A 72,089-nucleotide genomic window follows, 5' to 3' on the forward strand; every position below is an offset into this window, starting at 1 on the left:
GAGCTGACGGACCCTCACCTCTGAACCCTGCTAAAGAAGAGGTCGACCCTCTCCCTCTGCCTCTGCCACTTGCCTGTGTAGCAGCTGGAGCTACTGGCTGTGCTACACTACCTGATGTTGTCTGCTGAGGCGGTGCCGCATGAACTGCCTTAGGACACTCCCATGACAGGTGTCCCTCTTGCCCACATCTGTAGTAGGCTGTTGTCCCAAACCGGCACACTCCCCAGTGTTGCCTACCACACTTTGCACATACAGCGTTATCCGCGCCAGAGCTTGAGCCACTCCCTAGTCCCAGACTAGACTTGACCTTGTTCCAGAACTTGTTCTTCTTAGGCTTCCTAGTGGTGTTACTCCACTTTTTGCTACCTGAAGCTGCTGCACTGAAAGAAGAAGAGCCTGGGGTCTTAGAACCAGAAGGTTGTGCCACTGACTGCTTAACTGTTCCCTGAACGATGGCACTGGCCTCCATTTTCCGGGCCATATCCACTATGGCGTGGAAGCTCTCCCTATCTGCTGACTGGATCAAGGAGGAATATCTAGAGTGGAGTTTCATGATATACCTCCTTGACCTTTTCTGGTCTGTGTCAAGGTTTTGCCCTGCAAATGGCAACAGCTCCAAGAATCTATCTATGAACTCCTCTACACTCATCTCGTCAGTCTGCCTCAACTGCTCAAACTCTATCATCTTCAGCTCCCTTGAACTATCTGGGAAAGCCCATCCTGCAAACTCGTTTGCAAACTCCTCCCAAGTCATGCTGTCCACCCTTGGGTTCACATAATTCTTGAACCATTCTCGTGCCTTCTTGCACTTGAGTGTGAACCCAGCCATCTGAATGGCTCTACTATCATCTGCCCCAATCTCATCTGTAATCACTTTTACCCTCTCAAGGTACACAAATGGGTCATCCCCTTTTTCATACTGAGGAGCACCCAACTTCATGTAGTCGGTCATTTTGACCTTACTCCCACTGGCTGAGCTAGATCTGGGAGGTTGAGTAACTGGGGCTGCTGGTTCTGCAGGTGGTGGAGGTGGGGCAACATTTTCTGTGGTAGGATTTTCTGGATTTGGATAGTAAGGTGGAGGTGGATACATTGGGTATTGTGAATATGGTGGGTAGTAGGGTGGGTATGGCATCTGTGTGGGATAAGGGGTAAAGCTAGGGTAATCCGATGTGCCTCCCATCGAATACCCAGGGTTTTGTGAGAAGGGTGGGTAGTATGGTGGCTGAACAAATCCCGAGGCCTGAGTGCCTCCTTGGGACTCTCCCATACCTTCTTCTGACATGCTAACTCCCAGACTGCCATCCCTCCTCTGCTCCACGTCCATATCATCCCCCATGCCTTCTGTCACTCCTCCCTGAACTGTTCCTCTGACTGATCTGCTTCTACCCAGATCCAAAGACCTTCTAGGGTCTCTTACTGTTCTGTCCCTGTTGGACCTGCTTGACATTGCCCTAGGCAATGTAGGAGGACGGGCGCTCATGCCCTCATCCTCAGGTGGCACTCCAGTCAATCGAGCAGATCGACGAGTTCCCCTCATCCTGTTTTCTGAAAGGCAGCACACATAGCACAAACATTAGCATCATATGGTTCATGTGGGCACACATGAACCCTCATCACATACATAGCATACATATCATATCATCAATCAAGACAGGACTCTACATCCTATCCTAGTGGACATGACCTTTCCTATTGTGCTTGACCTTCTATAACATCTATGAGCCCGACACTCTAGGTCCGACCATATGAACCTAGGGCTCTGATACCACTCTGTAACAGCCCGGAAATCCGGACCGCTACCGGCGCTAGGATCCAGGTCAGCGTAAGGCCGCCGGGACCCGTAGCAAGCCTGACATATAACCTGTAAACCTGTAAATCCCATACATGATCAAACAAACTCAAAAGAATCTGTAAACATACTCATATCTCAACCAAGCTCAACCTGTATATATCATAATCATAAACATAAACCACCACTGGAGCCCTCATCAAATGCTCCAATGGGGTATCTCATCATACATTGAGCTTGGACTATCATAAACATCATAAACATAACTTTGGATCATGCATCAAAAGGGATAACAACATATATTGGTCAAGCACAACTCTATCCTCAATATCCAAATTACATAACATACTGTAATCTCTTACATTACATCATAATACAATTGTCATGTCCACAATCTAACTATTTCATAAACATACTTCAAGTCTCTGGCTAACCTCCTGATCTACCCTGTACTTGCACATCTGGGGTTAGGGGAGAGGGGTGAGCTACAAAGCCCAGTGAGCAGAATAGAGAAAACATATATTAAAATTTCATGCTTTCATGAGATGCAACACATCACAAATATATCACATAAGGATGGTATTGTCACCTCTAGTCCTCTACATTCCAAAGTGCCGGGACGTAGAATGGGTACAACCGGACTTTCTCTTACTATAACATAACATAACATTCCAATATGCCAGGGACGTAGAATGGGTACAACCTGGTCTTTCTCTTACTCTGGCCGGGACGTAGAATGGGTACAACAGGCAACCACAACATAACATGCCTCATCATAACATATCAAGGACTAAAGGATCATTCAATGCCCATCCACAACATCATCAAAGTATGCAATGCAACATATTCGTGGAATCTAATGCAAACAACCTAAAATATCACATGGCATTCATGATGCATGGGTCATGCTCAAAATTCATATTTCATTAATTTAAAACTTAAGGTTTATTCCACTCACCTCTGGCTAGCTCTGACAAACTCTATAGCAGCTGGCTCACTGCTGGGGTCCTCGGTTCCTCGGGTCCGAACCTACACAGGTGGACTCCAATGAGGGACCAAACATACATAAACATAACTCTAATCTACTCCCCAAAAACCCCTTAAAACATCATGAAGTAACCATAGAAGTACATGTATGAAATGGCTGAACAGGGCACTTTCGGCGGCAGGTTCGGCGGCCGAAAGTCCCTCCAGAGCCGAAAGTCAGGCACTTTCGGCGGCACCTTCGGCGGCCGAAAGTCCCAGACAGAGACGAAAGTCTTCTTTCGGGGGCAGGCTTCGGCAGCCGAAAGCTGCCTCCACAAGAGGGTTCGGCGGCCGAAAGTCCCTTCGGCGGCCGAACCTGAGCTTCTCCCGAATGGCAGAAACTCAGCTCTCCTATGCACATTTCGCCTCCCAAGCTCAAATCATGCATACCACTCAACCAAAACATGCATACAAGCTCCTAGGGGCCTCAAACAAACATATACCCCAACTACAACACTTCAAACATACTCAAACATGCCACATTGTTCAAAAATCACATAAAACCTAACATAGCTCAACTAACTTAAACATGCATTTCTACCCCATAAAACTTCATAAAACTTGTTTAAAACATACATGGAGCTTAAGATCGGCTCTTACCTCTTGAAGATCGAGAGTGAGACGACCTAAACTCGGAGATCCAAGCAAATGAGCTCCTGAGTTTCCAAAGCTCCAAAACTTGTCTTAAATGCTCAAAACTTGCAATGTGAGGTTAAAACTCAAGAAAAATGGAGGAGATTTGAACAAAGAATACAAGATTTGGGGAGAGAGAGGTCGGAAGCTAGCTGTGGCCGAAAATGGGAGAAAGCTCGCCCATTTCGGCTAAGTGCCCCTTTTATAGGTGGCTGGCCAGGCCACGTTCGGGGGCGGAAAGTGCCTCCGCATGCATGCCATGTTCGGCGGCCGAACCTGAGTTTCGGCGGCCGAACCTGGACTTCCCTCACCCATGCTTTCGGGGGCCTAACGTGCCTCTAAAACGCATGCATGTTCGGCGGCCGAACTTTGATTTTCGGCGGCCGAACCTGGGTTTCTCTCCAAAGACTTTTCATGCAAAAACTCATTTAATTTCATACTTAAAACATTAGAATACGTGAAAATATTTCATAAAAACATACTTTTTCCCTTCTAGAGGTTTCCGACATCCGAGATTCCACCGGACGGTGGGAATTCCGATACCGGAGTCTAGCCGGGTATTACAGAGGAGGTGCAACATCCCTTGGGGTAGGGTTTGTTGTACCTGGGTAAAAGGATGGGAGTGGGTACATAGGGTACTGTGAGTATGGTGGGTAGAAAGGTGGGTATGGCATATGAGGGTGATAAGGGTTAAAACTGGGGTAATCTGATGTACCTCCCATTGAATACCCGGGATTTTGTGAAAAGGGTGGGTAGTGGGGTGGCTGAATAAATCCCGAGGCCTGAGTGCCTCCCTGGGACTCTCTCATACCCTCTTCAGAAAAACTCACTCCAAGACTGCCATCCCTCCTCTGATCCACATCCATATCATTCCCCACATCTTCCGACATTCCACCTTGCACTGTTCCCCTTCTGCTCACATCAAAAGACCTTCTAGGGTCCCTTGATGCTCTCTCCCTGCTAAACCTGCAGGACATTGCCCTAGGCAATGCTGGAGGATGGGCATCAATGCCCTCGTCCTGGGGTGGTACTCCAGTCAATCGTGCAGATCGACGAGTTCCTCTCATCTAGCTTACTGAAAAACAGCACACATCACAAAACATTAGCATCAAATGATTCATGTGCAAACACATGAACCCACATCACATACATAGCATATCATTAATGCACATGCATATAATCATGGCATTTCACATCATTATTCAAGACAGGACTCTACATCCTATCCTAGTGGATATGATTTTCCTATTGTGCTTGACTTTCTAGAACATCTATGAGCCCGAAACTCTAGGTCCGACCATATGAACCTAGGGCTCTGATACCAATCTGTAACGACCTGAAAACTAGACCACTACCGGCGCTAGGATCCAGATCGGCTTAAGGCCGCCGGGACCCGTAGCAAGCCAAACATTCATCCTGTAAACCCGTTTAATCCCATACATAATTAACATATACATAAAAATTTTGAACTTTTCTTTTCATTCATCGACCAAACTCAACCTGTGCATGCACCACTCTTAGTCATAATCATCAACCCCATATTGGAATTCTCAACAATGCTCCAATGGGGTAAAATACATACATTAAGTTTGGTTTAAATAACATCATTAAAAATCATATACACAAAGGGGATTAATAACATACTAGGGTCAAGCACAATTCTATCCTCAATGATACCATTACATTACATAACTGTTTAATACTATACTTTACATTACATCATTCTCATATCCACTTCTAACTATTACATAAGACATACTTTACTCCTCTTGACCTCCTGGCCTATCCCGTACCTGCATACCTGGGGGATTAAGGGAGTGGGGTGAGCTACTAGAGCCCAGTGAGCAGAATAATAAAACATTTAAAACATATGCTATAATGGAATGCATCACATCACAGACAAATCACATCAAGGATGGTTTTGTCACCAATAGTCCTCTACGTATCCAATAGTGCCAGGGGCATAGAATGGGCCTCGACCTGGTCTTTCTCTTAACATAACATACATAACATAACATTCCTATAATGCCAGGGGTGTAGAATGGGCCTCAACCTAGTCTTTCTCTTAACATAGTGCCAGGAGCGTAGAATGGGTTTCAACCTGGACTTTCATACCATACCATATCATATCATATTACATCATATCATACGAGGACTAGAGGATCATCCAACACTCATCCACAACATCATCATATTATGCAATGCAACATATTCGTGAATTCTAATGCAAGCAACCTAATACATCTCATGGCATTCGTGATGCATGAACATGCTCAAAAATTGATATATTTACTTTGAAACATAAAGAGTTATTCTACTCATCTTAGGCTAGCTCGGACAAGACTCGAAAGCAGCTTTCTCACTGCTGGGGTTCTCGGTTCCTCGGGTCCGAACCTACACAGGTGGACTCAAGTGAGGCACCTAACATACTAGAACATGACTCTAAAATACTCCCCAAAAACCCCCTAAAACACCTTAAAACAATCACATAAATCATGCAAATGAAGGCTGAACAGGGCACTTTCGGCGGAAGGTTCGGCGGCCGAAAGTCCCTCCAGCGCCGAAAGTCATGCACCTTCGGCGGCACTTTCGGCGGCCGAAGGTCCTCTCCAGAGACGAAACTCATGCATGTTCGGCGGCACCTTCGGCCGCCGAAAGTCCCTTCCAGAGCCGAAAGTCCACTTTTGGGGGCAGGGTTCGGCAGCCGATTCATGCTACCACAGGCAGGTTCGGCGGCCGAAAGAGCCTTCGGCTGCCGAACCTGAGTTCTTCCAAAGGGCAAAAACTCAGCCTCTAACATGCACAAAAGCCTCCTAACTCATACAACATGCATTTACCTATTCTACAACATGCAAACTCAAGCATATAAGCTTCTAGGGGCTTCAAACTATCCTAAACCCCAACTACAACACATCAAACATGCATAAACAACCCACATTGTTCAAAAGCTCAACATATATCGAAAACTCAACATAAACCTATACATGCATTTTTACCCCAAGAAACTTTATAAAACTCATTTAAAACATTCAAGGGAGGTAGGATCTAAGCTTACCTCTTAAAGATCGAGAGGAAAACGGTCTTAACTTGGAGATGGGGGAGGTTTCAACTCTTTGGTCTCCAAGCTCCAAAACTTGCTCTTTTGCTCAAATATCTTCAAATCAAGTTAAAACTTGTTAAAACTTGAAAGATTGGAGGAAAAAACATCAAAAATGACCATGGGAGAGCATGAACTCACCGTGGCAGAAAATGGGGAGAAAACTCGCCCGTTTCGGCCATGGAGCCCTTATATAGGGGCTGTCAGACCACCTTTCGGTAGCCTAAAGTGCCTCCAAAGCTCATGCAAGTTCGGCGGCCGAACCTTTGCCACTTTCGGAAGCCTAACTTGTCCCCCTAAACTATCCAATGTTCGGCGGCCGAACCTGGAAATGCCTCCATAGTCCTTTTCATTCAAAACTCAATTTCTTTCTTGCTTAAAATCACAAAACACATTAAAACATTTTATGAAAACATGATTTTACCCTTCTAGAGGTTTTCGACATTTGAGATTCCACCGGACGGTAGGAATTCCGATACCAGAGTCTAGCCGGGTATTACAGTGGCATTTTAATATGGATCTCCTCCATACTTAATTAACTTATCAAGAATTTCTTGTGGCGTTCTCGAACCTGGAATCGCTTGATTATCTATATTTCTAATCACATTGGTTGGTTAGGGGTGTGGTAGAGCAACATTCGCTTGATTATCTATATTTCTAATCACATTGGTTGGTTAGGGGTATAGTAGAGTAACCTTCTGGAAGATATCTTTGTCTTGTTCTTTATCAAGTTATGTGATAGGGTTTTTATCACATGTTGATCCTGAGTTCCACATCAGTTGGTATCAGAGCACGATGATAGATAAATTCGCTTGATTATCTATGTTTCTAATCACATTGGTTGGTTAGGGGTGTAGTAGAGTAACCTTCTAGAAGATATCTTTGTCTTGTTCTTTATCAAGTTATGTGATAGGGTTTTTATCACATGTTGATCCTGAGTTCCACATCAGTTGGTATCAGAGCACGATGATAGATAAATTCCTATTTATCTATATTTATTTGTTTCGTAAGTTTTTTTTTACTTTTTTAGTCTATCTTATTATTTTTCATTTCATTTTATCTTATAGTTTCTCTTATAAAAAGAAAAGAAAAAAAAAGAAAAATTTTTTTATTTCAGTAGTATGAGATTTGTTTTTTTAAAAAAAAGTGAGATAAAAAAAGGAAGAGTAAAGAAAAAAATCGTTTCAATTGTTTGCTTTAAAAAAAAGAAAAAAAAAAAGAGAGATGTCAAAGTTTAGTACTTCATTCGTGAAATGTCATACTGAATTCAAAGAGGATCCCATGTATATCAATTCTTTTCTTATTACTATTTTTGAAGATTCGAGGACAAATCTTTTTGAAGAATGAGAGAATGATACGAGTAAGAAAATGACACGATATTTCAAAAGTTTAAAATAGGAAACTCCAAATCATGACAAATCAAGTTACCATCGCTTAATTCAAGACTTACGAGATGAGAACTATATTTGGAAATCATGGAAAAATAAGAAAATAAGCAACACACTCTTCAATACATGTAAACACATAATACAATTTCAGATCGCGTAATGCATGTATGGTCAAATTGCATTTAGGCCAATTTTGTTATTTTGGTATTTTAATATTTTGTGAAATTTGTTTTAAATTAATTTAACCTATATTAGAAGCCAAATTTGTGCAGCCCATTTAGGAAGGAGATTTCTCCAAAACAATTTAGAAAAATGAACTTTAATGTAATTTAGGTTTGATTATTTGACTACATACACTTTCTATATTGTAATTATACCTTCCTACAATAGAATTAGGATTTGAAGGCTATAAAAACACCCTTAAGGTGGCAGCCACAACAAGCTAATGAATAAAGATGATTTCATGAATAATATTTGGTCCTTCTCTATTATTTAGTAACTTATCAAGGTTTAACCTTATGGCATTCTAATATGGATCTCCTCCATACTTAGTTAACTTATCAAGAATTTCTTATGGTGTTCTCGAAACTGGAATCGCTTGATTATCTATGTTTCTAATCACATTGGTTGGTTAGGAGTGTGGTAGAGCAACATTCACTTGATTATCTATGTTTCTAATCACATTGATTAGTTAGGAGTGTGGTAGAGCAACCTTCGCTTGATTATCTATGTTTCTAATCACATTGGTTGGTTAGGGGTGTAGTAGAGCAACTTTCTGGAAGATATCTTTGTCTTGTTCTTTGTCAAGTTATGTGACGGGATTTTTTATCACATGTTGGTCCTGGATTCCACATTAGAAAACGAAGGTTCATTTAATAGAGTTACTAAAGAGCCGAGTAACCACTTTCACTTAGTCTCCAAAAGATGTAACAGGTGTGGACCTGACTCTCATCACCCATAAGTTATCCATTGATAAGATATTCAAACCAGTCCAAAAAAAGAAAAGGAAGTTCACATCAGAGAGGCGGCATGTGATCAAAGAATAGGTTGATAAACTTCTCAGTGTAGGGTTGATAAAGGAAATTCATTATCCCACATGGCTGGCCAATGCAGTCCTACTAAAGAAAGCTAACGAAAATAGGAGGATGTACATGAATTTCACTTACCTAAATAAAGCATGTTCGAAAGATTATTACCTATTACCATCCATTGATAGATTAGTGGACTCGACCTCAGGACATGCAGTAGTCTCCTTCCTTAATGCCATTTTAGGATATCACCAAATTTTGATGGATACCGAGGATGCAGAAAAGACCGCATGCATAACAGATGAGGGAGTTTACTACTATAAAGTAATGCCTTTTGGATTGAAAGACGCAGGGATGACATACCAAAGGCTAGTGTCAGGAATCTTCAAGGAAATAGCGGGATCAACAATTGAGGTGTATGTGGATGACATGTTAGTGAAGAGTCGATCCTTGGAAGACCATCCAAAAGATATTTAAAAAGTTTTTGACATCCTAGACAAGGCAGGTATGAAGTTGAACCTTGAAAAGTGTACCTTCAAAGTAAAAGCTGAGAAGATCCTAGGATATATAATCTCGGAAAGAGGAATAGAGGCAAACCTTGAGAAGATCAGCGCCATCCAAAACATGGAAGCACCCAAAACATTAATGAGGTACAAAGGCTGAATGGGTGCACCACTGCCTCGGTCGTTTCATATCATGCTAAGCCAGAAGGTGCCTCCCGTTCTTTAAGGCTTTGAAAGGAAAAGGCAAGTTTGAACAGGAAGAAGAATGTGTAGAGGTATTTAAAAGTCTAATAATTTTCTTATCATCCCCTCTGCTGCTAAGCCCGCCCGTTGAATGCTAAGTCTTATTTCTATACTTGTTTATGACAAAGGAAACACTTTGCTCGGTACTTGTTCGTGAAAACAATGGGGAGAAAAGCTCAGTATACTATGCCAGCTAGGTGTTGAAGGGGGCAGAGTTGAACTAGCCTCATCCAAAAAATTTGGCGCTCGTAGTTCTAATGTCAACCACAAAGCTACGACCATACTTCGAGCTACATACCATAGAAGTTAGAAGAGATTACCCTCTGTGGAAGGTTTTATACTGTGGGCCTACGATATTAGGTATGTTCCAAGTGACACGGGCAGAATATTTTCCCCAACTAAAGCACCCATGCAGCACTAGTAAACTCACCCCAATTTGAGAATACTAGTAAGCCTTCCCCTCAAAAATGCCAACTTAGGCAAAGAGAGATATGCGTTGTGGAATCTAAATAAGAACAAGCCAAAAAGTTAGCAAACATTAGCCAAAACACTCTATTACAATGTGTTTGGGAATACAAAACCAAGCTATGTACAAGTGCCACTCAAACTCTCACAAAGAATGCCTCACAAATGTACAAGAGTTCGCTCAAGTATGGCTCTCACTTGTTGCTCACATGCTGCTCACTTGTTGCTCTCATATTGCTGGACAAATGCCCCCAGCACCCCTATTTATAGGCATTTCACCTCCTTAACTTGTGGTGGAAATGCCCTCTCCAATTTGTGGCTAGAATTTCCCTTCCAAAAGTTTTAGGGACTAAACCATAAGTTCACATCTTGGGGAGAATTCTGGATCTGCTGGCTAGCCAGCCCGTGGGACCCCCTTAGCTAGAGAGAACCTGCTACCCAACAGGTTTCTGAAAACTTCTGGATTGCCCTATGCCTGCCCTGGGTGCCATTGGCCAATTCTAGAACTTTTGTTGGCCAACCAGATTCTTCTGACGACTCCCAGCGTGCCTCAGGTCCTTCTGGATGCTTCCCACACCTTTTAGCACGTCCCAGCGCCTTGCACTGCCTTACTATAGTTCACAGACTCAAACCTCGCTCTGCACAGCTCCGTAGGCCAACCAGCGCATGCCCCTCAACGATCCTCGCGTGCACCATTCTCTTTCACTTGGGGTTGCCCATGCCCCAACCACCACCAGCTTGAGTTCTATATGTTTTACTCCTCCTTCAGGGAAGTTCTCTTTGAATTACTTTCTTTTATTTTATTTTATGAACTTCCCCCGTTTGATTGAATTTTTTCCACGTTGAGGACAATGTGAGATGTGTGGGGGGAGTTATGGCTAGAATAGAAATAGAAGTTTTTTTGTGATTGATGAGGTTGATTGATTCTGGATATATTTTTTTTGTGTGTTCTAAAATTTTTTTTTAGAAATTTTTAATTCTTCTCTGCATTTTTGTTGTTTGAGCTAGAGGCTTTCCCAAACCTATGAACATTTGATCTATTTTCATGATTCTCAGCAATTTCTCAGCATTTGCACTTGCTAAATTATTTCTCAAATTTAATTTTTATGATTTCCAGTATTAGCATCATTTTATTCAAAAAAAATATAAAAAATAAAAATTTTTTCCAACTCCTTACTTGCTATGAGAAATTGATATATCTTTTAGGAAAAATTACTTTTTAGTCCCTGAGGTTTAACGTAATTAACACTTCTGTCCCTTTATTTTGGCGACCTAACACTTAAGTCCCTCACTTTCTTTTCCGTCCAAATTCGTAGTCCTTCCGTCCATTTAAACCGTTTGGTCAAAGAGTCAAAGGTGAGAGGTGATAATTTTTTCCAAAAATACCCTTCTCTCAATGTGAAATCCCTATTTTTTTTTCTCTTTCATGTTTTCTCCAGTTGCAGAAAGGGTAAGAAGAAGAAGAAGAAGAAGTTGCAGAAAGGGTAGGAAGAAGAAGAAGAAAGAAGAAGAAGAAGAAGAAGAAGAAGTTGCAGAAAGGGTAGGAAGAAGAAGAAGAAAGAAGAAGAAGAAGAAGAAGAAGAAGTTGCAGAAAGGGTAGGAAGAAGAAGAAGAAAGAAGAAGAAGAAGAAGAAGAAGTTGCAGAAAGGGTAGGAAGAAGAAGAAGAAGAAGAAGAAGAAGAAGAAGAAGTTGCAGAAAGGATAGGAAGAAGAAGAAAAAGAAGAAGAAGAAGAGGCATTTGGGTTTGGGTTTTGTGATTTTGAAATAGCGGAATTTTTAGTGAGGGTTAATTTTGTCAATTCATGTGTCCCAAATGGTTATTTTGGACGGAAGGACTACGAATTTGGACAGAAAAGAAAGTGAGAGACTTAAGTGTTGGGTCTCCAAAATAGAGGGACAGAAATGTTAATTACGTTAAATCTCAGGGACTAAAAAGTAATTTTTCCTATCTTTATCATAGAATTCAAGTTCTTATGTCATTTGTATGCGAGCTTAAATAGAATAAATTCATCATTGTTCATTTTGTTAGTTTTATTTTTAAAGTTTATTTTGAAAGCTCATAAAGTATAGTCTTTATTTAAATAATTGATAATGAATGCATGTTCTTTTAAATGAGTTGCTACTCTTTATTGAGAATAATTTAAAGGATATTATTTAGACCATATAATTATGTGAAAATTAAGGGTATCAAAAAAAGAAAGAAAGAAAAAAGCAAAAGCAAAAAAAATCAGAAATAAATATACTACTATGACCCATTCCTCTAATTACTTGATTATTTGGTTACTAACTCGATGGGCCAAGTAGTGCGATACTTGGTGACTTAAGGTGATTCCGTATGGAAAAATCGGTGTTTGGGAGAGTATCACCCCTTTATGGGCCTTTTAAACACTCACTCAATACCTTTTAATTAGATAACCATGAGTGGAGCTAGTAGCCACCTGAGCTGAATAACCTGGGGCAAGTGGCTCAATAACCATTTGTTTCACATTCACTCCATCGGTTTCAGGCAAAATATAGTAGGAAGTGAAAAAATAATCCCCCAAGTCTTTAAATTTTATTAGTTTAATCAAGAGTTCCTAAGATTCTATTCTTTCAAAAGGGCAGTTTAATATTATATGACATTCTAATATTTTATTTACTTGAAATTGAATTGAGGTCCAACTTTATGTTTTGAGAAACATGTTTTAAATATGAAACTTATTGAAGTAAACTTTGGTGAAATTAAGTTATTTATGCTATCATCCTGTTGTATGATAATTTGGTTTTTTGTTTTGGACAAATTAAATTTCAGAATTGTTGAGGACAAGACTGTGTTTTATTGTTCATTTTAATTTTTATGCTTGAGGACACGCAAAGGTGCAAGTGTGGGGAAATCTGATGAGTTGCAAAACTCACAATTTTTTCTTTATTTAATTCCATAATTTTGCTATAATTTTAGTATAAATATTCAAATTTTACTTGGAATTTAATTTTGGACAGGTTTTTTGAGCGTAAGTTGAGAAAATGAACAAAAAGAGCCTGGCCAAACCTGTAGCCCAAGGCAATGGGAAGCTTCAGAAAGTGCCACCTCAATAGAATTTGCCACCTAAGCAAGGATAAGATAAGTTTTAAGTTGGATCAAACACAATCATATTAGGATAGGGATAAGATAGGAATAGTAAAGTTTATTTAAAATTATTAAATTTTATCTTTTTGTGCCTATACAAAGACTCCTAGAATTAAATTTAGGTATCATATTTTCTTCTCTCCCCTTCCTCCTCTCTTGGTACCGCTACCTCCCTCTCTCTTCTTCTCCATCTTTTTTTTTCTCCATCTTCTTTTCTTCTTCTTTTCTTTAGCTTTTGCAATTTTATTATGCCCCTTATAGGCTAAACAATTATTTTCAGTTAAAAATTAAATTCAATTGAGATTTTATTCAAGTTGTGAGGTTATACACTTCAATTTTCTTCGTCTTATTTCTATTTTCTGTTAATTTCTAAATTCGAGGAACACCACCTCCATTATTATTTTCTTGAGAATTCAAAGGGCCATTGAATCTTTGGGAAGACAATATATTGCTAATTAATTTAATTAAATCTGTAATTGTTTAATTTGATTAATAATAAGTAGCAATTAACATATTAGCTTATGTTAAGAAATTAATATATTTGATTTAAATAAATCGTGTGTTTTTATTGATAAGTTTGGGTTTTCTCTCTTAATGCAGTTGACTAATTAAATCTAATTATTAGTTAACTAGGAATTAATTTAAGCGCGAAGCGAAAGAATTGGTGTGATTCGTGTGTTTGACCACTATAACCAAACAATAGATAATAACATGAATTATTTTTCTAATCAATGATCAACTGCAAAACACCTCAATTTGATTACCTTCAGCTGAAATTTTCAATTAATTATTTGTTTCTCAATTTTCAATTGTATTATTTATTATCTTTCTTTTAAGTTTATTTTTCTTGGCTTACCCAAGATAAAACCATTTTTATCAAAAATTCTCTTCCTCTCTTTTTGTATTAAACTACTCTTCTATTTCAATTGGTTATCTAAATTAAATAGAATTAAGATTTATGTGGAATTGATACTCACCTACCCTATCTACAAGTTCTTATCAATAAAGAAAAGGAAAATAAATTTTAAATTGACGAATTCGACACCCGTCATTGCTGCTTGTTATTAAGCCAATTAAATAACATGAATTATTTTTCTAATTAATGATCAACTGCAAAACACCTCAATTTGATTACCTTCAGCTGAAATTTTCAATTAATTATTTGTTTCTCAATTTTCAATTGTATTATTTATTATCTTTCTTTTAAGTTTATTTTTCTTGGCTTACCCAAGATAAAACCATTTTTATCAAAAATTCTCTTCCTCTCTTTTTGTATTAAACTACTCTTCTATTTCAATTGGTTATCTAAATTAAATAGAATTAAGGTTTATGTGGAATTGATACTCACCTACCCTATCTACAAGTTTTTATCAATAAAGAAAAGGAAAATAAATTTTAAATTGACGAATTCGACACCCGTCATTGCTGCTTGTTATTAAGCCAATTAAATAATTACGGATTTAATTGAATTAATTAGTTGTATGTTAATTTTTCAAGAGATTCAATAGGCCTCTTGAATTCTCAAGAAAATAACAATAGAGGTGGTGTTCCTCAAAGTCAGAAATTAACAGAAAATGAAAATAAAATGAAAAGAATTGAAGTGCAAAACCTCACAACTTGAATAAAATTTCAATTTAATTTAACATTAACTACAAATAATTGTTTAGCTTCTAAAGGTCATAACAAAAGTGTAACAACTAAGGAAAAGAAGAACTGAAATTAATTATTTAGTATGTAAAAGTCATAATAAAATTGCAACAACTAAGGAAAAGAAAAAGAAAAGAAGAAGAAAAAGAAAAGAAAAAGATGGAGAAAAAGATGGAGGGGGCGGCAGCAAGAGAGGAAAGGAGGGACAAAGGGAAGGAGGGAGAGAGGGAAAAATATGATGATCTAGGTTTAATTCTAGGGGTCTCTATATAGATACAAAAAAATAAAATTTAATAGTTTAAAATAATCTATTACTCATATCTTATCTCTATCTCTGATTGAGTTTGATTCAGCTGACCTTATTCTTGCTGAGGTGTCAAGATTTGCTAAGGTGATGCTTTCTAAAGCTCTCCATCCCCTTGGCCTACAGGTTTGGTCAAGATTGTAATCTCCTAGTTCAAAAATCCTTTAATTCAGTCTCTTTTCGTTCTTTTTCTAAACTTTTGCTTAAAAACCTGTTCAAAATTAAATTTCAAGTAAAATTAAATATTTATAGCAAAATTATAGCAAAATCATAGAATTAAAAGAGAGAAAAAATTATGAGTTTTACAACTCATCAGATTCCCCCACACTTGCAACTTTACTTATCCTTAAGCATAAAAATTTAAATCTAATAATAAAACACAGCCTCAATAGACATGGTTTAATTTGAATATCAACTAAACCTTATTGGATTTGAAGTATTAGAGTGTGTTAATGGACGTATTTTAATTCAAGCAGTATTTAGTTGTAAGATTTGGAGTGAATTGAACCTTACTGAAGTCGATTCATAAATAGAAATTTTTGAATATTTATTTTAAGAAATAAATATAAAAAAACTTAGAAAGAGCGTGCTTTTACTTAGAAAACAAATAGGATTTTTTTTAATCTTTATTTTAAGAAATAAATATTAAAAAAAATCACACTTTGTGTTTAGAAAAATTATTTTTTTTTCTAATTTTTTTATATTAAATAAAATATTAAATAAGAGTAAATTAATTTAAAATCTAAATAATATAAAAAAGTAAGAGCATTATTAGGAAATTTCCTTATCCCTTTCCACATATGTATATTATAAATATTGTTGGACTAACGTGAACTTAATCTTTAAAAATTTTATTATTATAATTAAAATAACAAAAATAAATAAAAAACTTAATGTTCAGTATTAAATAAATGAACATGAAATAATTGTTTAACTTAAAAAATGCAATTATTATTTTATTATGAAGAATTTAAATTATATGTATATTGCTTTAAATTTTTATTTTTTTTTTTGGCAGAAAGGGGCAAATATGGTCATCAATCAAAAGATTTGGAACAATGAACGAAAAACTAAATTTTAAATCCAATTAGATATTATTTTAAAATTCAAAGGGAAAAAAAAAAAAGATTTACTCCGATTAATTTTGATTTCAAATCACTGTGGTTCATAGCTTTCCTTAAATATTATTTTAATAATTAAACCTAATGCTTATTTCTCACAATCACATGGTTTGAAGAAACTTCACGATGAACTTGTGGTTTAGATTCGCATTGCGTCTAGCAGTCACACCCCGACCGTCAACAAACTCATTCGTCCCATCAGCCACAGATCTCTGCTGAAGTTTCTGAGACTACTAACCAAAAACTGTCATTCAAAAACCACCTTTCAAGGTGGGAATTTCCCATCTTCATTATTGCTACGTAGGCAACCAAAAGGTTAGGTTAGGCTTTATATTATCCTTAAACAACTTCAACTGTAGATTTGTTTTGATGTTACAAGATGTGGCTAACAGAATATAGGATAAATAATGATCCAGATGTTGCATTTTGACAAAATTAATCACTTAAATCATTTTTTTGAGAAACATAATTAATTATTCTGTATTTTATAAAATCATACTCTATAAATTATTATCACGACTAGGCCTTGTCAAAAAAGTAAAAGTTTCTTTATAAATTAGCCCTTGAAGAGCCTAAAACCTCCATTTTGAGTAAATACTAAGGGGAAAAAGATAATCTTTATAGCTTTGTTCAAACATATTAAGGAACAGAATGGCAAAAATGTTTTATGCAAGTAATACAAATGCCATCCATACAGCTCTTTATTCTTACTCTTGCACTAGAACTGTCCTTAGCTTACGGCAAGGCATACCACATTCCATCAACTTAAAAAAACCCAAGTACAACCTACAAACCTTATTTGCACTCTGCTTGAAGGCGTACCAGAAGCCCTCTTTAAGCCCCAACAGGCATAACTACTCGATCTGGCTAGCCAATGCTGCATCCTCAACTTCAGCATCTAATTCTTGCTCCACTCCTTTCACCTGCAGATATAGATGTTATTCATGAACTGACAAATCTAAACATAGAGAGACAGAGAGAGAGAGAGAGAGAGAGTTAAATTTGAATTACAAGTCTTCGCAGCAAGTCCAGTGGGGGGCAGAACAATTTATCAAGCTAAAATATAAGCATGTAATACGACAGCACAATAGCAGTGTGGACATGAATTCACCAACATAGCTAGAAGTTTGAATCCTAAACCAGGATGCACATACAAGTTGATTCCCCAAAAAACATAACTTCCCTTTTCTAAAAGAATCTAATCACTTTTCGGCAGCCTTTTCTATTCTGGCCATAACATATCACAAATATTAGCACCAAATATTTCTGCAATTAACGTCATTCACTTAGAGCAAAGGTACAAACATACAAACAAAAGAATAAACAAAAGCAACATATTTTGATAAAGGAATGATTACAGACGCTAGAATTACTTACATCTATACATCCTAGCCCCTTTCCACCTTCCCTTGGGAGTTCAAGTGCAAATTAATTGTTCAGAGCTGAGGTCTGGAAATTAGAATTATTCCTCCTACTCTTTCTTTCAAGTATGACTCAATTTCATAAGGTAGTGGAGTAAGGCCTAGAGATTCCTAGAGAATTCTAGAGGAAATTATAACAGAAAGAATGAGATGCTATGGGCATGTGATGATAGCTGGAAGGGTGGATAAGAGATCTACAAATTGAGAGCGAGAGGAAGGAGTGGGGGGACTTGAATTTTGTATTTTCTTCCAGCTTGTTTGGCTTGGGGGCAGTGAGTATACTGCTGGAGTGTGAAGATGATAGTTTGTATCTTATTCCACTTGGACCCTTTGGGTTTTCTTCAATGTAATTCTCTTCTCCTGCTGCATATTTATCTTTTTGTTATTTGTCAAATTTTAACCCATTTATTTCAATTGGTTCCTTACTCTATCAATTGGTCCAACCTGCCATTTGAATGCCTACCACAAGCATGGAAAATCGAATTGAATCCATAGACTCCTGGAACCTTGCCTTGCTGGATGATGTTTTTTCCAAACTACATACTGATAAGAAGCAAATCCACTCTAAACTTTCATCGATTGAAAACCTTTTATCAACCATTGCCTACAAATTAGCTATTGTAAATGAAAGAGAAATCACAGAAATCACCAACCCATTTTCCCCTGGCCGTGAACCCACACGTCAAGGTTTTGTTTTCTGTCCTCAAATCCACCATGCACTTCCACTGTTTTTGTTTCAAATAAACTAGAAATTCCTCCTTTTACTGGTGAAGATCCCATTGGATGGCTTTCTCATATAGAGAAATACTTTGTAATACAAAGCACCTATAAGCCTATGAAGATGTATTATGTTTTGAATTGCATGGAGGGAGCTCTCCACTGGTTCATGAAACTTCATCAAAAGAGTTCTTGCCTCTCTTGGGAACAATTTAGAGCAGAGCTCCTACAGCATTTCGGTGAAGACAATTGCAAATCCTTTAAAAATATAGTTGATGATTATAAAAATGGCTCAATGATGGAGTTTGATGATGGTTTTGTCTCCAAAGCAGCATAACTACTGAAGCCCTTTGATGCTCACTGTTTGGGTTCTTTGATTATTGGGTTGCGAGATGGCATAAGGGAGCGGCAGCAATCATCTGATAATTTTAAAGAATATGGCACATCGGATTTGGCAATAAAGAGAGCCAGAGATTTTCAAAAGGGTCTGCTTGGAACATTACTGAGGAAGATGATGATGGGTGAAATTCGGTATGGGCTGAGATTTAATTTCTTTGGGTTAAGGCCTGTGATTGTATGGGACACCAAAACAACATGCTGGCCCACTAAACACCTGTCCACAATTTTACACTAAACCACCTCCAAAGCCTCCGCATATATCTCAAGTACTATGTAGAAACCCGTGTCTCCATCACATTCTTCTTTTTCATCTCCTTCCTTTTCGTCTCCTTCAATGTGAACTTTGTCGCATCCAGATCCATCAAAATGGAGCTGCATGTCCTTTTTGTGCCAACTCAACCAGCAAATTCCAACTTGAAGCATGTTTGGATTCTAGCAAGGCCATTAAAATCACACATCCTGCAGAACCAGGAATGTTTCTTGGCTCGGATTACCCAAGAAAATTAGGATTTATGGGTGTTATGCTTCTTGGCTCCTATAAAATGGCATAACTAATAGGAATGGGTTTTATCCTCTGGATTTTAAAATCAATATATCCATTAAAGTATGGAGACATTGGTGTAGGAACTAGGAATCGCTGCTGTTTTGAATTGGACTTCGAATCTTATAGTTGAAGGGTCATATTTCTTGTGTTTGCAATACAGCCTTGAGGTCAAGGCTAATTTTTAGGGGATGGTATTGATAGGGTAGTGGAGTAAGGCCTAGAGATTCTGTTATGGGCGCTATTGATCCAAAGGAGCCTAAACCATTTAGAGTGTTTTCTAAAAGTTCAAAGTGGGTGACACAAAATGATGACTCAGCAGGAATCTTTAAGGAGAGCACAGCTAATCTTAGGAAGAGAGAGATGATTATAGATAAAGAATTTGAGAATGAGAAAGACATGTTGAGAGTCTTTTCTTGTAAACTCTAGTAGGTGGCTGGTTATTTCTAATCAGTGTTTTCTTGTTTGGCTATAGCCCTTAATATCAGAAATATCATTCTCTTTCCTTCCTTTACATTCCTATATCCTTAATTCACTGTTCCTTAGTCTACCAGATTCCTAGAGAATTCTAGAAGAAATTGTAACAGAAAGAATGAGATGCTATGGGCATGTGATGATAGCTGGAAAGGTGGATAAGGGATCTATAAATTGAGAGAGAGGAAGGAGTGGAGGGACTTGAATTTTGTATTTTCATCCAGCTTGTTTGGCTTGGCAGGCAGTGGGTATACTGCTGGAGTGTGAAGACGATAGTTTGTATCTTATTCCACTAGGACCCTTTGAGTTTTCTTCAATATAATTCTCTTCTCCTGCTGCATATTTTTTCTTTTATTATTTGTCAAATTTTAACCCATTTCTTTCAATTGGTTCCTTACTCTATCACAATTGCACACCATCCAAAAGCAATCAGGTTAAAAATCTAGTGAGGACATGTACAGTAGCTATTCAGTCTTGAAACAAAATTATACACTCCCATACATACAAATTATGATGCATTACTATTAGGCTCACCAAGTTCATGCATGATTTAACTCGGTATTTATCAATAAATACATGATGACCTCACTCAATTCCAATTAATGCAAACATGCTAGCACCGTGCACACACAAGAAAGTCAGGTACACAAAATTCACGCTGGTAAAACCACATAATTTCTTCAGTAAATAGGAATTGGCTAGTATGTCCTTCGATTATTAGCCGCCTCTATTTTCCACAGATATAAATAAGAGCAATAATTCCCATCCCAGCTGCAATCTGAGAAACAACCCATAGAACATAATTCCAGCACCACAACAAAAGGATCCTACTCGAAATCATAAAATGCGTAGATGCACATTAATGACATGTGCTGTCCCACCCCTTAAAGATGAATTTGGTTATATAACTCACAAGTGGATTGCCCACATGCCAAGGTTTTTAAACTGTGCAAGATTATAAGTGTCAAGATACTAACATAAACCTACACATTTTGGAAATGAAAAATCATGTGTGACTTGTTACCTCTGATACATAATGCATCAGCATATTTTCAATTCCAGATTTCAGAGTGACTGATGAGCTTGGACAACCGCTACATGCTCCTTGCATTCTCAATTTGACTATTCCAGTTTCTCTAAAGAAAGACCAACCAATTTTCCAATAAATGGTAAAGAAAAATGTGGATTATAACTCAATCAAATGAAGGAAACCTACAGATCAAATCCCCGATACTCAATATCCCCACCATCATCTTGCACTGCTGGTCGAATACGAGTTTCTAGCAGCTCTTTAATCATTGCAACTGTTTCTGAATCATCCTGCATTAGACCACATGAATATTTTTATACTGGAAGTATATAGAGAAGTAAATAGTGAAATATAATAATTCAAAAATGAGCAATTAAATCCACCAAAGTTCACTCATAAATAACTGTTGTTTTATTTAGATACTTGTGCAGTGATAAACTAATTTATATTTCAGGTAGTGGAAAGTGAGCAAAGAAAATTAAAAAATAAGTTTAAAAAGAGAACTCAAAAATAAAAACTCTGTTGAACTTTCTCTATGGGCACAAGATGGATGAAAACAGCAAAGATCCCACAGACAAAATTAAAGCAGCCTGAGAGGAGGATATTAGTAGCCACTAATGAGATGGCTCAATAAATAACTACTGTTACTTTTACCTATCATCCCTCAACTTTAGGGATTGTTTCTCTTTCGTCACTCCAATTAACTTTGTTTCAGAGAAAATACAAATGACCTGCAATGTTTCCAGACAACAAGTAAATAAACATTTTGCCTCCTCTTCCCAAAAAGAAATCACCATTTTATTCCTCATCCTTTTCTTTCTCCCTCAAATTCTTAATTTATTTTGGTCAAATTAATTAATAATTATTTACTAACAAAACTACTTTATTTTTAATAAAATTTGTATTTATTAAATTATTGAGAAAATGATTTATTAATTTATATTTTCTATTTTTATTAATTTATTGTGATCAGTTTAATTTTTATTTAAGTTTAATTTATTTTATTTTATAAAATTTAGAAATTAATTTAAATATTTTATCAAAATGTTAATTTTCATTAGAAAATTAGTTTTAAAATCTGTATTCTATTTGAAAAATGAATAAATAAAATTTATTTTAAAACTTATTTTTAATGAAAATTAACATTTTATCTAAAATTTAAATTTATTTTAAAATGTTATAAAATTAATATTAAAGTTTCATAAAAAAAATTCAATTAATAATAATATAGAAAAAAATAACAAATAATAAATAAATTTCTATTTCAATTAATTTGCTTATAAGAAATTAAGAATGTGAGAGAGGGAAAAGAAATTAAGAATGTGGGAAAAAGAGAAAAGAAAGACAGGGGAAAGAAGGTAAATGGTTTCCTTTTTGAAGGAGATTAGTAAAATTGTAATTCTATCTTTTTTACTTGACAACCTGCTCTTGCAGGTTTATGAAATTTTCTGAAATAAAATTAAAGTTCAGTTGACTTTTTTGGTGGCCAATTGAAGCCGAGCAGAAACAAAACAACGGGAAACTGAGGGACCATGTATAAAAGTAACCCTCAATAACAGCAACTACATTAGCAAGTGTGACAATTTGATCTAAATTAGTATGGTTCTTCACTTTATGCCAATGCATCCATGTGTAATTGGGGACAATCCTCCAAACACACGGAAAAATTATAGGAATGTCATGTTTAAGGACATGGTTATGTACTTGAAACTTTTAGGATGGAGGCAATATTTAGATTTAGGAAGCAATAGCGCTTTGAAGAATTCATGTGAAAAGGCCACATGAATTAAGTTTTTGGGTGGGTGCAACAATTAGACTAGGGAGACAAATATGCAAATTTTGCAAAACTGAAGTCCAGTTATGAACGGTCAGGTGGACAATTAGCGACCAAATATATTATCTGCTAAAAATGTTTGCCCGTACATTTTTGCATCACAATATGTTCATCAAATTCAGGATTAAAAATGAAAAATCCAAATTTTTGGTTTAATTCCTATCAATTTTTACATACACATACACAACCTTCAACGTTGGCGTCAATTACAGCCAGATGTTGTTCTTCCCTCTCGGCTGCCCTTACCCAATTACTAATGGATAGGACGAGAATCGCAACGCTCGCTCTCCTTCACTCCATTGCTATTCCTAAATTTTAAGTTGAAAATAACTTCTTATCAATTCAAATATAATGGTACACTAAAAAGGAAGGAAGAATGGAAAAACAAAGAAGGGTCAAACTACACCTATTTAAATGTAAATTTAAATTTTGGCTCACTTTCATTTCTCATGTCATTTGCTCTCTGTATTTCTTGTAAATTTTTATTAGTATTTTTTATTTCCCATTTTCTTCATCGTTCTTCTCCCGCACACCCACCCTCCCCTTTTCTTCCCTCTTCTCTCTCAATTTCCTCATTCGTTTAAAGGAAGCCTAAAAGGAAACTCAAAATAGAAAGAAGTGAGCAAAAAAAGGTTACGATAGATTATTATGCAGCAAATAACCTTCAATTTATTAGGTCAATAACCCAAAGCCACGCAACATAGCTTGAGATACTTTGGGGTTAGGGTTTATGGGAGAATGACACAGGGTGAAAGAGCAACAAATAATGCCACAACCTGTCTAAAACTAAATACCCTTGATTCCACAAGGAAAATAAATTTGAGAGTAAATTAGAGTGTAAAAGCGTGTGTCTAGTTAGACTGTCTCTTTGCTTGCTACATAAAATACGTTAATATTAGAAATACCTTAATTTGATTGGCTCATCAGTCATCACTCATGCAAGTCTAAATGCAGTTCTGGGGGCTCCTTTCCTTAGGGCATGCATTTTTACAGATAATCAATCAAGATTTCAAGATTCCAAGCGGATCTGCACCCGCGGGGATGTCACTACTTCCATGAGAACATCATATAGTCTTATCCATGGTAATTTTTCCCTCTCTCTCTCTCCCTCTCAAATGTCGCTAGTAATGCTATATAATCTTATCCAATGGTTTTTTCATTCTCTCTCTCTCTCTATTATTTTTTGAGTTGGATGGAGCGAGGCAAGGAGTGCACTTTTTTGGAATTTGAGCATAGGACTATGACACACTAGCATTAACACCATGAAACAATTTAAACTAGCAAAGTAAATGTGATTGGTTAAATACTATCTCTTTGTCAAATTATGTCTTTGTTCAAAGCAGAATAAGTCAACTCTTATCTTATCTGATTATTTTGCCCACAAGTAAGCTCCAATCAAGTGAAAAATCAACTTAACTAAGATGTAAAAGCTTCAAATCCAATCAAGAGATGAAATAATACACCAAAATAACTTGATTAATATACCTCATGAATAGCTGTGTCCTTTGCTGCTGCAGTTTCTGAGTCTAGAAACAATGGTTGCCCAGAAGAATAAAAGTCCATGATTGCTGCAAATATTTCAGGCTTTAGGAAATCCCAGGAAGCATCATCTGACTTTGTTACAGTTACAAAATCAGATCCAAAGAAAACTCGAGAAATTCCTATAGAAGAGAAAAGAAGGTTAAGCACAGAATTTTAACTAACAGAATCAGTCACAACGCAGCAGGATCAGACCAAATTGGCTGCCTGTGAAAATTTAAAAGATTAACAAAGTAGCTTAAATCAACATTAAACCAAAAATTAACTCAAGGATGAAAAATATTAGCATAAGAGTTGTGGACGGATTTGTGGGGAAGAGGTACCAGCAGCAACATTCAATTCAGAATAAGGAAGGATGTGTTAAAGCAGGATCCAACAATATAGCAGAAAGAGAAATTACGGGGATTAGGATAGAATTAGAGAAGAAGAAGAAGAATGTTAGGGAAGAGAATAGAGAAGAGAAATAAGAGAAAAGCGGGCTGTAATTGGTTGGTAATTCTCAATGCCTTTACATGCGAGTATAGCTGCTATTTATACTATTCTACCAGCTGTCAAAACAGAAACAGCTGTATTAGTAGTTAGTTATAACAACAATACACTCTAGACACTTCTATTCTTTCTCTTATTCAGCCTACATTTCTTTCTATAATATGTGACAATACCCCCTGCTTTTGAGCTTTCTTGACCCCAAGAAAGGGTGTTATGAGGAAACTGAGCAGTAATGAATGCCCTATCTTCCCAAGTAGTATCTTCTATAGGTAAACTGTACCGTGAGGCCCTGTTCCACCTATTCTCTTCCCCTGAGGATGATTCTGGTTCACAAGACTAATTCAGGGGCTACAATTACTAGATTGTCCTGCAGCTTTGACAATTCTGCAGTGACACTCACCTTATCTCTCACCTTCTCTTTGAGCATAGACACATAAAAAACAAGGAGAATAGAAGAACCAGTAGGTAGTTCCAATTTATATGCTACCTTCCCAATCCTTGTAGTGATCTTATAGGGCCCATAGCATTTAGCAGACTGTTCAAGAGAGTGTGTCAGAGCCAAGGATGACTGCAGCTTCAAATACACCAAGTCACCCACAGAAAATTCCCTTTCTGTCCTCTTTTTGTCAGCTTGTTGCTTCACACTGTTTTGAGCCTTTTATAAGTTCTCCCTAAGAAGTTAAGATTGCTGCTGCCTGTCTTGCAAAAATTGATTTTCTGCCTCAACAGCTATGTTATTAAGCAACTGAATAGGAAAACTTGGAGGAGGGCACCCATAGAGTGCTTGAAAGGGAGACATTTTGAAGGCACTGTTGGCGAAGAGTTGTACCCCCACTCTGCCATAGGAAGCCGATGAACCCAAGTATGTACAATGCATCTGAGATAATTCTCTAAACATAGATTGACTCTCCCAATTTGGCCGTCAGATTGAGAATGATAGGCTGAACTGAAGGCTAATTTAACTCCCAAGCATTTAAATAATTCCTGCCAAAACAAGCTGGTAAAAATTTTATCTCAGATGGCAGCACCTTTCTCCGGAAGAAGCTACCTGAGAGGACCGATCCTTCATGATCGCACAATTTCCAGACTTTGCACATTCCTTGGGACAAGAATGTACTCAAGGAGGGGGTATTATTACATATAAGAGGACTAGATATAGGAATAAGCAATAGGCTAAGTTGGTGGAAACAATTATTCTAATTCTCTTGTCTATAAACAGATGAATAAGGCCTATACAGGGCATACATAATCAATAAAGCCAATATTTCTCTTTCTATCTCTCTCTCTCTAATTCTTCTATTTCTCTCTCTCTTCTTCTCTCAAATTCCCTCTCAATTCTACTAAATTTTTGTAACTGTCAGATCTGTTAGGTTAACATCTAACAGAAAATTACGGGGATTAGGATAGAATTAGAAGAATGTTTGGGAAGAGAATAGAGGAGAAATGAGAGAGAAGCAGGCTGTAATGGTATTGGTAATTCTCAATGCCTTTACATGTAAGTATAGCTGCTATTTATACTATTGTAACAGCTGTCAAAATAGAAATAGTTGTATAGTAGTTAGTTATAACAACAATACGCTCTAGACACTTCTATTCTCTCTCTTATTTAGCCTATACTTATTTCTATAATACGTGACAAGATGATGTGGCAGCACTTTCTTTTATTATTACTAAGCATTTTATTAGTATTATCTTTATGCTTGTAAGTATAGCAACTTCCACAAGTTTAGAATTCTTTCACTTTACAAATTTAATCTCTCTATTAATAAAGTGTAATAAGATAAGGAATAACTGGGCAATTTCGGTATATTTCTCCATTGAAGTAAGTGGGTATATATACAAATTACAAGACCTTGTTAAGGCAACTCCTAATAATCCTCTATCAATCAATTAGCCTATGATTATGTAATCACCTATAATTATATACCGATTATGTTCACACTCTAACACTCCCCCTCAAATTGAATCATAGATATTTATCATACCCAACTTATTAGAAAGCCCATTTAAAGCTTTGGTGAGTAGATCACCCAGTTGCTCTCCTGTCTTCATATAACTGGTAGAGATTAAATTTTTTTGAATCTTACTTCAATATGCTTAGTCCGTTCATGGTATACTGAATTGAAAGCAATGTGAAGAGCAGCCTGATTATCACACCAAAGTTTCGCGGGTGATGCAACATCATACCAACTTCCTTCAGCAGATAATTTATCCACAGAATCTCACAAGTGGATTGAGCTATGGCCCTGTATTTTGACTCGGCACTAGATCTGGATACCACATTTTGCTTCTTACTTTTCCAAGACACTAGATTTCCTCCAATAAATACACAGTAGCCTGTAATCGACCTTCTATCACTTTTGAATTCCACCCAGTCAACATCAGAAAAACACTCAAGTGCAGCATGTCCATAATCTTTGTAGAGTATACCAAGTCTAGGAGTCCCTTTTCGATAACATAGAATTTGTTCTAGAGCGGCCCAATGTTTCACCGTAAGTGCAGGTATGAACTGTCTTACAACACTTACTGCAAAAGCAATATCTAACCGAGTCATCACCATAAGGTAGTTCAGCTTTCCAACTAAACTCCTGTACCTCTCTAGATTATCATAAGGGTCTCCGTCATCTTTTGTAAGACATATATTAGGAATCATTGATGTGCTACATGGTTTAGCTCCTATCTTCCCAGTTTCTGCAAGTAAATCAAGGACATAATTCCTATGAGATAGGAGAATTCCCCTTTTACTCCTCAAGATTTCGACTCCTAAGAAATACTTAAGCTGACCCAAGTCTTTGGTATGAAAACTCGCATGCAAGTAGTTTTTGAGAGAAGAGATCCCTGTACTATCATTCCCTGTAATGACAATATCATCAACATATACAACAAGGAGAATAATACTAATATCTGAATTTCTATAAAAGACTAAATGGTCACACTGACCTTTTCTCAACCCAAATTTTTGAACTTCACTGAACTTGTCAAACCATGCACAAGGACTCTGCCTCAAACTATACAAAAATTTCTTCAAATGGCAGACTTTCCCATACTCCCCCTGAGCAACAAACCCTGGTGGTTGCTCCATATACACCTCCTCTTGGAGGTCACCATGTAAAAGTGCACTCTTGATATCTAATTGGTGTAAAGGCCAATGCTGAGAAGCAGGTAGGGAGATGAATAGGCGAACTGAGGTCATTTTTGCTACAGGAGAAAAAGTGTCAGAATAGTCAACGCCGTAGGTTTGGGCATAACCTTTGGCGACAAGACAGGCCTTAAGCCTTGCTATGAAGCCATCTGGATTGACTTTGATGGCAAAAACTCATTTACAGCCCATAGCCTTCTTGCCAGAGGGTAAATCAACTAATTCCCAAGTATGATTTTCATCTAGAGCCTTGATCTCCTCAAACATTGCATCACGCCATCCAGAATGAATCAGAGCCTCTTTAACTGTCTAAAGCAAAGAAATGAAATCTAGAGAGACAATTAAGGAGGTAGAAGAATAAGATAGGTGATCATAAGACAGAAAGTTAGCAATAAAATAGATAGATTTACACTGTCATTACCTTTACGAAGACTACTGGGGAGGTCAAGGTCACTCGATGGTGGATTTGATGGCGAAGAAGATTCTGGTGCAGGACATGTATCATCAGGTACTGGTCTCCGAGAGTAAACTTGAATAACTGACGGTTTAATAGGAGGCTGAGTATTAAAAGGAATGTTACCATCAGATTGTACAGCAAAAGGCATACTCGAAGAGGTCCCACCATCAGATATGATTCAATAGATAAACCACTCACCATCCTCCTATTGATCTGGAGAAGTTTCTGCAACAGGATAAAAAGGAACTTGCTCGGAAAAGACTACATCTGTTGAGACCAGATATTTGTTGAGGTCTGAAAAGTAACATCGATACCCCCTTCTGAAGGCGAGAATATCCCAAAAAAACACACTTCAAAGTTTTAGGATCAAGTTTAGTCACATGAGGTTTGACATCCCGAACATAGCAAGTACTGCCAAACAGTCGTGATTCGAAAGAAAATAATAGCTTCTTAGGAAAGAGGACATTATAAGGAGTATTACTGTTTAGTAATGCAGAGGGCATGCGATTAATGAGAAAACATGCAGTAGAGACAGCAACGGTCCAAAATTGCTTAGGAACTTGCACTTGAAACAACAAAGCTCTAGCAGTCTCAAGAAGATGTCAATTCTTCCTTTCAGCTACCCTATTTTGAGCGGGTGTATCAACACATGATGATTGGTGAAGAATATTAGCATTGTCGCTCCGCAAAATTTGCACAGAAACATTAAATTGAGTCTTGATTTCAGCACAGAAGACAGAAAAATAAGAAAACACTTCTGAACGCTGCTTCATAAAATAAATCCAAGTCATTCTAGAGTAATAATCCACAAAAGTGATAAAATATCTGAATCCAGTCTTAGATCCAACCGGGCATGAGCCCCAAACATCTTAATGAACTAATTCAAAGCAGACTCAGCTCGTTTATTGACTCTAGGACTTAAAGAGCTTCAATGATATTTTGCAAAATCACATGACTCACATTCCAATAAAGATACCTTACGAAATTGAGGGCATAACTTCTTCAAAACCGGTAAAGAAGGGTGTCCTATCCGACAATGTGCTTCAAACGGAGACACGACACTAGAGCAAGCAACAGACTGAGGCACCCATGCATCCAAAATGTAAAGACCCCAAATACATGTCCTTTACCAATAATCTGCTTCGTCACAAGATCCTGAACGAGACAATGATCAGGAAAAAAGGAAACACAACAATTTAAGTCTGATAAGTTTACTCACAGAGATTAAATTAAAGGTAAGATTAGGTAAACTTAGCACAGATGATAGGATAATAGAAAGAGTAGGTTTAACAGTCCCAGAACCCTCAACATTATAGGTTGACCCATCAGCTATAATAACAGGAGAAGGTGCTTTATGAGATCGAAAGCTAGTAAAAATATGAGGATTACCTATCATGTGATCAGTCGCACCACAATCAATGACCCATTTATATGAAGAGGAAATAAGAAATGTTTTACATGTCTCAGCCGCTACCGAAGGGGTTTAGATAATTTTAATAACATGGGTCTTACTGTCAGAAACCATTTCAACCAAAACCCTATACTCCTATACCTTCAAACGAATTAAAGGAGGATAACAAAACATAACCCAGTGAACAGTATCAAAAAACAACTCCACCCAACACCCAAACGGCAAACGAACCACAGATCTGACAAGAGAGCTACAAGGCGACTTCGGCGTCCTCCCTAGGTGGACGATGAGAGACAAATATTATCCTAGATGGGTAACACAAAAGCACAGGAGCCCTAAGTCTCCAAAAATTTAAAACTTGACGGGAGAGAAAAAATTAAATTTCTACGAGAATGGCTCTAATACCATGTAATAAGATAAGGAATAATTGGGCAATTTCGGTATATTTCTCCATTGAAGTGGGGCATATATACAGATTACAAGGCATTATTCAGACAACTCCTAATAATCCTCTATCAATCAATTAGCCTATAATTATGTACGGATTATGTTCACACACTAACATAAAGCAAGCAGAATACTCTACAATTCTTGAGTTTTGACTCTCCCCAAACTGAGTCATGTGGTGTTACGAGCTCCCTCCTTCAAGCTCCTTTCATTTATTCACTAGAGATAGTGACATGATCCTTAACACATGAGCTTCACAAATTGGTATCAGAGCCAAACATTATGAGAGATTCGACAAACTCAAACAAAGAATTGGAGATTCTTCTCCAAAGAGGAACAAGAACAGAATGAGGCAAGAGTGGTGCAAGCAGAGTTGCATATGGAGGCCAAAACAATGTAGTCGAAATTGCGGGTCGAATTCAATTATAAAATTTATCTAACCAGGTATAAGAATTCTTAATAAGTGCCAATAGAACTTTAAAAAAAGTCTAGATGGGGGAACAAGAACCAGCAGCAACAATCAAAATCTTGGTGTTGGGATGCAAGAGAGGAATGGAACACATCCAGTAGCTCCTCGGATGATACCTTATCAAACTAAATTGTATTTTCCAAGGATCCATTAAGCTGGCTTCAGTGATGTGAACAACTTTTCTGCAATCAAAGAACATGAGAGGAGAATAAGTTAAGGATGGCAACATTTTCATTTGTTGAGAGAGGCACAATTATGTTTTACCAGTTGGACTAAGAGGAACTAAGAATGAATATTAATACATTTAAGGAATACTGCAATCTATGATTCAGGCCACCACTATAGACAAATTCTCTTGGTGAATTAGTCAATCTTAAACAAACTAAAATAGCAAAGGACTACCGACAAAAGTTTAAGAATTTGTTAGAACTTTAAGGCGTGTGATATGACAATCCGAATTGATCAACAAGTGGACCTCTTCATAGTTGCTTGGCCGAAACTATCAAGTTGGATCTCGAAATGAACATCCCCTAGCTTGGTGACCGCAATGAGCGGGATCATCTCTTGTCGCTACCTCACTTGCAAAAAAGACAATTGAAAATCAATGTCAAGAGATGTTATCTCAAGGATTGACCATTGCTCTAATTTATACATTTTTTTAACTTCACCCTATAATAGATAATAGAGTCCAAAGCAATGAAATTTATAGCAAATCTTGTGATGCCGAGTTGAATGATATATCCATATCTATGAATATCTTCATATGATTGACTGTAATTACAAATAAATTGGGAATTTACTTTGGAATTGGAATTGTGAACGTGAATTGTGATTGTGAATTATGTTTAGCTTTAGAATTTGATATTTGGTACTTAACTTTATTATATTTCGCTTTATTTTACTTGAATTTTAATGGATTTTTAGATCTTTATTGTTTTCTTTTTTACACCTTGCACCTAGGCTCAAGACCCCCTTTGCGCCTTGATGCATCTTGAGCATTTCAACAAATATGCAAACTGATTTTTTCTATTCAATTCGATTTGGTTGATTCTCTTAATTGGTTACGCAGTTTCCATAAAATGTCACAAATTTGGTTTTCAATTTTTTATTTTAGTTTGGATTTTGAAATGAACTAATTGATTGAATGCTCACCCCTAAAACACCCCATATTATTCATCAATTAGCGACATAAATTCCTAAGCCAATTGTTGAGATTATTTTTGTAAATAGCCTAGAGTTATAGTGATAATTAAGGATATGATTGTAATGCCCGGCTAGACCCCGGCATCGGAAGTCCTACCTTCCGGCGGAATCTCCGTTGGAATCCAGAATTTCTCGGATGTCGGAGCCTTCTAGAAGGGTAAAATAAAGATTTTCTAAAATGTTTTCATATGTTTTTATGGTTTTTACGAAGAAAGAAATTGAGTTTTGAAAGAAAAGACTAAGGGGGAAAATGCCAGGTTCGGCCGCCGAACATTGGCCTCTTGCGGAGGCACCTTTGGCCCCCGAAGGTGGTCTGGCCAGCCACCTATAAAGGGCCCCTTATCCGAAAATGAGCGAGTTTTCTCTCTCTATTTTCGGGCATAGGTGAGATTTCGCCTTCCTTTGGTCGATTTGTTGTTTTCCTTCAATCTCTTCAAGTTTTTGATGAGTTTTACTTGGTTTTTGAAGATTTTGAGCTAAAGATCAAAGTTTTGGAAGCTTGGAGACCCCGGAGCCCGTTCCTCCACATCTTCCAGTTTGGGATCGCATCTCCTCTCGATCTTTAAGAGGTCAGTGTAGATCCTCGCCTTCTTTCATGTTTTAAGTAAGTTTTAAGAAGGGTTAAGGGGTTTTTATGCATGTTTAGGCTTGTTGTTTAATGTTAGGATTTATGTACCCTTTATGTTAAATGCATGCTTAATGTGATTTTTTTGGGGTATAGGCTAGTTTTATGCCCCTATATGCTTGGAAATGTGTTTATGCATGTTTTAGAATAGTTTTGATGCTTGTTGGGTTGTTGTGGGTGGCTGGATTGGCAAGGCAGAACCGGGTTCTACCCTTTGGAAGAGCCCAGGTTCGGCCGCCGAAGCCACTTTCGGCCGCCGAACCTGCCTGGAAGCAGCTTTAGGCCGCCTAAACTCGCCCCTGAAAGTTTGGACTTTCTGCTCTAGAGGGGAGTTTCGGCCGCCAAACCTGCCCCTGAAAGTGGGTGACTTTCGGCTCTGGGGGGACTTTCGGCCGCCGAACCTGCCGCCGAAAGTGCCCTGTCCAGCCTTCCTTTGCATGTTTTCTATGCATGTTTTGGTGATGTTTTAGGGGGTTTTTGGGGAGATATTTAGAGTTATGTTAGAATTTGTTTGGTCCCTCATTTGAGTCCACCTGTGTAGGATCGGACCCGAGGAACCGAAGAGGCCAACAGTGCTAGTTGTTTCAGAGTCAGCCTGAGGTGAGTAGAACTAAACTATGTTTTAAAGTAAATGAAATTTTTAGCATGTTCATGCATCACGAATGCCATGATATGTACTAAGTTGTTTTGCATTAGAATTCACGAATATGATGCATTGCATAATATGTTGTTGATGTGGATGGATATTGGATGACCCACTAGCCCTCGATATGATATGTTATGATACGGTATGGAAGTCCAGTAAGGCCCATTCTATGCCCCTAGCACATTGGATATGTTATGTTATGTAATGCTAAGAGAAAGACCAGTGAAGCCCATTCTACGCCCCTGGCACAATTGGACTATGTGAGGGTTATTGGTGACAAATCCATCTGTGATGTGAATTGTTTGTGATATGATGCATTTCATGACGGCATATGTTTATAAACTGTTTTTATTGTTCTGCTCACTGGGCTCTTGTAGCTCACCCCTTTTCCCTAACCCCCAGGTTTGCAGGTTCAGGATAGACCAGGAAGTCGTCAAGAGTAAAGGCTTATGTATATGTTGTAATAGATTAGTAGTGGACATGAAATGATATGTAAATTAATGTAAGGTTTTGTCCAGTGATGTATTAAGGATTAGTATTGTGCTTGGCCCTAATGTATGTTAATCCCTTTTGTACATGATCTTATGAAATGTTTTAATGCTGAAGATGTTGAACCAGGCTTGACATACGTTATGTTGACCCAGCTAGAGCATTTGATGAGGGCTCTAGTATGGGGTTTGTATGTTTAATGTTATGGTGCATGCACAGGTCAAGCTTGGTGTGTGAAAAGTTTAAAATTTTTATGCAAAAGTATGATCATGTATGGGATTTATCAGGTATGATAAGTTGTATATTAGGCTTGCTACAGGTCCCGACGACCTTAAGTCGATCTGGATCCTAGCGCCGGTAGCGGTCCAGTTCCTGGATCGTTACAATGATTGTGTGATATGATTGAGATATGATTAGACTATAATTAAGAAATTAATTTATAATATGTACTCTTGTAAATAATATATATATCCCAATTGACTTGAAGGGAATAATCAAGCAATTTATCTCAAAGCTTTTGCTCCTTTTTCTTCTTTTCATCAAAGGTTTCATGGTATCAGAGCCAAGAAACTTGGCTCACCTGTGAGTGGCAGACCTGCCACCTTGCTTTGGTGACTTTCTGAAAATCAGTTAGTCTCACCACCTAACCCATTCTCCGCACTGCCTTCCGATCGGTTTTCCGGTGAAGCACCCCTCCAGATCCGGCCCCACGCGCCAACCCAAGCAGTCTGTCTTCGGCCACGCATCGGCGCGTGAACCATCCTCCAACGACCGTTTCACGCCGGTGGCTCTTCCTCCAGCATCGCCCGATGCCGGCAACTCCAGCCCAGTAGGTCCGGTCGTTTGCGCAACCCGTCTTCACACGCCCCTTGTGAACAGTAACATCGGATTTATTGTTCACACAGACGCAGGTCCCATTTTTTTTCTTAGCAGATTCAGATTCGGTCTCTATGGCCCAATCAAATATTGCCATTCTGGTAATTCTTTTACTTATCTAACCAAGTATTTACCCATTGGTTCATGAATCCTCGACTTTGGTGCTTCCGATCATATCTCTGGTAATCCCTCTTTTTTCTACTCTTGTTTCACCTTCTACATCATCTAAAGTCACATTAGCTAATGGTTCACAAACTCAAGTTAAAGGGATCAGTAACGTATATTTCTTTCCTTCTATCCCCTTAACTAATGTTTTATTTACCCATGAATATCCATACAACCTAATCTCTATTAGCAAATTGACTAAAGATCTTCACTATTTAGTCATCTTTACTACTGAATCTGTGGTTGTGCAAGACTGGAGTACTGGGAAGATGATTGAAGTAGGATATGAATCACAAGGATTGTACTATTTTTCCACTTCTAACTCTCCAATTGCTTTTGTCTTCCACCTCCACTGAACTCATTCATAGTCATTGGGACATCCAAGTCTGAACTTGACTAAAGTTTTATTCACCCATGAATGTTCATACAACCTAAGCTCTGTTAGAAAATTGACTAAAGATCTTTACTGTTCAGTCATCTTTATTGTTGAATCTATGGTTGTGCAAGACCGAAGTACTGGAAAGATGATTGGAGCAGGATATGAATCACAAGGATTGTACTATTTTTCCACTTTTAACTCTTCAATTGCTTTTGTGTCTTCCACCTCCACTGAACTCATTCATAGTCGTTGGGGACATCCAAGTCTGAGCAAGTTACAAAAACTGGTTCCTAACCTCTCTTCCTTGCCTTCTTTAGAATGTGAGTCTTGTCAACTCGGGAAGCAAACTCGAGCTTCTTTTCCCAAGCGAATCAATAATAAGGCCACTTTCATATTTGAAATTGTTCATTCAGATATTTGGGGTCCAAGTCGGGTTAGTACAACTCTGGGATTTTAATATTTTGTTACCTTTATTGATGACTATTCTCGTTGCACTTGGCTTTTTCTAATAAAGAATCGTTCTGAGTTGTTCCCTATTTTTCAAAAGTTTTATGCTGAAATCCATAATCAATTTAGTGTTTGCACTAGGATACTGCAAAGTGATAACGCAAAAGAATATTTGCCTTCCTCATTCACTCATTTCTTGTCTACTTAGGGTATTACTCACTAAACTTCTTACTCTTATACCCCACAACAAAATGGGGTTGCTGAGCGAAAAAATCGGCATTTAATTGAAACAGCCCGCACTTTACTCCTACATCACAATCTTCCGTTGCGATTTTGGAGGGAAGCTGTCCTCACCCCCCCCATGTTACTTGGTTAACCGAATGCCTTCTTTTGTTTTGCAGCATCAAAGTCCTCATTCTGTTCTATTTCCTAACCAGAATTCCACGCAGTTGTCTCTGCATGTTTTCGAATGTATATGCTTTATTCATGATCATCCTCCTAGCAAAGGCAAACTCCAGCCCAAATCAGTTAAATGTGTCTTTCTCGGCTATTCACGGCTTCAAAAAGGTTACAAATGCTATGATCCTACTACTAACAGATATTTGTGTCTGCAGATATCACCTTTTTTTAAACCTCTCCTTACTTTTCTTCTAATCCACCACACAAAACTTTTGCCCTAGAGCTTTGCCTGTACCTCCGACTCTTATTTCTTCTTTGCCGCAAGTGTATCCATCTCCCACTCCTATGCCACCTCTTCAGATCTACACATGTCGGCCTCACCCATCTGCTAATAACAATGACATTTCTCTCCCTAATATAGGTGTTTTTAATGACTCACCTCTCGTTCCGTCATCACCTACTTCGATCATGCCTTCAACAACAGCAGCTACTCCTCCTTACTCTTCAAAAAGGTATTCGCTATTCCTGAAATCCTCATCCCATTTATAATTTTGTGAGTTACCGTCGTTTGTCTCCTTCCTATTATACTTTTATCTTTGCTGGGTCTGCTATCTCCATACCCAAGACAATTAGAGAAGCCTTGGATCATCCTGGTTGGTGTAATGCCATGGTTGAGGAAATGACTGTTTTGCATAACAATGGAACTTGGGAACTGGTATCCTTACCACTCAGTAAGTGTACTATTGGTTGTCGATTGGTTTACACAGTTAAGGAGGGACCTAATGACAAAATTGATCGCCTTAAAGCTTGTCTTGTAGCTAAAGGTTACACACAGATTTTTGGGCTTGATTACAGTGATACATTCTCTCTAGTAGCCAAAATAGCTTCTGTTCGCCTCCTTATCTCATTGGCTGCAATTAATCACTGAACCCTGCATCAAGTGGACATTAAAAATACCTTTCTTCATGGAGAGCTCGCTGAAAAAGTTTATATGGAGCAACCTCCAGGGTTTGTTGCTCCAGAGGAGTCAGGCTTAGTATGTCGTCTTTGGCGCTCTTTGTATGGGCTAAAACAGTCTCCAAGAGTATGGTTTGGACGATTTAGCACTGTTCAACAATTTGGAATGTCTCGAAGTAATTCTAATCATTCTGTATTTTTTCATTATAATGGTGATAGATGCATCTACTTGGTGGTCTATGTTTATGATATTGTCATTACAGGAAATGATCATAATGGAATCTCTCAGCTTAAGCAACATTTGTTCAGTCATTTCCAAACTAAAGATCTGAGGGAAACTAAAGTATTTCTTGGGAATTGAAGTGGCACAGTCTAGAACAGGTATTGCAATTTCTCAACGGAAATATGTTTTGGATATATTGAAAGAAATAGGCATGTTAGACTGTAGACATGTGGACACTCCCATGGATCCAAATGTTAAACTTGTTCCTGAACAAGGGGAGCCACATAAAGATCCTGCTAGATATAGAAGATTCGTCGGAAAGCTCAATTATCTCACTATCACACGACCAGATATTTCCTTTGCTGTAAGTGTGGTTAGTCAATTTCTTCAAACTCCATACAGTAGTCACTATGATGCAGTCATTCGCATTCTTAGATATATCAAAGGAGCTCCAGGACAAAGTCTACTCTATGAAGACAGGGTCTACTCTATGAGGACAGGGTCTACCCTATGAGGACAAGGGTCACTCATAAATTGTTGGCTATTCTGACGCAGATTGGGCAAGTTCCCCTTCAGATAGACAATCTACTTCAGGATATTGTATTATAATTAGAGGGAATCTTATATCCTGGAAAAGTAAAAAACAGAGTGTGGTTGCAAAATCAAGTGCAGAAGCAGAATATCGAGCTATGGCTTTATCTGGTTGAAACAACTCCTTCAGGAATTGAAATATAGCGATACTGGCCAAATAAAGTTGATATGTGATAATCAAGCTGCCCTCCATATTGCATCAAATCCAGTTTTCATGAGAGGACGAAGCATATACAGGTGGATTACCATTTTATTAGGCAAAAGATTGAATCCGGATGCATTTCTACTAGCTTTGTCAACTCAAATGATCAGCTCGTTGATGTTTTCACAAAATCACTTCGAGGATCACGAATCGAGTATATTTGTAACAAGCTTGGAGCATATGATATGAACGCTCCAGCTTAAGGGGGAGTGTTGAGATTATTTCTGTAAATAGCCTAGATTTGTAGTGATAATTAGGTATATAATTGTGTGATATGATTGGGATATGATTAGACTATAATTAGGGAATTAATTTATTATATATACTTTTGTAAGTAGTATATATACCCCAATTGGCTTGAGGGGAATAATCAAGTAATTTCTCTCAAAGCTTCTGCTCTTTTTTCTTCTTTTCATCAAAGGTTTCACTAGTCAACTACAATTACCTAAATTACTTCCCCTTATATGTGCCAACTACAAGCTACCTTAACCTTTTTCCCCATCGACCAACCCAAAACCTTAAGAAAAATCACTAAATTCACTACTTCCAAAAGATGTACACTCATGCAATGTAATTTCTTGTTCATATTGAACAAAATTTTAGTTGCCAAACATTACTCCACATACTGAAAAACCTATTCGTAAAAGCAAAACATTATTTGCCACTTTGAAGCCTTTTCTTTGGATTACTAACCTCTCTAGCATCTCAGCAACCAAATTTGACAACATAATGCTACCATCATACACTATAAAAGAGCCAAATTCTCTAATAACTAACTAGAATAAGGAATCTTGAGTAAGGAACACCAAATGAGAGGCAGGTGGAAGATGGAAAACAAACAAATTTTTTACTTTATTACCTTATCGTTCACATGTTAGGAAAACATGAACCTTGAGAAAGGGAAAAAACCCGAATCCTAATTTTGAGTTTACGTCTTATACTCCCTTTCCTTTAAAAAGCATCCTTCCTAATTTGACATATTTTGAAAGTGAAAATTTAGATTGTCCCAAGAAGAAGACTGTACAGAACTATCCATTTATTCCATCTTCCCTTCTTTAGTTATAAACAATAGAAAGAAAGTATGGAAAACTTCTCTCAATTTTCTACCCCGCATTTCAACCATGCCTAAAACTTAATTGCAGCGATAATTTCATTCCCGGACATTATTTGAACTTCCCTTTAACTAATTGCTTGCTTCTTAGATGATGATAAGTAAACCCTGAAGTTGAAACCATAACTAAAGCCAACAGCACTGAGCTTCTAATGATTTACTGTTTTGCAAAATGGATGAGCAAAGATGAACTTATTTCCAGTGCCTAATATCATTACAAATATTTCTGGGGACACCCAAAAGAAAAAGGAAAGAAAAGAAGCACAAGTTCCTACTTAGAAGATCTCAAAGGAAAAAAAAAAAGCACAAACAGCTATAAATTATTAACACAAAAGGATATAGATAATGCCAGCTTACCATCAATGCCATAGAGGGCTTTTGCCAATGGAGAATTCATAGCTGTACGAGCATTGGGGAAATCAGCACTTCCAACTTCCATAACCGGCTTCCCAGGATAGAACATCAGCGATGATGGATTGGGTGTCGATTGAGTCTGTATAAACATAGTCCTCCTCTGCCCTACGCAAACCACCATCTTTATAAGTAAGCAATAATACTAAGAAATACAAAACCATCCATCAAGTTAAAAATCTGTTTAACAAAAAAAGAGGAGCACCTAACCTCTATATTGTAGAATTTAAAACATCCAAAGAATGATAACATCAAAAAAATTACTAATGATCAAACTCTATTCAATAAACCCAGCATCATAACAATAAGCAGATGAAAGTAATACAAATCTTCTAAATAAATTCAAAAAACACAAAGCCAACCCTTCACAGAGCCTAAGAACTATGAAAAGAGAACACAAGAAATTCAATCATCAATTTCTTTTATTTTCTCAACGACCAAACAAAGAGAGGGAAAAATATAGCGAAATCAAAAACAAATCGACCTGCAAAATGGGTCCATAGCACCGGGCGCAAAGAAGACCATAACGAATTGAAACCGGAGGTAGGGCTATTGCTTCGGTTATCCAAAAAAGGAGTTGTCGACTTTGTAGAAGAAACGTGTAAAGCCCGGCGAAACACTAAACGACAAGTAGTATTGATTTCTCCATAAGGGTCGATTCCTCCCCGGCGAAACAAAGCTCGTGAAATTGAACTCCCAAAACCCCTCATTTCTGCTACCAACGAACGCGAAACTCCTCAGCAGGAATTGAAGTAAATTTGGACTTCATGTATCAGTTTTATTTCTTAAAAAATTTTTACACGGAAATCTGTATGGGTACTTGTCTAACATAAATTTACTTTTGTCGAACCGTTCTTGGATAATAAAGTTATTTCTTTAACATTTATTTTAACTTTTTAGTCATTAATTTTAATTAAAAAATTTTTATTTATTTATTATATTATGTGAACTATTTTAAATAATAAAATTTAAATATTTGTATTAATTTATATTTATATTTTAAATTTTAAATAATAAAATTAAACATATTAAATTTGTCATAAGTATGATAAAAAATTAAATTAAATCTAAAAAAATCAACGGTAAATTATAATAGAATTTTAAAATTTTATATTATAAAATATATAATTTTATTTAAATTTTATATTAAAAATAAATTTATTTTATATGTAATTTATACTAAATATTTATTTAATAAAATATATTTAATATTTAATTCAAAAAAAATAAAATATATTTAATATTACATATAATATATTATATTTTAAAGTACTTCATTGTATATAATGTGCATATTTTTAATACATGAAAAATTGTATTTCATACATGATATGACACAATAATCATTCAAAATAGGTCATATGCTAACATTTGAAGACAGGTAGCAAGAATTTGATTAGATGATACTCGGTTCCATCGAGAGAAAAAAAGACCCAGACGCCTTAGATCTCAGTCTTTTGTCAAGACTCGCCCTCTCAATTATAAAGCGCCTCTCAATTATAAAGCGAGACTCAACAGGAAGTTACTATTAGAGATCCTCATTACATCTATAATCACGAGATCTCGTATCCACTAGCCGGTGCTAGTCGAGTTTTCAGGAGATGCATAACTATCTCCATATTCTGACAATATAAAAGCATATGAATATAGAGATCAATATATGTAATTCTTACATAACTACTATTAATTTCAAAGCATTACATACACTCGCCCTTACCTTCAGTTTACTAACTTGAGCATTGGAATAGCTGATGTAGGCGCCAACCACCTCACTTTCTCTTTCTTGCAGATTTGGACAATCGCGACACAGCTCCATTTCAGCCACATCATTTGGTTCTATTGCCGAGATCTTCTATTGAATTATCTCTATTTAATTAGATTAGAAATCAATATGTCATTTTCTCTTAAAAGGCAATATTTTCCCTTTTCTATACTCTAAAATGGCTAACAGTTCATGAGCTGCTGCTAAGGCTATTGCCAACAAGGGCATAATCATTTACTCCACTTCTGATAGTGGACAAAACACCCCATCAATGGTCAATGAAGTTGATTTGATCAATCTAAACAGTGAGCAGATGATTTAATACATAAAAAGGCTACAAGCCACTCTCAAGCAGTATAAAGCTCGAGAGGAGGCCTCCTTCATAGCTCCCAGGATAAGGGAGGAAGCTGCAATCGACACTCCAAGGACTCGAATGGAGGCAATTCAAATATGGTCTAAGGGGAAGGCAAAGCTGGAGAAAGAGGAGTCGTCGGATGAAGCTCCAAAGAATATTGACTAGAAGCTGATATGGGTTGTACAGAGATACCAAAAGGAGTAGGAGGAGGATTATAGGCTAGATAATACCTCGCCCCTATCAAAAGAGATCTTAGTAGAGACTTTTTCTGCTAAGTTCAAACTCCCAAATTTGGACAAATATGATGGAACAGCGGATATCAGGAGTCACCTAGCAATCTTTAGAACAACATTGCAACTCCAAGATGTCAATGACTTTGTATTGTACTGAGTGTTTCCATCAACACTTATAGGTTTGGCTTAAAAATGGTACCAACATCTAAGTTTAGGTTCAATTCAGAAACTTTACACAATTTGCTATGTTATTTAAATCCATGTTTATTACTTGTATACCTCTTAAAAAGCTCTCTTCTAACTTGCAAAAGATTCGCCAAGGAGACGGCGAGTCTTTAAGGAGCATTTATCTCACGTTTCAACACAGAAGTAATACAAGTGGAAGAATTAAACCATGAGATAGCATATGAAGCAATGGAAAAAGGAACGTGAAACATCAAGTTCAGGGATTCTCTAATCAAGAATACAGCCGCTACGTACCAACAGCTAATGGGCAAAGCCCAGAAGTATATAAGGTTAGATTGTAATATCCGGCTAGACTCCGGCATCGGAATTTCAGTGTTCTGGCGGAATCTCAGATGTCGAAACTCTCTAGAAGGGTAGAAATGTGTTTTTCTAAAATGTTTTCATGTGTTTTAAGGTTTTAAGTATAAAAGAAATTGAGTTTTGAAAGAAAAGCACCAAGGAAGAAAACCCAGGTTCGGCCGCCGAACCTCATGTTCAGCCGCCGAACATGGTAGAGTTTTCTTCCCCATTTTCGGACAGAGGTGAGTCCATGACCTTCTATGGTTAGTTTTGAGTTTTTCCTTCAATCTCTTCAAGTTTTAATGAGTTTTAACTTGGTTTTGAAGATTTTTGAGCTCAAGATCAAGTTTTGAAGCTTGGAGACCCGGAGCTTAATTTCTCCCTATCTCCGAGTTGGGAATCGCTTCTCCTCTCAATCTACAAGAGGTAAGCGTAGATCCTACCTTTCTTTTATGATTTTAGCAAGTTTTGAGGGGTTTGAAGGGTAATGAATGCATGATTAGAGTAGTTGTAAATGTTAGGGTCATGTGAGTTATATAAGGTAATGTGTGTTGTTATGCATGTTTAATGTGATGTTTGTTGGGGTTTAGGATAGTTTAAGACCCCTATATGCTTGTGTACATGTTTATGCATGTTTGGGAGAGTTGTGTATGAGTTTGGAGAGTTTGGGAGGCAAAGTATGCATGAGAGGTTGAGTTCTGCCATTCTGGAAGAACTCAGGTTCGGCAGCCGAAGCAATATTCAGTCGCCTAACCTGCCTGTGGTGGCATGTTTTGGCTGCCGAACCCTATCCCCGAAAGTTAGACTTTCGGCTCTGGAGGGGAGTTTCAGCCGCCGAAGGTGCATGAGTTTCGGCTCTGGAGGGACTTTCAGCCGCCGAACCTGCCGCCGAAAGTGCCCTGCTTAGCCTTCCTTTGCATGTTTTCTATGATTGTTTTAAGGTGTTTTAGGGGTTTTTGGGGGGATGTTTAGAGTCATGTTAATGTATGTTTGGTCCTTCATTTAAGTCTACCTGTGTAGGTTCGGACCCGAGGAACCGAAGACCCCAACAGTGAGATAGCTGCTTCAGAGTCTATTCAGAGTCAGCCTGAGGTGAGTAGAATAGATCTTTATGTTTCAAAGCAAATAAATTTCGAGCATGTTTATGCATCACGAATGCCATGATATATATATATACTAGGTTGTTTGCATTAGAATTCATGAATATGTTGCATTGTGTCAGGCTCATAGAGTTTCAGGGACCAAAACTGTAATTTTCCAATATTAGAATTTTTGGGAAATAATGATAGGAGAAATTAGTAGAAAATAGTAGTAAGAAAAGAGGCATGTAAGTTTCTTGTAATTCCTTTTTATTTATTTATTAAGGGGGGGTGTCACCTCAGACATATTGATGTCTCCTCCCACCATAGTTCTACTTGTTCTTAAGGCTCTTTAGGGGGGAGTGACTAGTTGGCCACCAGCAAGGGCTGGGCCCGACTGGCCACCAGCAAGGGCTGGGCCCGACTGGCCACCAGCAAGGGCTGGGCCCGACTGGCCACCGTAGGCTTGTTGAGTCCCTGGATTGTGCCTTCTCCTCTTGCAGGCGTTCCCCCCTGTCTGCAAGTTGAGAATGGGTCGTTGACATGATTGTGTAATGACTATTTTGCCCCTGGAATAAAATAAGTAGCCCATTCAGTAAATCTCTATGCTTGGTTGCTTGTTGATGTGCTTGTATTGCTATAATTGCCCGATCATGATATTTTTCATATGATAACTGTGGTTTTTCCCCCTTTTTATGAGAATGGGGCAGGAGGTCCTAACATTTACGTTCCTTTGTCCAGGTGAACGCGTAAGGAGCTTGGCTGACTTGGCTTGAAAAGAGTTCAAACCAAGTGCCACACGGTTCCAGGCTAGTGTCAAAATCTGAAACCGTGACAATTGGTATCAGAGCCAAAAATGATCGAGAATAGTGTGGAGGTATGACAAAATCTACCACACGCATTGATGCTATTGAGAGAAGGGTTGAGAACATTGTTGCTCTATTGAGTGACTATGCCACCCAAGAGGGGATGGTATTGGAATTTGATTCTGCTTATAAGCGCATTGAGGCGCTAGAGAAAGAAAATGAACGGCGATTGGCTAAGAGGGCTAAATCGCCTAGAGGTGAGGGTGAGCCAATAGCGCTTGAGGCCACCCAAAATCCTTTTCAAGAGAAGGACATCCGGTGGGGTGATCTGGAGTCCAAAATGATAGAATGGGAGGCAGTAGCCTCTCAAGTGAGAGACATAATGGAAAGTCTCAAATCTGTTTCTGATGCTCATACCTCTTTGGTAGGGGTTGTCGAAGAGATTAGAGATGGTGCTAAAGAGACCATTGATACGGTCAATGGTAATGTCAAAGAAAGGATGGACACGTTCCAAGGTAAGCTAGAAGAGCTTGATGCGAGGGTGAACACCATTATGAAGATTACAGGGAGCAATGGCATGAAATCTTATGGGGCAGAGAGGACAAAGGTCCCGGAGCCGAAAGCTTTCGGCAGAGCAAGGGATGCAAAAGAAGTAGACAATTTTCTTTTTGACATGGAGTTGTTCTTTAGAGTTACCAAGCGAGAGTCCGAGGAGGACAAGCTGTTGATCTTACCCTTGTATTTGGTTGACGATGCTAAATTGTGGTGGCGTAATAAAATAGTGAGAGCGGGGTCGGGGGCAAACCAAGTTACAACGTGGGACATGTTCGCCAAGGAGTTAAGAGCTCAATTTTGTCCAGAGAATGTGGCATATGATGCACGGTGCAAGTTGGGAGAGTTACAACAAACAGGTTCGGTTTGAGATTACGTGAGGGACTTCTCACGCCTCATGCTAAACATAGAGAACATGCAGGAGGAGGATCGGTTTTACAACTTTATGAAAGGGTTGAAACCTTGGGCTAAGAATGAATTAAGGAGACAGAAGGTGACAGATGTTGATGCAGCTATAGCGACAGCTGAGGGCCTAGAGGATTATTCCAACTCATCTAGTAAGCGGAAGCTCAGTTCTACTATGGGGCAAGACCCTCACCCTAACAAGTGGGTGAAGGCCCAAAGTGGGGGAACAAATTGATTGAATCACACTATTGGAGGGGTAGAAAGAAGGAACTGAAGTGGGAACGTGAAATCAAAACCTTATTTTCAAGGAAGGGAATTGAGCTCTACAGGATCACAGGGCAATCGACCCCAAGGATCAAGTTCGTTCTCATTGCCAAGACTTAATGTAAAGTGCTTCTTATGTCTTGGACCCCATCGAATGGTAGATTGCCCTCATAAAGGGGCGTTGAATTCCCTACGAACTCTACAAGAGGAAGAGAAGAGAAATGAAGAGGAGGAACAGAAAGAAGGGGACAATGACCAATCTATGGTAAGGGCTCTCCGTTTTCTAGGAGCTATGGAAAAGCAAAGAGCCAGCAAATCCTCTGAGAGAGGATTAATCTATGTGGATTTGACTATTAACGGGAAGTTAGCCAGAGCCTTAGTTGATACGGGAGCTACTGACAACTTTATAGCTGATTCGTTGGTTTCTCGTTTTGAATTGAAGATCAAAGAGGATAAGGGGAAGATAAAAGCAGTTAATTCCAAAGCACAAAATATGGTAGGCGTGGCTCAATCAGTAGCTTGTGAAATGGGACCGTGGAAAGGGGAGGTGAATTTCACAGTAACGCCATTAGATGACTTTGATGTAGTGATTGGAATGGAATTTCTTAAGACAGCACGGGCAATGCCGATTCCCTCAGCCGACTGTCTTATCCTCATGGGAGACAGACCGTGTGTGGTACCCACCACTTTCATTCCGTTTTGTGAGAAGAAGTTGATTTCAACGTTACAATTTAAGAAGGGGGTGAGGCGCAAGGAGCCGACGTACGTGGTGGTTCCAGTTATGAAGGAAGAGGGGGAGATGTCTACATACCCCCTTGAGATCAGGGACGTGATGCTGAGATACAAGGATGTTATGCCAGAGAAGTTGCCATCTGTTTTGCCACCTCGTCGAAGTATCGATCATGAAATAGAGTTGTTACCAGGTACAAAGGCTCCAGCAAAAGCGCCTTACCGGATGGCACCCCCAGAACTGGCGGAATTGAGGAAACAGTTGGATGAGTTACTAGAAGCTGGGTTTATACGACCAGCAAAAGCGCCCTTTGGGGCTCCTATGCTTTTTCAAAAGAAACAAGACGGAAGCTTAAGGTTGTGTGTGGATTATCGAGCTCTGAATAAGGTGACAGTGCGGAATAAGTATCCTATTCCCTTGATAGCAGATTTGTTTGACCAATTGGGTCCGGCAAAGTTTTTTACCAAGTTGGATCTTCGATCAGGGTATCATTAGGTTCGGATTAAAGAGGGGGACGAGCCCAAAACAACATGTGTAACACGGTATGGTGCTTTTGAGTTTCTTGTTATGCCTTTTGGACTAACAAACGCCCCTGCTACTTTTTGCACTTTGATGAACCAGGTTTTTCATGAATATCTTGAAAATTTTGTGGTGGTCTATCTTGACGATATTGTGGTATATAGCTATTCACTGAAAGAACACAGGGAACATCTTAGTTTAGTATTCGAGAAATTGAGGGAGAATAATCTCTTCATCAAGAAAGAGAAATGTGTGTTTGCTCAAACCAGAATCAAGTTCTTGGGTCATGTGGTCGAGCAGGGAAAAATAAGCATGGATCAGGGTAAAGTGAAAGCCATTCAAGATTGGAAGGTGCCCAAAGGTGTAGCAGAGTTGAGATCCTTCCTGGGATTGGCAAACTACTACAGGCAATTTGTGAGGGCATATTCCCAAAAGGTGTGTCCCCTCACAGAGCTCCTAAAGAAGGGAAATAAGTGGCAGTGGATAGACGAGTGCCAAGCAGCTTTTGATGATATGAAGAACACTATGATGGCTGAACCAGTATTAGCTCTCCCCGACATGAGTAAACCATTTGAGGTGCAGACAGATGCTTCCAACCTGGCACTAGGAGGAGTACTCATGCAAGAAGGACATCCGGTAGCATTTGAGAGCCGAAAGTTGAAGGAAGCGGAAGTTCGATATACAGCCCAGGAGAAGGAGTTATTAGCAGTGATTCATTGTCTAAGAACCTGGAGACTTTACTTACTGGGGTCAAAGTTTGTAGTCAAGACAGACAACATGGGTGTCAGCCATTTCTTTTCTCTGCCGAGACTAACACCTAAGCAAGCAAGGTGGCATGAATGTTTGTCTGAGTTTGATTTCCAGTTCGTGTACAACCCAAAAAGTTCTAATAGGGTGGCCGATGCTTTAAGCAGAAAACTTGAGATAGCAACCCTGAAGCGGATAGCTCAATTGTCCCAGAGCGTAGCAAAGTCAACGTTGAAAGAAAGGATTCGAAAAGAGTTACTAAAGGATCCCCAAGCCATGGCCTTGAGGAAATTAGTGGACAACGGCAAAACTAGGCAATTTTGGTTAGAAGCGGACTTGATCATGACAAGGGGGAAGAGAATCTATGTCCCTAAAGCAGGGGGACTTAGAAGTTTGTTATTAAAGGAATGTCATGACACTAGGTAGGCTGGCCATTCAGGGTGGCAGCGTACTTTAGCCCTTCTGAAGCAAGGGTACTTTTGGCCCAAAATGGAGAATGACGTCCAAGAGTATACAAAGACTTGTTTGGTTTGTCAACAGGATAAGACGGACAAACAAAAACCAGCAGGGTTGTTACAGCCATTACCAGTGCCGAGTAGGCCATGGGAAAGTGTTTCCATTGACTTTATCGCTGGACTCCCATGGGTAGGGGAATTTGATCACATCCTGGTGATTGTCGACAGGTTTTCCAAATATGTCACGTTCGTGCCGGTGTCAAAATATTATTCGGCAGAGGAGACTGCTAAAGTATTTTTCAAGCATGTTGTAAAATACTAGGGAATCCCAAAGAGCATAGTTAGTGACCGTGATGCAAGATTTACAGGGTCATTTTGGTCGGAGCTGTTCAAGTTGTTGGGCACCAACTTGGCGATGTCCTCAAGTTATCATCCTCAGACAGACGGACAAACGGAGAGAGTTAATGGAATGTTGGAGGAGTACCTACGACACTTTGTTAGTGCCAGCCAGAAGAATTGGGTTTTCCTCCTTGACGTTGCTCAATTTTGTTTTAATTCTTTACAGAGCTCTACTACTAACAAAAGTCCTTTTGAGATTGTGACAGGTCAACAACCGTTGGCACCTTATAATGTAGATGGGCCTTATTCCGGCCGCAATCCGAAAGCATTACAGTTCAGTAAGGAGTGGAGGCAAAATATGGAGCTTGCCCGCGCTCAGTTAGAGAAAGCTAAGAGTCATATGAAGAAATGGGCAGATGAGAACCGACGCCCGCAGGAGTTCACAGTTGGTGACTTGGTTATGGTGAAGCTATTACCAGAGCAGCTGAGATTCCTTCGCAACCGTGACAAGAGATTAGTCCGCAAGTATGAAGGACCAGTGCCAGTAGTTGCCAAGATTGGACCAGCCGCTTACAGGATCGAACCTCCGAAGTGGATGACAGTCCACCCAGTATTTCACGTCAGCAAATTGAAGCCATATTATGCCGATGAGTCAAATGCCAGCCATAACACGGCATCGCGACCAGCAGTAACCCGCACACCACCTGTCAATCAAGGAGTTGAAGAAATCTTAGCGGAACGAGTGTACCTTGTCAAGTGGAACGGCCTTGGTGTTAAAGAAACCAGTTGGGAGAAGGAGTCAAGTCTACAGGCATATGCACACAAGATAGTGGACTTCATTAATGCTCAGTCGACGAGGACGTCGACCATTTAAGTGGGGGAGTGTCAGGGTCATAGAGTTTTAGGGACCAAAACTGTAATTTTCTAATATTAGAATTTTCGAGAAATAATGATGGGATAAATTAGTAGAAAATAGTAGTAAGAAAAGAGGCGTGTCAGTTTCTTGTAATTCCTTTTCATTTATTTATTAAGGGGGGTGTCACCTCAGACATATTGATGTCTCCTCCCACCATAGTTCTACTTGTTCTTAAGGCTCTTTAGGGGGGAGTGACTAGTTGGCCACCAGCAAGGGCTGGGCCCGACTGGTCACTAGCAAGGGCTGGGCCCGACTGGCCACCGTAGGCTTGTTGAGTCCCTGGATTGTGCCTTCTCCTCTTGCAGGCGTTCCCCCCTGTCTGCAAGTTGGGAATGGGTCGTTGACATGATTGTGTAATGACTATTTTGCCCCCGGAATAAAATAAGTAGCCCATTCAGTAAATCTCTGTGCTTGGTTGCTTGTTGATATGCTTGTATTGCTATAATTGCCCGATCATGATATTTTTCATATGATAACTGTGGTTTTTCCCCCTTTTTATGAGAATGGGGCAGGAGGTCCTAACATTTACGTTCCTTTGTCCAGGTGAACGCGTAAGGAGCTTGGCTGACTTGGCTTGAAAAGAGTTCAAACCAAGTGCCACACGGTTCCAGGCTAGTGTCAAAATCTGAAACCGTGACAATTGGTATCAGAGCCAAAAACGATCGAGAATAGTGTGGAGGTATGACAACGATCGGACTTAAAGAGTGTCGGGCTCATAGATGTTCTAGAGGTTCTAGAAGGGCAAGCACAATAGGAAAATCATGTCCACTAGGATAGGATGTAGTGTCATGTCTTGAATGTTGATGTGAAATGCCATGATTTTATGCATGTGCATTAATATTATGTGATGAATGTGATGCGGTTTCATGTGTTTTCACATGAACCATTTGATGCTAATGTTTTGTATATGTGCTATTTTTCAGTAAGCAAGATGAGAGGCACTCGTCGATCTGCACGATTGACTAGAGTCCCACCAGAAAGTGAGGACATGGATGCCCGTCCCCATGCATTGCCTAGGGCAATGTCCTGCAGATCTAGAAGGGAGAGAGTGTCAAGGGGCCCTAGAAGGTCTTTTGATGCAAGCAGAAAGGGAGCAGTTCAGGGAGGAGTATCAGCTGAGGGGGATGAAATGGATGTTGACCAGAGAAGGGATGGAAGTCTGGGTGTAAGCATGTCTGAAGAGGGCATGGGAGAATCTCAAGGAGGTACTCAGGCCTCGGGGTTTGCTCAACCACCCCAATATCAACCCTTTCCACAGGGCCCCGGGTATTCGATAGGAGGTACATCGAATTACCCCAGCTTTAACCCTTATCCCTCTTTCATGCCCTACCCACCTTTCTATCCACCATACCCCCAATACCCAAGGTATCCACCCTCACCATTCTATCCAAATGTAACAAACCCTAATCAAGGGAATGTTGCATCTCCTCCACCACCCCCTGAACCTGTAGCTCCTGAAGTCCAAGTGCCTAAACCTAGCTCATCTAGAGGGAGCAGAGTTAAGATGACTGATTACTTGAAGTTGGATGCTCCCAAGTTCAAGACGGGAGATGATCCATTTGAGTATCTGAAAACAGTGAAAATGATTATAGATGAGTTAGGGGCAGATGATAGTAGAGCCATTCAGATGGCGGGGTTCACTCTGAAATGCAAAAAAGCAAGAGAATGGTTCAAGAATTATGTGGACCCAAGATTGGACAGTTTAACCTGGGAAGAGTTTGCAAATGAATTTGCAGGATGGACTTTCTCCGATAGTTCAAGGGAGTTGAAGATAATTGAATTTGAACAGTTGAGATAGACTGAAGAAATGAGTGTGAATGAGTTCACAGATAGGTTTCTGGAGCTGTTGCCTTTTGTGGAGCAAACTTATGATATAGAGCAGAAGAAGGATGGATCCTTGAGACTTTGTATCGACTACAGACAGTTGAACAAAGTCACTACCAAGAATAAGTATCTGTTACCTAGGATCGACGATCTATTCGACCAGCTAGCAGGAGCAGGTTGTTTCTCCAAGATAAATCTAAGATCTGAGTACCACCAGCTGAGAATAAGAGAAGAAGATGTGCCGAAGACGGCATTCAGGACCAAATATAGGCATTATGAGTTCCTAGTAATACCGTTCGGGCTGACCAATGCCCCTGCAGCATTCATGGATCTCATGAACAGAGTTTTTAGCAAGTATCTGGATCACTTTGTTATTGTCTTCATAGATGATATCTTGGTGTATTCCAGAAATGCAGAGGAGCATGCCTATCATCTGAGGATAGTTCTGCAGACCCTGAGGGAGCATGACTTATATGCCAAGTTCTCCAAGTGTGAGTTCTGATTGAGGAGCATCTCATTCTTGGGGCATGTTGTGTCAGAACAGGGAATTGAAGTGGACCCCAAGAAGGTGGAAGCTATAGCAAACTGGCCTAGACCCACTACAGTTACAGAGATTAAGAGCTTTCTGGGTTTGGCAGGATACTACAGGAGGTTCGTTCAGGAATTCTCTAAAATTGCCGCTCCTATGACCAGATTAACCAAGAAGAATAAGAAGTTTGTGTGGTCTGATCAGTGCGAGGAAAGCTTTGAAGAACTGAAGAAAAGGTTGACGTCAGTACCGGTGTTAGCCCTGCCTACCAGTAATGAAGACTTCACAGTGTTTTGTGATGCGTCCCGTGTGGGACTGGATTGTGTGTTGATGCAAACTGAGAGGGTAATTGCTTATGCTTCTAGGCAGCTGAAGAAGCATGAGCTGAATTACCCAACACATGACCTAGAGATGGCAGCAGTGATCTTTGCACTCAAGATATGAAGGCATTACCTTTATGGGGTGAAATATGAGATCTTCACAGATCATAAGAGCTTGCAGTACATCTTGAGTCAGAGAGAGTTGAATCTAAGGCAGAGAAGATGGGTAGAACTGCTTAGTGACTATGATTGCAAAAATTCAGTACCATCCGAGTAAGGCAAATGTCGTGGCAGATGCCCTAAGTCGGAAATCACTTGGTAGTCTATCCCATATTACCGCAGAGAGAAGACCGGTGGTGAGAGAGTTCTATAAGCTCATTGATGAAGGAATGCAGTTGGAGTTGTCTGGTACAGGTGCTTTGATAGCCCAAATGAGAATGACACCTGTGTTTCTGGAGCAGGTGGCTCAGAACAGCATGAGGACCCAGAGTTAGTAAAAATTGCCAGGACTGTGCAGTCAGGCAAGAATGAAGAGTTCAGGTTTGACAATAAGGAGATCTTCCGTTATGGGAGTAGATTGTGTGTACCAGATGACGTGAGTCTAAAAGGAGACATTATGAGGGAAGCTCATAATGCCAAATATAGTGTTCACCCTGGAGCCACCAAGATGTATCAAGATCTGAAGAGAGTTTATTGGTGGCCAGCTATGAAAAGAGAAGTGGCACAGTTCGTGTCCGCCTGCGAAGTATGTCAGAGGGTGAAGCTGGAATATCAGAAGTCGGCTGGAATGCTTAACCCACTGTCGATTCCAGAGTGGAAATGGGAGAATATAGCAATGGACTTCGTGGTGGGGTTACCGGCAACGTCCAACAGATTGGACTCCATATGGGTGATTGTGGATAGACTGACCAAATCTGCTCACTTCATCGCTATCAGGTGTGGCTATTCTGTGGACAAATTGGCGCAGGTGTTTGTAGATGAAGTGCTCAGGTTGCATGGGGCTCTTGTTTCCATAGTGTCTGATAGGGGACCCCAGTTCACCTCCAGGTTTTGGTGGAGTCTGCAGAGTACTATGGGTACCAGGCTGGACTTTAGCACTGCTTTCCATCCACAGACTGACGGGCAGTCAAAGAGGACCATCCAAACCATTGAAGATATGCTCAGAATATGTGTGCTAGATTTTGGCGATTCTTGGAGGCAGCATCTACCTTTGGTAGAGTTTGCCTACAATAACAGCTATCATGCTAGCATCAGGATGGCCCCATATGAAGCTTTGTATGGAAGGAAGTGCAGGTCACCTGTCTGCTGGGAGGAAGTTGGAGAAAGGGCCTTGGCAGAGTCTGAGCTAGTAGAGATCACCAGCAGGGTGGTGCTCATAATCAGAGAAAGGATTAGAACTACTGTCAGTAGGCAAAAGAGTTATGCAGATGTCCGTAGGAAGCAAGTAGAGTTTCAGGAGGGAGATTTGGTATTGCTCAAGGTATCTCCTATGAAAGGGGTGATTCGTTTTGGGAAGAAAGGTAAGCTAGCTCCACGGTACATCGGACCCTTTGAAATCTTGCAAAAGATCGGGAATGTATCGTACAAGTTGGACTTACCTGCATCAATGGAAAGAATCCATCTGGTTTTCCATGTTTTCATGTTACGGAAGTTCGTGTCAGATCCGGGCAAGGTTTTAAGTGAACCTGATATGGAGATCCTAGTAGATCTCACCTATGTTGAGCAGCTAGTGTGGATCCTAGACACGCAGATCAGAAAGTTGAGGAACAAGGAAATCCCAATGGTGAAAGTCCTTTGGAATCACCACAATGTAGAAGAATGTACCTAAGAGACACGGGAGTCTATACTCCAGCAATACCCTCATCTCTTTTAAGGTTAGTATCTATGTGTTTTTGTATGTTATGTCCTTTCTATGTTTGTTTGGTGAACATTCGGGGACGAATGTTCTTAAGGGGGGGAGAATATAATACCCGGCTAGACTCCGGTATCGGAATTCATGTGTTCCGGCGGAATCTCGGATGTCGAAACTCTTTAGAAGGGTAGAAATGTATTTTTCTAAAATGTTTTCATGTGTTTTAAGGTTTTAAGTATAAAAGAAATTGAGTTTTGAAAGAAAAGTACCAAGGAAGAAAACCCAGGTTCGGCCGCCGAACCTCATGTTCGACGTCCAAACATGGTAGAGTTTTGGAGTCACCTTTGGCCCCCGAAGGTGGTCTGGCCAGCCACCTATAAAAGGCCCCATGTCCGAAAATGGTCGAGTTTTCTTCCCCATTTTCGGACAGAGATGAGTCCATGACCTTCCATGGTTAGTTTTGAGTTTTTCCTTCAATCTCTTCAAGTTTTAATGAGTTTTAACTTGGTTTTGAAGATTTTTGGGCTTAAGATCAAGTTTTGAAGCTTGGAGACCCGGAGCTTGATTTCTCCCTATCTTCGAGTTGGGGATCGCTTCTCCTCTCGATCTACAAGAGGTAAGCGTAGATCCTACCTTTCTTTTATGCTTTTAGCAAGTTTTGAGGGTTTGAAGGGTAATGAATGCATGATTAGAGTAGTTGTAAATGTTAGGGTCATGTGAGTTATATGAGGTCATGTGTGTTGTTATGCATGTTTAATGTGATGTTTGTTGGGGTTTAGGCTAGTTTGAGACCCCTATATGCTTGTGTACATGTTTATGCATGTTTGGGAGAGTTGTGTATGAGTTTTGAGAGTTTGGGAGGCAAAGTGTGCATGAGAGGCTGAGTTCTGCCATTCTGGAAGAACTCAGGTTCGGCAGCCGAAGCAATGTTCAGCCGCCGAACCTGCCTGTGGTGGCATGTTTTGGCTGCCGAACCCTATCCCCGAAAGTTGGACTTTCGACTCTGGAGGGGAGTTTCGGCCGCCGAAGGTGCCATCGAAAGTGCATGAATTTCGGCTCTAGAGGGACTTTCGGCCGCCGAACCTGCCGCCGAAAGTGCCCTATTCAGCCTTCCTTTGCATGTTTTCTATGATTGTTTTAAGGCGTTTTAGGGGGTTTTTGGGGGGATATTTAGAGTCATGTTAATGTATGTTTGGTCCCTCATTTGAGTCCACCTGTGTAGGTTCGGACTCGAGGAACCGAGGACCCCAGCAGTGAGATAGCTGCTTCAGAGTCTGTTCAGAATCAGCCTGAGGTGAGTAGAATGGATCTTTATGTTTCAAAGCAAATGAATTTCGAGCATGTTCATGCATCACGAATGCCATGATATATATATACTAGGTTGTTTGCATTAGAATTCACGAATATGTTGCATTGCATACTATGTTGTTGATGTGGATGGATGTTGGACGACCCATTAGCCCTTGATATGATATGATGACTATGATATGATATGGAAGTCCAGGTGTGGCCTGCACTATGCCCCTGGCACAATGTAAGAGAAAGTCCGGGTGTGGCCTGCACTACGCCCCCGGCACGATTGGATATGTTATGGTATGTTATGTGTAAGAGAAAGACTAGGTGTGGCCTGCACTACGCCCCTGGCATGATTGGAATGTGTAGAAGGCTATTGGTGACAAGTCCATCCTTGATGTGATTTGTTTGTGATGTGATGCATTCCATAAAAGCATGAATTTTAATATACTGTTTTACTATTCTGCTCACTGGGCTCTAATAGCTCACCCCTTTCCCTTAACCCCCAGATTTGCAGGTTCGGGATAGACCAGGAAGTCAGCAAGAGTAAAAGTATGCATGTAATAGTTAGTTGTGGACATGAGAATTAATATAATGTAAATGTAAGATGTTGTAAGATATTGTATTGAGGATTAGTATTGTGCTTGACCCTAGAGTTTATGGTTAATCCCTTTTGATACATGATCTAAATGTAATATTTTATTTAATATGATGTAAACCAAGCTTGATGTATGTGATGTTGACCCAACTAGAGCATTTGATGAGGGCTCTAGTATGGGGTTGTATGTTTAAAGTTATGGTACATGCACAGGTCAAGTTTGGTGAATGGAAAAGTTTAAGTTTTTTTATGTAAATGTATGATCATGTATGAGATTTATCAGGTATAACAGGTTGTATATTAGGCTTGCTACGAGTCCCGGTGACCTTAAGTCGATCTGGATTCTAGCACCGGTAGCGGTCCGATTTCGGGTCGTTACATAGATGATGAAGTCCAAGCGTTGAGAGAGGATAAGAGGATGATTCAAAAGCAAAAACAAAAGCCAGAGAGGCAAGGATCACGGTTGCGAAGGAATCTCAGCTGCTCTGGCAATAGCTTCACCATAACCAAGTCACCAACTGTGAACTCCTGCGGGCGCCGGTTCTCATCTGCCCATTTCTTCATATGACTCTTAGCTTTCTCTAACTGAACGCGGGCAAGCTCCATATTTTGCCTCCACTCCTTACTGAATCGAAATGCTTTCGGATTGCGGCCGGAATAAGGCCCATCTACATTATAAGGTGCCAACGGTTGTTGACCTGTCACAATCTCAAAATAACTTTTGTTAGTAGTAGAGCTCTATAAAGAATTAAAACAAAATTGAGCAACGTCAAGGAGGGAAACCCAATTCTTTTGGCTGGCACTAACAAAGTGCCGCAGGTACTCCTCCAACATTCCATTAACTCTCTCTATTTGTCCGTCTATCTGAGGATGATAACTTGAGGACATTGCCAGGTTGGTGCCCAACAACTTGAACAGCTCCGACCAAAATGACCCTGTAAATCTTGCATCACGGTCACTAACTATGCTCTTTGGGATTTTCCAGTATTTTACAACATGCTTGAAAAATACTTTAGCAGTCTCCTCTGCCGAACAATATCTTGACACAGGCACGAACGTGGCATATTTGGAAAACCTGTCGACAATCACCAAGATGTGATCAAATTCCCTTACTCGTGGAAGTCCAGTGATAAAGTCAATGGAAACACTTTCCCATGGCCTACTCGGCACTGGTAATGGCTATAACAACCCTGTTGGTTTCTGTCTGTCCGTCTTATCCTGTTGACAAACCAAACAAGTCTTAGTATACTCTTGGACGTCATTCGCCATTTTTGGCCAAAAGTACCCTTGCTTCAGAAGTGCTAAAGTACACTGCCACCCTGAATGGCCAGCCCACCTAGTGTCATGACATTCTTTTAATAACAAACTTCTAAGTCCCCCTGCTTTGGGAACATAAATTATGTTCCCTCTTATCATGATCAAGTCCGCTTCTAACCTGAATTGCCTAGTTTTGCCGTTGTCCACTAGTTTCCTCAAGGCCATGGCTTGGGGATCCTTTTGTAACTCTTCTCGAATCCTTTCTTTCAATGTTGACTTTGCTACATTCTGGGACAATTGAGCTATCTGCTTCAGGGTTGCTATCTCAAGTTTTCTGCTTAAAGCATCGGCCACCCTATTAGAACTTCCCAGGTTGTACACAAACTGGAAATTAAACTCAGATAAACATTCGTGCCACCTTGCTTGCTTAGGTGTTAATCTCGGCTGAGAAAAGAAATGGCTAACACCCGTGTTGTCTGTCTTGACTACAAACTTCGACCCTAGTAAGTAATGTCTCCACGTTCTTAGACAATAAATCACTGCTAACAACTCCTTCTCTTGAGCTGGGTATCGAACTTCCACCTCCTTCAACTTTCGGCTCTCAAATGCTACCGGATGTCCTTCTTGCATGAGTACTCCCCCTAGTGCCATGTTGGAAGCATCTGTCTGCACCTCAAAAGGTTTGCTCATGTCGGGAAGAGCTAATACTGGTTCGGCCATCATCGCGTTTTTCACCTCATCAAAAGCTGCTTGGCACTCGTTCGTCCACTGCCACTTGTTTCCCTTCTTTAGGAGCTCTGTGAGGGGGTACACCTTTTGGGAATATGCTTTCACAAATCGCCTGTAATAGTTTGCCAAGGGAGCTCCTCGCACTGTAACTGGATCTCCTGAAGAAGGTGCCGAGCCAGCAGAGAATGATGAGCTCGAGGGGAGCGATCTCAGGCCTCGAGGGGAGGATGCAGAGCCTCCAGGAGGGAAAATTGTACCACTTGTAGATAGTAGTATAGGTAGTGAAGCTCCTAGGCATGTAAGTCCTTTAAGGATGATTTTTCCTCCAATAGTTGTAGATTACTAGAATAGGTTGTAATTTTTATTTTTCTTTAATGAAATTTAACTTCTTCTTGCATTTATATTTGAGCTATTTCCACTGTTATTTATTTTTCTGTCCTTATTAAATTACCCAATCTGCTAAAAGTCTAATTGACTTAATCCATTCAAGGCCTACTTGGCTTAATCTGTCAATATACTAAGGATAAAACTATTAATTCATGTGCTCAATAATTTTTCTAAGGAACCAACTATACTACTTGTTTTATTTCTCGCCCTTGTTAACTTATCAATAATGCAAGCCCGGACGTATAATTTTTGTATAATCACAGTAAGTAAGGTAATGTACCTTCTTGTAACGACTCGAAAATCGGACCGTTACCGGCGCTAGGATCCGGGTCGACTTAAGGCTGCCGGGACCCGTAGCAAGCCTAACATAAAACCTGTGAACCTGTATAATCCCATACATGATCAACAATATGCATAAAAATTAAAACTTTTCTTTTCATAAAGATCAACCAAACTCAACCTGTGCATAAACACAAACATAACTTTGATCCCTCTGTGGGATCTCATCTGTGCCCTCAAAGGGTAACCTAACCTGTGTTGAGCTGGTTTACATAAACATCATCAAAATCTCTAAGATCATGTATAAAAGGGATACAACATTCTATGGTCAAGCACACACTAACATCCATAAAACTCATTACATAACTATACTGTACTTTTACATTACAATTTGATCATGTCCATTGCTAGCTATTACATAAACATGACTTCTTTACTCTATCCGGACTCCCGCACTATACTGTACCTGCAAGCCTGGGGGTAAAGGGAGAGGGGTGAGCTAAAAGCCCAGTGAGTAGAGCTATTAAAACACATTAACACTATGCTCTATGAAATGCATCATAACACAAACAATTCACATAAGGGTTGGGTGAACTCGTCGCCAATTAGTCCAAGTTAACTCTGTGCCAGGCCTGTAGAATGGGGTCCTGGTCTTTCCTTACTCTGTGCCAGGCCTGTAGACTGGGGCCTGGTCTTTCCTGTCAGAACATACATTACTTACCATTTTCCCAGGGCCTCCTCTGGGCTCCTGGTCTTCAAGTCCCATAACCGTGCTAGACCATAGGATGGGATCCTGGTCTTTACTTACTCTGTGCCAGGCCTGTAGACTGGGGCCTGGTCTTTCTTACTCTGTGCCAGGCCTGTAGCATGGGGCCTGGTCTTCCTGTCATGGACTAACTGGGTCATCCGACATTCACCCACAACAACAACAATTTATGCAATGCGGCATATTCGTGAAAACTAATGCAATCACCCTATTGCATAATCATGATGCATGAAACATGATAAAGCAGTTAATTTAAAAGATTAAGTTTTAGTTCCACTCACCTCTGGCTGACTCTGATAACACCGAAGCAGCTGAACTCACTGCTGGGGTCCTCGGTTCCTCGGGTCCGGACCTACACAGGTGGACTCAAATGAGGGACCAAACATACCTGAACATAACTCTAAACTACTCCCCAAAAACCCCCTAAAACATCCTGAAAACATCATATAAAAACATGTAAGAAATGGCTGAACAGGGCACTTTCGACGGCACCTTCGGCGGCCGAAAGTCCTGGACAGATCCGAAAGTCAGGCACTTTCGGCGGCACTTTCGGCGGCCGAAAGTCCCAGACAGAGACGAAAGTCTCTTTTCGGGGGCAACTTCGGCAGCCGAATGCTGCCTCCACAAAGGGGGTTCGGCAGCCGAAACTCCCTTCGGCTGCCGAACCTGGTTTCTGCCAAAGGGCAGAAACTTGGTTCAAACGAACCTCTTGCCTCCCAAAACCTCCAATCATGCATACATCTCAACCATCACATGCATACAAGTTCCTAGGGGCCTCAAAACATCAAATACCCCAACTACAACACTTCAAATACACATAATCAACACACATTGCTCAAATCATCAATGTAACCCATAAACTCAACATATACCCTAACATGCATTTCTACCCATAGATCTTGCATAAAACTTATTTAGAACACATAAGGAGCTTAAGATCGGCTCTTACCTCTTGAAGATCGAGAGGGAGACGACCTAAACTTGGAGATCCACGAAAATGAGCTCCTGAGTTCCCAAAGCTCCAAAACTTGGTTTAAATGCTCAAAACTTGCAATGTGAGTTTAAAACTTAAGAAAAATGGAAGAGATTTGGAAGAAGAACACAAGAGTTGCAAAGGGAAGGTCGGAAGCTTGCTGTGGCCGAAAATGGGATAAAACTCACCCATTTTGGCTAAGTGCCCCTTTTATAGGTGGCTGGCCAGGCCACGTTCGGGGGCCGAATGCGCTCCCGCATCCATGCAATGTTCGGCGGCCGAACTTGACTTTCGGCGGCCGAACCTGGACTTCCCTAACTCATGCTTTCGGGGGCCTAACGTGCCTCCAAAACGCATGCATGTTCGGCGGCCGAACTTGGCTTTCGGCGGCCGAACCTGGGTTTTCCTCCAAGGATTCTTCATGCAAAAACTCATTTAATTTCATACTTAAAACCATTAAAAACATGAAAACATTTTACAAAAACATGATTCTACCCTTCTAGAGATCTCCGACATTCGAGATTCCACCGGACGGTAGGAATTCCGATACCGGAGTCTAGCCGGGTATTACATTCTCCCCCCCTTAAGAACATTCGTCCCCGAATGTTCCTCAACTAGTACATGCATAGCAATCAACATAACATACATACATAAACACATAAAGATCTAACCTTAAAAGAGATGGGGATATTGCTGGAGCATGGACTCCCGTGTCTCCCAAGTACATTCTTCCATATTGTGGTGGTTCCAAAGGACTTTCACCATCGAGATTTCCTTGTTCCTTAGCTTTCTGATCTGGGTGTCTAGGATCCGTACTGGCTGCTCAACATAGGTGAGATCCTCTTGGATCTCCACATCTGGTTCACTAAGAACCTTGCCCGGATCTGACACGAACTTCCTCAACATAGAAACATGGAAAACCGGATGGATTCTCTCCATTGAAGCAGGTAAATCCAGCTTGTACGATACATTCCCAATCTTTTGCAAGACTTCAAAGGGTCCGATGTACCGCGGAGCCAGCTTACCCTTCTTCCCGAACCGAACCACTCCTTTCATTGGAGACACCTTAAGCAATACCAGATCCCCCTCCTGAAACTCTACTAGTCTTCTGCGGATGTCTGCATAACTCTTCTGTCTGCTCGCAGCCGTCTTGATTCTTTCTCTGATTAAGGGTACCACCCTGCTGGTGATCTCTACTAGTTCAGGCCCTGCCAAGGCCTTTTCTCCAACTTCCTCCCAGCAAACAGGTGACCTGCACTTCCTTCCATATAAAGCTTCGTATGGAGCCATCCCAATGCTAGCATGATGGCTGTTATTGTAGGCAAACTCCACCAAAGGTAGATGTTGCCTCCAAGAACCGCCAAAGTCCAGCACACACATTCTCAGCATATCTTCTATGGTCTGGATGGTCCTCTCTGACTGTCCGTCTGTCTGTGGATGGAAGGCAGTGCTGAAATCCAACCTAGTACCCATGGCATCCTGCAGACTCCGCCAAAACCTGGAGGTGAACTGGGGTCCTCTATCTGACACAATAGAAACAGGAACCCCATGCAGTTTGACTATCTCATCAACGTACACCTGCGCCAACTTGTCCACAGAATAGCCACTCCTGACAGGGATGAAGTGAGCAGATTTGGTGAGTCTGTCCACAATCACCCATATGGAGTCCAATCTGTTGGACGTCGCCGGTAACCCCACTACGAAGTCCATAGCTATATTCTCCCATTTCCACTCTGGAATAGGTAGCGGGTTAAGCATTCAAGCCGGCTTCTGATGTTCCAGCTTCACCCTCTGACACACTTCGCAGGCTGACACAAACTGTGCCACTTCTTTCTTCATAGCTGGCCACCAATAAACCTTTTTCAGATCTTGATACATCTTGGTGGCTCCGGGGTGAACGCTGTATCTCGCATTATGAGCCTCTCTCATAATGTCTCCTTTTAGCCCTATGTCATCTGGTACACACAATCGACTCCCATAGCGGAGGATCCCCTTACTGTCAAATCTGAACTCACTATCTTTGCCTGACTGAACAGTCCTGGCAATCTTCACTAACTCTGGGTCCTCATGCTGTTTCTGAGCCACTTGCTCCAGAAACACAGGTGTCACTTTCATCTGAGCAACTAAGGCGCCTGTACCAGACAACTCCAACTGTAGACCTTCCTCAATGAGCTTGTAAAACTCCTTCACCACTGGTCTTCTCTCTGCCGTGATGTGGGATAGACTGCCTAGTGACTTCCGGCTTAGGGCGTCTGCCACAACATTCGCCTTACCCGGATGATACTGAATCTTGCAATCATAGTCACTTAGCAGCTCCACCCATCTCCTCTGTCTCAAGTTCAAATCTCTTTGACTCAGGATGTACTGTAGGCTCTTATGGTCTGTGAAGATCTCACATTTTACCCCATAGAGGTAGTGCCTCCACATCTTGAGTGCAAAGATTACTGCTGCCATCTCAAGGTCATGTGTGGGGTAATTCAACTCATGCTTCTTTAGCTGCCTCGAAGCATAAGCGATCACCCTCTCATTCTGCATAAGCACACAACCCAATCCCACTCGGGACGCATCACAAAAGACTGTAAAGTCCTCATCACTAGATGGCAAAGCTAAAACTGGTGCTGAAGTCAACCTCTTCTTAAGCTCTTCAAAACTCTCCTCGCACTGGTCGGTCCACAGAAACTTTTGATTCTTCCTGGTTAGTCTGGTCAGAGGAGCTGCTATCTTTGAGAAGTCCTGAACGAACCTCCTGTAGTAACCTGCCAAACCCAAGAAACTCCTGATCTCTGTCACTGAAGTGGGTCTAGGCCAGTTAGCCACAGTTTCTGTCTTCTTGGGGTCTACCTCTATACCATTCTCTGACACTACATGCCCCAAGAACGAAATGCTCCTTAGCCAGAACTCACACTTGGAGAACTTGGCATACAAGCCATGTTCCCTCAAGGTCTGCAAAACCAACCGCAGATGATGGGCATGCTCCTCTGCATTCCTGGAATACACTAAGATATCATCTATGAAGACAATAACAAAGTGGTCCAGGTACTGGCTAAACACTCTGTTCATGAGATCCATGAATGCTGCAGGGGCATTAGTTAACCCGAACGGCATCACAAGGAACTCAAAATGCCCATATCTGGTCCTGAAAGCCGTCTTTGGCACATCCTCTTCCCTGATCCTCAATTGATGGTACCCCGATCTCAGATCTATTTTGGAGAAACAACCCGCTCCTGCTAGCTGGTCGAATAGATCGTCGATCCTTGGCAATGGGTACTTGTTCTTAGTAGTGACTTTGTTCAACTGTCTGTAGTCGATACAAAGTCTAAGGGATCCATCCTTCTTTCTCACAAACAAAACCGGAGCACCCCAGGGTGAGGTACTCGGTCGGATGAAGCCCTTGTCTACCAGCTCCTGCAACTGCTCCTTCAACTCTTTCAATTCTGCTGGCGCCATCCTGTAGGGAGGGATAGAGATCGGTCGGGTTCCAGACATCAGTTCTATCTCGAACTCTATCTCCCTAGCAGGTGGTAAACCTGGCAGTTCGTCTGGGAACACATCTGCGAACTCTCTCACCACTGGCACTGAGGCGGGATCTCTAACCTGACTGCTAAGCTCTCTCACATGAGCCAAATACCCCTGACATCCCTTCCTAAGCAACCTACGAGCCTGAAGAGCTGAGATCATACCTCTAGGTGTACCCCTCCTGTCTCCTCTGAAGACGACCTCTGATCCATCCTGACCTCTGAACCTGACTACCTTGTCCCTGCAGTCCAAGGTAGCACCATGGGTAGATAACCAGTCCATCCCTAGAATGACGTCAAAGTCTGTCAAATCTAGAACCACTAGGTCGGCGGACATGCATCTCCCCTCAACAAAAACTGGACTACACTGACAGACTGACTCTGCCACTGATGGATCACACTTGGGTCCACTGACCCAGAGAGGACACTCTAACCCAGAAGTCATCAATCCCAACCTCTGAACGACTCTCGGAGCAATAAAAGAATGAGATGCACCAGGATCCATCAAGGCATACACATCTGAACAACCAATAATTAAGTTACCTGCCACCACGGTGTTAGATGCATCTGCCTCCTGCTGTGTCATTGTGAAGATCCGTGCTGGAGCTGATGGACCTTCACCTCTGAAACCCGCTGAAGAAGAGGCTGCTCCTCTCCCTCTGCCTCTGCCACTGGCCTGAGTCATGGCTGGAGCTGCTGGCTGTGCTACACTGCCTGAAGCTGTCTGCTGGGACTGAGCCATTGGGGCCGCTCTTGGACAGTCTCGAGCTATATGCCCCTCCTGACCACATCTGAAACAGGCGTTCGTCCCAAACCGACATACTCCCTTGTGTGGTCTACCACACCTTGCACAATTTGGAATATCCGCACCAGAGCTTGAGCCACTCCCAAATCCCAGACTAGACTTGACTTTACTCCAGAACTTGTTCTTTTTACCCTTGGGCTTACTCCATCTTTTACTGCCTGAAGCTGTTGCACTCAAGGTAGAGGGATCTAACCTTCCCCCACCCGGAGTTTTAGAACCAGAAGCTTGTGCCACCGTCTGCTTAACTGTCCCCTGAATGATGGCACTAGCCTCCATTCTCCTAGCCATGTCTACTATGGCATGAAAACTCTCTCTATCTGCTGACTGTACCAAGGAGGAATACCTGGGATGGAGCTTCATGATATACCTCCTCGACTTCTTCTGGTCTGTGCTAAGGTCCTGCCCAGCAAATGGCAGCAACTCCATAAACCTGTCAGTATATTCGTCTACACTCATGTCATCAGTTTGCCTCAACTGCTCGAATTCTATCATCTTCAATTCCCTTGAACTATCAGGGAAAGCCCACCCTGCAAATTCATTAGCAAACTCCTCCCAAGTCATGCTGTCCACTCTCGGGTTCACATAATTTTTGAACCACTCTCGTGCCTTCTTGCACTTAAGCATGAACCCGGCCATTTGAATGGCTCTACTATCATCAGCCCCAATCTCATCTGTAATTGCCTTGACCCGCTCCAAGTACACGAACGGATCATCACCGGTTTCGAACTGGGGAGCACCCAGCTTCATATAGTCTGTCATCTTGACCTTGCTCCCACTGGCTGAGCTAGATCTAGGAGGTTGAGCAACTGGGGCTGCTGGTTCTGCAGGTGGTGGAGGTGGTGCAATATTTTCTGAGGTAGGGTTTTCTGGATTTGGATAGTAGGGTGGAGGTGGATACATTGGGTACTGAGAGTACGGTGGGTAGTATGGTGGGTATGGCATCTGTGTGGGATAAGGGGTGAAACTAGGGTAATCCGATGTACCTCCCATCGAATACCCGGGATGTTGTGAGAGATGTGGGTAGGGAGGTGGCTGTACAAATCCCGAGGCCTGAGTGCCTCCTTGGGACTCTCCCATTCCTTCTTCTGACATATTGACTCCCAAACTGCCATCCCTCCTCTGTTCTACGTCCATATCATCCCCCATATCCTCTGACGCTCCTCCCTGAACTGTTCCTCTGACTGATCTGCTCCTACCCAGATCCAGAGACCTTCTAGGGTCTCTTGCTACTCTGTCCCTGTTGGACCTGCTAGACATTGCCCTAGGCAATGCTGGAGGACGGGCGCTCATGCCCTCATCCTCAGGTGGTACTCCAGTCAATCTTGCTGATCGACGAGTTCCCCTCATCCTGTTTTCTGAAAAACAGTACACATAGCACAAACATTAACATCATATGGTTCATGTGGGCACACATGAACCCGCATCACATACATCACATATCATAGCATATCATTAATGCACATGCATATAATCATGGCATTTCACATCATCATGCAAGACAGGACTCCACATCCTATCCTAGTGGACATGATCTTTTCCTATTGTGCTTGACCTTCTATAACATCTATGAGCCCGACACTCTAGGTCCGACCATATGAACCTAGGGCTTTGATACCATTCTGTAACGACTCGAAAATCGGACCGTTACCGGCGCTAGGATCCGGGTCGACTTAAGGCCGCCGGGACCCGTAGCAAGCCTAACATAAAACCTGTGAACCTGTATAATCCCATACATGATCAACAATATGCATAAAAATTAAAACTTTTCTTTTCATAAAGATCAACCAAACTCAACCTGTGCATAAACACAAACATAACTTTGATCCCTCTGTGGGATCTCATCTGTGCCCTCAAAGGGTAACCTAACCTGTGTTGAGCTGGTTTACATAAACATCATCAAAATCTCTAAGATCATGTATAAAAGGGATACAACATTCTATGGTCAAGCACACACTAACATCCATAAAACTCATTACATAACTATACTGTACTTTTACATTACAATTTGATCATGTCCATTGCTAGCTATTACATAAACATGACTTCTTTACTCTATCCGGACTCCCGCACTATACTGTACCTGCAAGCCTGGGGGTAAAGGGAGAGGGGTGAGCTAAAAGCCCAGTGAGTAGAGCTATTAAAACACATTAACACTATGCTCTATGAAATGCATCATAACACAAACAATTCACATAAGGGTTGGGTGAACTCGTCGCCAATTAGTCCAAGTTAACTCTGTGCCAGGCCTGTAGAATGGGGTCCTGGTCTTTCCTTACTCTGTGCCAGGCCTGTAGACTGGGGCCTGGTCTTTCCTGTCAGAACATACATTACTTACCATTTTCCCAGGGCCTCCTCTGGGCTCCTGGTATTCAAGTCCCATAACCGTGCTAGACCATAGGATGGGATCCTGGTCTTTACTTACTCTGTGCCAGGCCTGTAGACTGGGGCCTGGTCTTTCTTACTCTGTGCCAGGCCTGTAGCATGGGGCCTGGTCTTCCTGTCATGGACTAACTGGGTCATCCGACATTCACCCACAACAACAACAATTTATGCAATGCGGCATATTCGTGAAAACTAATGCAATCACCCTATTGCATAATCATGATGCATGAAACATGATAAAGCAGTTAATTTAAAAGATTAAGTTTTAGTTCCACTCACCTCTGGCTGACTCTGATAACACCGAAGCAGCTGAACTCACTGCTGGGGTCCTCGGTTCCTCGGGTCCGGACCTACACAGGTGGACTCAAATGAGGGACCAAACATACCTGAACATAACTCTAAACTATTCCCCAAAAACCCCCTAAAACATCCTGAAAACATCATATAAAAACATGTAAGAAATGGCTGAACAGGGCACTTTCGGCGGCACCTTCGGCGGCCGAAAGTCCTGGACAGATCCGAAAGTCAGGCACTTTCGGCGGCACCTTCGGCGGCCGAAAGTCCCAGACAGAGACGAAAGTCTCTTTTCGGGGGCAACTTCGGCAGCCGAATGCTGCCTCCACAAAGGGGGTTCGGCGGCCGAAACTCCCTTCGGCTGCCGAACCTGGTTTCTGCCAAAGGGCAGAAACTTGGTTCAAACGAACCTCTTGCCTCCCAAAACCTCCAATCATGCATACATCTCAACCATCACATGCATACAAGTTCCTAGGGGCCTCAAAACATCAAATACCCCAACTACAACACTTCAAATACACATAATCAACACACATTGCTCAAATCATCAATGTAACCCATAAACTCAACATATACCCTAACATGCATTTCTACCCATAGATCTTGCATAAAACTTATTTAGAACACATAAGGAGCTTAAGATCGGCTCTTACCTCTTGAAGATCGAGAGGGAGACGACCTAAACTTGGAGATCCACGAAAATGAGCTCCTGAGTTCCCAAAGCTCCAAAACTTGGTTTAAATGCTCAAAACTTGCAATGTGAGTTTAAAACTTAAGAAAAATGGAAGAGATTTGGAAGAAGAACACAAGAGTTGCAAAGGGAAGGTCGGAAGCTTGCTGTGGCCGAAAATGGGAGAAAACTCACCCATTTCGGCTAAGTGCCCCTTTTATAGGTGGCTGGCCAGGCCACGTTCGGGGGCCGAATGCGCTCCCGCATCCATGCAATGTTCGGCGGCCGAACTTGACTTTCGGCGGCCGAACCTGGACTTCCCTAACTCATGCTTTCGGGGGCCTAACGTGCCTCCAAAACGCATGCATGTTCGGCGGCCGAACTTGGCTTTCGGCGGCCGAACGTGGGTTTTCCTCCAAGGATTCTTCATGCAAAAACTCATTTAATTTCATACTTAAAACCATTAAAAACATGAAAACATTTTACAAAAACATGATTCTACCCTTCTAGAGATCTCCGACATCCGAGATTCCACCGGACGGTAGGAATTCTGATACCGGAGTCTAGCCGGGTATTACACTTCTTATGATGAATCTGTTTTCCTGAGCTCATTTTATGTCTTGTGTTAAGTGGAACTGAGGTTATGGTGTTGTTCGTTCGTCCCTGCTATTGATTTGCCTCTTGGGCTAGGGGAAATTTGTAACATTCAGTTTGCCCTCGAGCTTTCTGAGTTCTACTCTCTGCTTGCCTGGTTTTTCGAGCTCAGGTTTGCGTGTCTCAGGTCGGGCACTTTAGGCCTCATTGTGGTTTTCACCATTTGAGGTGTCGCGTAAGACTCGGGCTCTGTGGCCCTAATGTTGCTTCATCTTCTCAGCCGGTTTTGTGGTGTCGGGGGCACTTGGGAAGCTCGGTCACCTATCTCACTGAGGTCTGGAACAATATTCAGGCGCTGTGGCCTTACTGTTACTTCGTCGTCTCAGCTGGTTGATGGTGCCGGGGGCACTTGGGGAGCCCGTTCACCTACCTTACTAAGATCTTGCGCAAGATTCGGGCTCTAAGGCCTTACTGTCGCTTCGTCGTCTCAGCCGGTTTAATGGTTCCGGGGGCATTTGGGGAGCCCGGTCACCTACCTCACTGAGGTCTTGCACAAGATTCAGGCTCTAAGGCCTTACTGTCGCTTCGTCGTCTCAGCCGGTTTAATGGGGTCGGGGGCACTCTAAGGCCTTACTGTTGCTTCGTCGTCTCAGCCGGTTTAATGGGGCCGGGGGACACTTGGGGAGCCCAGTTACCTACCTCACTGAGGTCTTACGCAAGATTCAGGCTTTAAGGCCTTATTGTCGCTTCGTCATCTCAGCCGGTTTAATGGTGCCGGGCTCACTTGGGGAGCCCGGTCACCTACCTCACTGAGGTCTTGCGCAAGATTTAGGCTCTAAGGCCTTACTGTCGCTTCGTCGTCTCAGCGGGTTTAATGGTGCCGGGGGCACTTGAGGAATCCGGTCACCTACCTCACTGAGGTCTTGCGCAAGATTCAGGCTCTAAGGCCTTACTGTCACTTCATCGTCTCAGCCGGTTTAATGGTGCCGGAGGCACTTAGGGAGCCCGATCACCTACCTCACTGAGGTCTTGTGCAAGATTCAGGCTCTAAGGCCTTACTATCGCTTCGTCGTCTCAGCCGGTTTAATAGGGCCGGGGGCACTTAGGGAGCCCGGTCACCTATCTCACTGAGGTCTTACGCAAGATTCAGGCTCTAAGGTCTTACTGTCGCTTCATCGTTTCAGCCGGTTTAATGGTGCCGGGGGCACTTGGGGAGCCCGATCACCTACCTCACTGAGGTCTGAAACAATATTTAGGCGTTGTGGCCTTACTGTAGCTTCGTCGTCTCAGCCGATTAATGGTGCCGGGGGCATGGAGAGCCCGATCACCTACCTTACTGAGGTCTTGCGCAAAATTCAGGCTCTAAGGCCTTACTGTCGCTTCGTCGTCTCAGCCGGTTTAATGGTGCCGGGGGCACTTGGGGAGCCCGGTCACCTACCTCACTGAGGTCTTGCACAAGATTCAGGCTCTAAGGCCTTATTATCGCTTCGTCGTCTCAGCCGATTTAATGGTGCCGGGGGCACTGGGGAGCCCGGTCACCTACCTCACTGAGGTCTTCTAGCATCTATTCTTTCTTTTTCAAAGAGAATTTAAGATGCATAATAACATAAATAACATTGCTAGCTAAAAATGGTGTTATTCAATTCATTCATGTTTTCAGAATACAAGAGTTTTTCGTCATGTTATAAATATTTTAAGGGAAGTACCTCTTCAGATGCTGGATATTCCAGGCATGAGGTTTCAGGTTTCCCTGTAGGTCTTCAATCCGATATACCCCTGGTTTGACCACTTTGACTATTTTGAACGGGTCTTCCCAGGTCGGTGCCAGCTTTCCTACGACCGCTCTTTTCCCAGTAGCTTCCAGATTTCTCAGGGCCAGATCTCCTACCTTCAGGCTTCTTTCTTTGACCCTTTGGTTGTAATAACGAGCTGCTCTTTGTTGATAAGCGGTTGTACGAACTTAGTGTAACACCCCTTACCCTATCAAAGAGTAGACAGAGCAAGGAATGTCACAAACTATGCCACTTACTGTAGTAGTGAAATAGCCTAACCCTACCTAGTGATGGCACTACTCTAGCTATGGGTTTGAGGATGTTACACTTGGACTTCCTCCCTGGCTTCTTCCAAGGCATCCAGGTTACTTCTCAGTTTATCACTGTTGGCGTTCTCGTCATTGAACTGGACTCGATGTGTAGGGACTTGTAGCTCAATTGGAACCATGGCCTCAGTGCCAAATGCAAGTGCGAAGGGCGTCTCTTTGGTAGACGTCCAGGGGGTAGTTCGGAGTGCCCATAGGATGCTGTTGAGTTCATCAGCCCAATTTTCCTTAGCTCCATCGAGTCGCTTTTTCAGCCCCTGGAGGATAGCTCTGTTAGTGACCTCGGTTTGGCCGTTGGTCTGAGGGTGGGCCACCGAGGAGAATTTGTGCCATATGCCCATGTTCATTGTGAACTCTTTAAAGGTTCTACAGTCGAACTGCTTGCATTATCCGATATGAGTACTCTTGGTATCCCAAACCTACATATGATGTTGCCCCAGACAAAGTCTATCATCTTTCGGGCTATAATTGTGGGGATTGCCTCCGCCTCTGGCCATTTCGAGAAGTACTCCACAGCCACCACTACAAACTTCTTCTGCCCCGTGATTTTGAAAAAAGGTCCCAAGATATCTATGCCCCACTGTGAGAACTGCCATAGGCTAGATATGCTGGACTGAGGGGTGGCTGGTACGTTGATGGCGTTAGCGAACCGTTGGCATATGTCACAACTTCGGACAAAATCCTCAGCTTCTTTCTTGACAGTGGGCCTATACATCAGAGCCATGGAGTGGATTTTCCTCTTCTGTATAGGGTCCCCCTTACTGCTTGGTAATTGGCAACTCGAGCGGCTATTTTCTTTGCTTCATCTTTGTCTTCAGGGAGCTTGCCCTTCTCAAGGTATTCCAAGTATGGGGTCATCCAGCTTTGGCCTTACTCAACCTGCATTACAGTGGCCATTTTGTCAAAAGCAGGTATGCTAATGTGTTGTATCTATACCTCGTCAGGGAGTTGTTCCAGCTCTTCCTTAGACAGCCGAATGAGCAAGTCCGCCTCTTCATTCTCCTCCCGAGGTATTCTCTAGTATCTGACCGTGATCCCCCGACTCTTGAGCTCGGCTTCTATGGCCTTTACCTTTGCCAGGTAATTCTGCATAGTAGGGTCTCTGGCCTGATATGCCCCTGTTATCTGGTTGACCACTAATTGGGAATCACTATTCACCTCGAGGCCGGTTGCCCCTATCTCCATTGCTACCAACATTCCGTTTATCAAGGCCTCGTATTCTGCAGCATTATTGGAGGCTCTGAACTCTAGGCATAAAGCGTAGCAAACTTTGAATCCTTCAGGTCCCTTCAACATTACTCATGCACCACTGCCCCCAGCTAAGGGTGAGCAGTATTCGGTTCAAACCGAAAAAACCGACCGAACCGAATCGATTTGAAAATTTGGTTCAGTTTTTTATATATTTCGGTTTGGTTCGGTTTTTAGTTTCAAAAATTTCTGTTATTTTGGTTCAGTTCGGTTTTGATCAGAAAAAAATCGAAAAAACCGAACCGAACCGATTAGTGATAATAATATATTTTTTCAATAATATAGAGAAATTAAATCATATTAAGATTAAAATATTTTAATTAAATTTTAAAATATTAAAAATAAAGTATAAAAAATAAAAAAATTATTAAAAATTGAAATCGAACAAATCGAACCGAATCAAATCGAATCAGACCGGTTCGGTTCGATTTGATTTCTAAACAAAATCGGTTCGGTTCGGTTCGGTTTTCATAAACACTAAAATTTTGGTTTTCGATTTTCGGTTTATTCGGTTCAATTCGGTTTTGAACCGAACCGACCGAAT

At 40.7% G+C, this 72,089-nt stretch overlaps 1 protein-coding gene across 3 annotated transcripts; it reads right to left on the reverse strand.

Annotated features, from left to right (window-relative positions):
• Positions 1-16,952: 16,952 nt before the first annotated feature.
• On the reverse strand, positions 16,953-40,244 carry LOC110624931 (nifU-like protein 4, mitochondrial). Of its 3 annotated transcripts, XM_021770402.1 has the most exons (6): positions 39,930-40,244; positions 39,392-39,553; positions 24,256-24,431; positions 21,123-21,226; positions 20,931-21,042; positions 16,953-17,277 (listed from the first exon to the last, which is right to left on the reverse strand). In XM_021770402.1, the coding sequence occupies exons 1-6, from the start codon at positions 40,153-40,155 to the stop codon at positions 17,209-17,211; spliced, it is 849 nt and encodes a 282-aa protein (XP_021626094.1). In that variant the 5' UTR covers positions 40,156-40,244; the 3' UTR covers positions 16,953-17,208. The 3 variants fall into 3 exon arrangements, with proteins under 3 accessions (XP_021626094.1, XP_043816780.1, XP_043816781.1); XM_043960845.1 differs by lacking the exons at positions 16,953-17,277; positions 20,931-21,042; positions 21,123-21,226; positions 24,256-24,431; positions 39,930-40,244 and adding exons at positions 24,432-30,903; positions 31,197-31,299 and having other exon boundaries at positions 39,392-39,530; XM_043960846.1 differs by lacking the exons at positions 16,953-17,277; positions 20,931-21,042; positions 21,123-21,226; positions 24,256-24,431; positions 39,930-40,244 and adding exons at positions 24,432-28,494; positions 28,593-31,299 and having other exon boundaries at positions 39,392-39,530.
• Positions 40,245-72,089: the final 31,845 nt, after the last annotated feature.

The sequence above is a fragment of the Manihot esculenta genome, chromosome 10 (assembly GCF_001659605.2).
Source record: "Manihot esculenta cultivar AM560-2 chromosome 10, M.esculenta_v8, whole genome shotgun sequence".
Taxonomy (NCBI): domain Eukaryota; kingdom Viridiplantae; phylum Streptophyta; class Magnoliopsida; order Malpighiales; family Euphorbiaceae; genus Manihot; species Manihot esculenta.

Bases quoted from the DNA above. Each gene is read 5' to 3' on its own strand.
- LOC110624931 (XM_043960845.1), bottom strand. From the start codon at position 27,991: ATGACCTCAGTTCGCCTATTCATCTCCCTACCTGCTTCTCAGCATTGG.